At 54.5% G+C, this 67,979-nt stretch overlaps 3 protein-coding genes, 2 long non-coding RNA genes and 1 other non-coding gene across 11 annotated transcripts; 5 read left to right on the top strand and 1 right to left on the bottom strand.

Moving 5' to 3' along the window:
- The first annotated feature begins 382 nt into the window (after window positions 1–382).
- On the top strand, window positions 383–20,367 carry BLACAT1 (BLACAT1 overlapping LEMD1 locus). Its single transcript, XM_085044254.1, has 2 exons — window positions 383–2,341; window positions 20,121–20,367. Exon 2 carries the CDS (start codon window positions 20,139–20,141, stop codon window positions 20,238–20,240), a length of 102 nt encoding a protein of 33 aa, XP_084900380.1. The 5' UTR covers window positions 383–2,341; window positions 20,121–20,138; the 3' UTR covers window positions 20,241–20,367.
- On the bottom strand, window positions 2,993–6,354 carry LOC146423846 (uncharacterized). The gene is made up of 3 exons (XR_014847247.1): window positions 5,754–6,354; window positions 3,317–3,481; window positions 2,993–3,185 (listed from the first exon to the last, which is right to left on the bottom strand). It is a non-coding gene; the product is annotated as an uncharacterized LOC146423846 (long non-coding RNA).
- Window positions 20,368–25,289: 4,922 nt separating the features above from the next.
- TRNAW-CCA (transfer RNA tryptophan (anticodon CCA)) lies at window positions 25,290–25,361 on the top strand. Its single transcript has one exon. It is a non-coding gene; the product is annotated as a tRNA-Trp (tRNA).
- Window positions 25,362–33,052: 7,691 nt separating this feature from the next.
- On the top strand, window positions 33,053–46,397 carry KLHDC8A (kelch domain containing 8A). Of its 6 annotated transcripts, none has more exons than XM_085044231.1 (7): window positions 33,053–34,744; window positions 38,028–38,094; window positions 38,775–39,193; window positions 39,968–40,132; window positions 41,354–41,569; window positions 43,966–44,067; window positions 44,775–46,397. In XM_085044231.1, exons 3-7 carry the CDS (start codon window positions 38,818–38,820, stop codon window positions 44,966–44,968), a joined length of 1,053 nt encoding a protein of 350 aa, XP_084900357.1. In that variant the 5' UTR covers window positions 33,053–34,744; window positions 38,028–38,094; window positions 38,775–38,817; the 3' UTR covers window positions 44,969–46,397. The 6 variants fall into 6 exon arrangements, with proteins under 6 accessions (XP_084900357.1, XP_084900359.1, XP_084900360.1 ...); XM_085044233.1 differs by lacking the exon at window positions 33,053–34,744 and adding an exon at window positions 35,829–37,302; XM_085044234.1 differs by lacking the exon at window positions 33,053–34,744 and adding an exon at window positions 37,354–37,385.
- A 5,720-nt stretch (window positions 46,398–52,117) lies between these two features.
- On the top strand, window positions 52,118–52,759 carry LOC146423842 (uncharacterized). Its single transcript, XR_014847266.1, has 2 exons — window positions 52,118–52,355; window positions 52,498–52,759. It is a non-coding gene; the product is annotated as an uncharacterized LOC146423842 (long non-coding RNA).
- Window positions 52,760–53,439: 680 nt separating this feature from the next.
- Window positions 53,440–67,344, top strand: NUAK2 (NUAK family kinase 2). The gene is made up of 7 exons (XM_085044236.1): window positions 53,440–53,721; window positions 60,461–60,581; window positions 62,862–63,013; window positions 63,828–63,893; window positions 64,726–64,845; window positions 65,195–65,327; window positions 65,408–67,344. Exons 1-7 carry the CDS (start codon window positions 53,485–53,487, stop codon window positions 66,502–66,504), a joined length of 1,926 nt encoding a protein of 641 aa, XP_084900362.1. The 5' UTR covers window positions 53,440–53,484; the 3' UTR covers window positions 66,505–67,344.
- The last annotated feature ends 635 nt before the right edge of the window (window positions 67,345–67,979 follow it).

Here is a 67,979-nt window from a genome sequence, read left to right as displayed (position 1 = left end):
TCCCGAGTTCCAGCCAGCCAAGTTCTGGGAGGGGATGAATAAATCCTGTTGGAACCAAGGAGGAAATCCTCCTGCAGCAAACAGTCGGCCTCCTGAGCCCACTTGGATATTCATGGCGAAGCAATTACTCTTTTTTCCCTGCTCAGGGAAGGAATTTCATCAGTAATTCAACAGCACCGGGAGAGCAGAGCTGGGCACAGCTCTGGGGAGGAGAGGAAACCCACAGCGCCCCATAATTTTGAATTAAACACTAAAAACAAAACACCTCAGGCACCTGCCTGCCCATCACAGGGCGCAAAACCCACAACGATGAACCTCTTGGTGGTCTGGGGGACATTTTTGGGGTGGGGGAGATTGGATTTAATTCGATTTGGTTTAGGGGAAAAGCAGCAATCCCCAGGTTGCCAGGAGCGCATCCCAGCGTTCCCCAGCCACCTTCTCCTGCTGCTCCCTGCCGAGTGCAGCTGCAAACATCTGGCCAAGTCGAGCCCCAGCGGCGAGGGGAAGTCGCCGGGCTGACATCTCCAGCGACATCACCCCCGCCAGCGTCACTCCTCGCGGAAAGCTCCCTCACAAAGGCGAGGGGATGGAAGCAAATCTTACATGACACGTTTATTTTCGTCGTCTATTTATTAGCTCGGAGCGAGAAAGTCCCGCCGCGCTGCATGGTGGGGATTATGCAAATGAGGGACATCAAGACAATTAGGAGAAAGAAAAAAAATGCCCAAGTGAGCACAATGTCAGAGCGGAGCAGATGCTGGGAGACAGCTCAGCCCTCCCTGACCGCTGCCGGCCTGCCTGCACCTCCTGCTCCGGCAATCCCAAACCCAAATCCACCATGATCTCCCCATCCCAGCGCTCCTGGCTCGTTGGACAACCCCAGCAGCTCATTAGGCCCATCGGTTAATTAGCTGCCAGCATATCGAGGGGGTTCATCTGCTGTCCCATCCTTATTTAGGATGCTCAGGATGAACGCTGCTCCATCCTCATCCCATCCAGCTCCGCGGGCAAAATTAACAGCGAAAATTCGGGATTTTGGGGTTATTCAGGGCGCAGAGAGCCCGGAGGGTCCTTGTCCCCCTCAAGGGACCTCCCGTGTCGCCGGGGCAGAGCAGCCCCGCACCCCCTGGCCCGGCAGGGGTGAGGTAATGCCGCGCTCCTGTCGGCTGGGCAGGAGGATCTGAATCCTAAATCCCCTCTGAATCCCCCGTTGTTCCCCTGACAGCCCGGGATTTAGGAGAGCTGAGGTGGAGGGATAGCAACGAGCCGTGGAGAGGGAAAAAAAAAGTCCCAAATCCGACTTGTCTTCGCTTTGCCAAGCCCCGGAGGAGTCGGGATGTGTGTTTGGGATTTAATCCTGTCTGAACCTTAAGCGGAGCTGCTGAAGGCAGCTGAAGGGCAGCTCGAGAGCTGCAGCCGGGGACAGCTCCTGCCCTGCGTGGGGAAACCACCACTTCCCCCCCAAAATCCTGTGGAAAAGCACGGGCAGCGCCGGCAGACAGCGAGAGACGCAGGGAAAAGCCTCTTCCATCCTCACCCCGCTAATTACACTAATTGGGAGAGGAACGCTGCCCCCGATGCCGAGCTAGCCGAGCTATTTTTAATTTCCCTGCCTGCTCAAAGCGCTCACCGGAGACCTCGGGTGGGCTTTTTTGCTTTTTTTTTTTTTATTTCCCTGGAAAAGGAGATTTCTCCTCCCAGGTCAGAGGCTCTTTTGTGTCTGCTCGGCTGCGAGACGGGGCCGGAGACAATGCGGGAAGGGGGAAAGCGGAGGGAGAGCTGGGAGAGCCGGGAAAAACCGGGAAAAGCCGGGAAAAGCCGGGAAGAGATGGGAAAGATGGGAAGAGGGGCAGCAGGGCAGTGCCCCGAGTGTCGCATCCGCCGTGCGGGGAATGGGAAAAGCGGCGGGGATGCGAGAGCTGGAGAGCAGGGAGCTAATTTATGCAGCAGCTCGGCTCGGGGCTGCGGGCGGCCCTGCCCCAGCCGGCTGGGAGGGAGGGAAGCCTCTCCCCATCGCCCCTTCACCCGCCCCCTCCCGCCCCGCAGCCACACACAGCCTCGCCATCCCCTCCGCAATTAGGGAGACACCTATTCAGCGCCGCTCGGGCTTTTGTTCCTTCGCCGCTCCGCCGGCCGAGCTGCTCTCCCCCCCAGCTCTGCCTCCGTCCGGCTCCTCCTGAAGTTGCTTGGCAGGATCTTCTCCTCCCCACCCCAAAAAAGAAAAAAAAAAAAAGAATCGCTGGAGTCCCGCGGGTGAAGCTGCGGGAAGAGAGAGAGAGAGAGGAGGGGGAAAGGAAAGCAGGAGGAGAAGGAGGAAAAAAAAAAAAAAAGTAAGACGGCGGTTTGGTTTTTTTTTATTTATTTCTGTCGCTTTCTTTGTGTCTGGAGCGTTGCCTGCAGGAGTTGTGCGCGGGAGGGAAGCTGGGGAGCGCTCAGCCCGCGGGGGGATCGCCGCTGAGCAGCCGCGGGCACCCGCATCCCCCAGCTCCCGGCTGCCTTACCTGCGCGGCATCCCCGGGATGCCAGCCGGGAGCATCCCAAAGCCACCCGAGCCCTCGGTCGGTGCGGGAAATGTGGGAATAGATCGGTTTGGTTCCGCCGGCGGCGGTGGAGAGGAAGGGTGGCTGTGGCTTGCTGTGGTTGTGTTCGTGTGGATGTGGCTGGCGAGCTCGGGGAAAAATTAAATCGGCTTTGTTTTTGGGGGAGAATCATCGCGGAGTGGCCAAAATTCATCCCTGTGCGAATATTTGTGAGGGATATTCATTTTACATTCCCATCATTTACGCTGACAGAGAATTACACGCAACACATGCTAACGTAGTTATCAGCTAATTACACGTGAGCTCGTTAACTCTTGGATTTCAGGGTCGGAATGCGCCTTCCGACATCCGAATTCGGGTTTTAAGTTTTTTTTATCTCCCCCAGGTGAGGCGGGGGGGTGGCAGGACGGCGATCGGTGTGTGTGCAAACACTCGGCATTGCTTCCAGCGGGAACAAACCCTGGTGCAGAGGGTGGGTTTGGATCCCCCGAAGGGCAGAGAGCAGATTTCTCCGGGCTGGATCTCCCTGGATCTCCCTGGATTTGGGGAAGGATGCGGGAGGAAGTGGCGGCGTGGCCGGCAGGGCTGGAATGGCATCCCAGCCTTTCCTTCCTCCGGCTGCAAACTTGCGGCTCCGAGCCCGAGCTGGGAGAGGAGAGATGGAGAGGAGGGAGAGGGAGAGAGGGAGAGAGGGAGAGAGGGAGAGGGAGGCTCTCCGGGTCCTCTCCGATGAGGTAATCCCAAAGAAAGATAAGGGAAGCGGTGCATGTACCAACCTGAGCGGTGATGTCAGCCGGGGGGAAAAGCAGATTAAGGACTTGGAGAGAGGAATTGCCGCGGTTTTGGGGTCACCTGAGCCCCGCTCTGCGTTCAGGTGTGTGGTGGTACCGAAACCCAGCGGGTCCAGGAGGCCGGAGGGGTTTGGGGGATCCCTGGGGATCCTGCAGGGGTTGGGGGCGGTGTGGGGACTCTGTGTGACACTGCTTGGCCCTCTCACGTGTCTGGACTGCCAGAGCGCTCGGGAAAATGAGGATTTTTCCCTGCCAGGAGCTCCAGGGACACTGAGGAGAGGGGAGGGGGACAGAAGGCCTGGGCACCGCTCTGCTGAGCGGGCTGGGAGTGCCCAGAGGGTTCAAACCGTGTCACCTCCCGGTGTTTGGTGTCCCCAGGGAGCGCTGGCAGCCCTGCAGGAGCACCGCGGTGGGATGGCTCCAGGTTCAGGGACAGGTTTGGGACACCTCACACCGCACCTCTGGGTGTCCCCATGGGGCACTCTGAGGGTGTGGCTGTCCCTGGGGAGGGGACAGTGACCCCCAGGGGATGAGCGGGGAAGGGGACAGCTCCAGAGGGACAAAGGGACACTGGATCCAGGGGAATTCCTGCTGGCGCTGAGAGGTGCCGCGAGTGACACGAGTCAGCAGGACAGGACAGATCGCTGCTAAAAAGCGGGAAAAAGGGGGGAAAATGGAGAAAACCAGGGAACAACGGGGAATGATGGGTCTGGCAGCAGCTGGAGCACAAACATCCCACATTTCTCTCCCCCTGGGCCTGACAGCCAGGATGGCTCTGTTCCCTCTCCAGGCTTAATCCACGTCCTGCCTCTTATCCCAGTCCCACATTTCCTGCACACATCCCTTGCCCACTGCCTGGTGCGCCGAGCTTGGCTGCCAGGACCTTCCCTGTGCTCAGCACAACCCTGAAAACCCCAAACCCACTCCAAACTTGGCCCCTCAGTGACCAGACAGGATGTCCCAAACCCCGGGAGGGCAGGAAAAGTGACATTAGGTTCACCACCCTCTGCTCCTTCAGCTGTACAGAGCACCAGTGCAAGAAATGTCCTGGAACCTCCTTTTTCCATAGGAAATGTTCCTATAAAGCAAAAAAGTCCAAGTAATGACTTGGAGAGCAAGGCAAAGTCTGGGAAATTACATTGTTATAATGATAAATATTCTCCAAATCTCCATTTCCCAATCCTGGGTGCAGCTCCAGCGTGGGAAAGCCACCAGCCCATCCCGTTTCCATCCCAGTCACCCCAGTTTTGCCACAGGGAGCAGCAGCAGGAGTCCCCAGGGAGGGTGACCACAGCCCCAGATGTCCCTGCTTCCATCTGCCACCTCCACCTGCTCCAGCAGCCAGGAATGCTCCTTTGGGTGTGCAGGGGGAGTTGGAGAGGCTCTGAGCCACATCCAGACCATCGATCCCCCAAACCCTAACTGATCCAGACCATTGATCTCACCATCCCTGTCTGATCCAGATCATCGATCCCCCATCACTGATGGAGCCAAACCATCAACTCCCCATCCTTACCTGATCCAGACCATTGATCTCACCATCCCTGCCTGATCCAGATCATGGAGATTGATCCAGGTCCAGATCATCAATCCCCCATCCCTGCCTGATCCAGACTATTGATCCTCCAATCCCTGTTAGAGCCAGACTGTTGATCCCCCACCCCTGATGGAGCCAAACCATCAATCTCCCATCCCTGCCTGATCCAGATCATTGATCCTCCATCACTGATGGAGCCAAACCATTGGTCCCCAATCCCTACTTGATCCCAATCATCGACCTCCCATCCCTGCCTGATCCAGACTATTGATCCTCCAATCCCTGTTGGAGCCAGACCATCGATCCCTCATCCCTACCTGATCCAGATCATTGATTTCCCATCCCTGCCTGATCCAGACCATCGATCCCCTATCCCTGATGGAGCCAAACCATCAATTCCCCAATCCCTACCTGATCCAGACCATTGATTCCCCCATCTCTCCCTGATCCAGACCGTTGATCCTGCTCCTCCACCCCTGATGGAGCCAAACCATCCATCCCCCATCCCTGCCTGATCCAGACCACCAATCCCCCATCCCTAATGGAGCCAAACCATCATTTCCCCATCCCTCCCTGATCCAGACGATTGATCCTGCTCTCCCACCCCTGATGGAGCCAAACCATCCATCCCCCACTCCCTGCCTGATCCAGACCACTGAACCCGATCCAGATCCACACCATCGACCCCGACCCCTCCTGCCCCAGCCCATCCCTCACCAGCCCCGCGGCTGCCCTGGCAAATCGAGACAAATTCCCCTCGGGCTCCTGCGGCGTCTCCTGCCTCGCAGCCCAGACTTAATTACAGCTGGGGCTGCGGGAGCTGAACTATCAGTGACCAGGGATGTGCTGAAAGGCCCGCGAGGATCTTGTTAGCAAGGGCCTTACCTGCACTCCCTAATGGGCTCCGTGGAAAAAAATTGATGGCGAGTGAGCAGGAGCAGCTCTGGGTCATTATTCTGTCCCTTCCCTCTCTGCCTCTCCCCTCCTTCCACCTGGAAATAAATCTGAAAGGATCTGCAAAGGGCTGAACAGTGGGATTTGGGATTTGGGATTTGGGATTTGGGATGTGACCCGGGACACACGAGTCACGATTTTGGGATCCTCAGGATGGGTTTGTTGCTCTGCAGAGCCCCGAGGGCTCAAACAGAAATGAATTTATCCTGAATTTTTTTTTTCCGGCGAGCTGAGAAACAAACTCATTTAGGGTTGGAGGATATTTTGTTCGGTGCAAAGGAAAACCCTTCAGTGCATTTTCAGTCGCCTGAAATAAATAATTTGGGGAAGAGGGAAGGAGGGCTGGAAGTGGCTGCTCCAGATGGAAAAGTGGCAAGGAAAGGCTGCAGCTCCTCCAGGCTGCTTCTGTGCCTGAAGCCGAGCGGGACAAACTCCACAAACAGTGGAGACGTGCGATGCTGTTGCGGCTGAAAACAGGGATTCGTGGAACACATTTCCCTGGAATGTCTCCCTGAAGGTGTTGTGGTTTCACCCTCAGCTCCGCGGGGAAGGAGGTGAGCTCTGCTCTCCCCATCTTTGCACGATTTGGGGGTTTGCTCAGCTTCCCTGGTCCCCCCCCTGCTTTATTCCTTAAAGATTTATCGGGAATTCTGCAAAGATTTGGGTTCTGTTCAAGCAGCTCCCCGGTGGAAGATCAGGTGGTGGTGAGAAAGCTGATTAAAATCCATAAATAACCCCGGAATCACCCCGAATAAGTGACAAAAAACCTGTGCACCTCCAGCTGCACGACAAACGCTCGGGAGCCTCTTTTTTTTTTCCCATGGGAAATGTTCCCATAAAACCAAAGAAAGTCCAAGCAGAACGGCTAGGAGAACGAGGCAAAGGCTGGGAAATGACATTGTTACAATGACAAATATTCTCTAAATCCCCAATTCACGATCCCGGGCGCCTCGGAAATGTGATTAGGAGATCTAATCTGGCGCTGTGCTGGAGCCACTTGTCAAGAGAGCTCGGGAATGGATCGTTGCCCAAAGCCTGGCTCCCCAAATTCGGAGGGTTTGTGCTTAAAAATCAGCAGGATTTGGGGCTGGATGGGGCAGGGAGTGCTTTATGGCTGGGGAGGGGGATCTGCAGTTGATCCCACAAAAAGAAAAAAGGCTGATCGCTCCTCCTCGGGATGCAACTGGTGTGGATCTCGGTGGGAAACAAGGTGTTCCGGGCTCTGCTGCGGAGTGTCCGTCCATCTGTCCGTCCATCTGTCCATCCGCCCTGGTCCAGCCCTGCTCTCGGGGGTGGTTTTTATTTGTGTCCACCCCGGATGGGCTCTGCGCCCATCCTGGGGACTCGGGGAGCTGGGAAAAGCGGGGATGAGCCTCGGGAACAGCGCTGGGCTCCGCGGAGGATTCCTCCCGTGCTCTAAATTTTGGGTGGCCTCGTTTCGGGCGCTGCCGTGGGGACACCCCGGGGACCTCCCTGCTCCAGGGGGGATTCCCACAGGAACCTGTCTGGGTGCTGCCAGCAGCAGGGATTTGTACAAATTGAATTTCAGAGGCGGGAGGGAGTGAGATTCCCAAAGCGCTTTTGGGGAAGTTGGGATGGTTTCCGGGCAGGCTGGCAGAGAATCCCAAATTTCCCCCGGGGCTGGCAAAAGCAGGATAAGCCCCCAGCGCCCCTGGATCCCCAGGGAATGGGGAATGGAGCTGCTGAAGGCAGCAGAGCACTTTGAAAAGCATCGATCCGAGTGCTGAGAGTCCCCAAGGTGCGTTTGTCGCCTCTGCCCAGGATCCCCAGGGATTATCCCGGCGGGATTCAGGGCTTGTGCTGTTCCAACTTTGGCATTTTTGGGGCAGCCTGGCTGGGTTTGGAGGGCTGTGGGTGTTTTTTGGGGTAGCCTGGCTGGGTTTGGAGGGCTGTGGGTTTTTTTTTTTTGAGTTCCCCCCCGCGCCGTCCCCACCTCTGAACCTGCCCGAACCTCCCCCAAAGCAGCGCCTGGGACGAAGAGCACGGGGGAGGCTTTGAGCGTATCCAAGCTACAGCGGATTTGGGCACCCTGTCAAATGTTCTCATTGTCTGACCCTTGTCCAGACGCCAGTAAAACCCTTTGGGAAATTCCCCCTCCGCCCAGCGCACCGGCTTTAATTACAGGAGAGGAATGCGAGGCGCAGAGCGCGGCTCCTCCCGCCCCTCCGCTCGGCTGAGCACCCGGGAAGTTTGGGATCGGGGAGGATGGAGGATCTTTGGAAAGGCGGAGAGGCCACCGGGGAGGGCAGGACTGAGGTGCCTGGTGGCGGTGGGACGTTTCCCAGCGCCGGGGTGGCGAGCGGGGCTTTGTCCCCCCCGCGGCGCGCTGGCAGCAGTGCCCGAGCAGCAGGACATGAGTAATATCCATCCCACCGGGGGAGGAGATCAAAGGCGCTGGAGGAGATACAAGAGGTTTCTGCTTCACAGACCAGAGCGGCTGCAGTTCAATAGCGCCTTTGTTACCGGCCGGGGATGGAGAAATACCTGACCCCGCTCCCTCCCTCCCTCCCTCCTGGCTTCCCTCCCTCCCTCCTCCCTCCCTGCGCTCCCAGCCCCGCGCAGCACAACCATCCCAGATATGTGCCCCTTCAGCTCGGGGTGCTGGGGCAGCAGGAGGAAGGTTGGGGGGTTCGAAAGGACCTCCTCGGAGGGTTCAAGGCGGCGGGGTGACCTCTGGGGACAGAGCTGGGCACCCCCCCGGGCCCGGGCATGCCTGCGGGGAGAGGAGGAGGAGGGGATGAGGAGGGCGATGCCACCGCTGCCATCCCGGCTCTGTCCTCGCTGCCATCCCGGCACTGCCATCCCGGCCCTGTCACCGCTGCCATCCCAGCCCTGTCCCCGCTGCCATCATGGCACTGCCATCCCAGCCCTGTCCCCTCCGCCGTCCTAGCCCTGTCCCCGCTGCCATCCCAGCCCTGTCCCCGCTGCCATCCCAGCCCTGTCCCCTCTGCCATCCCAGCCCTGTCCCCGCTGCCATCCCGGCTCTGTCCCTGCTGCCATCCTGGCCCTGTCCCTGCTGCCATCTCAGGCCTGTCCCCTCTCCCATCCCAGCCCTGTTCCCACTGCCATCCCAGCCCTGTCCCCGCTGCCATCCCAGCCCTGTCCCCTCTGCCATCCCGGCACTGCCATCCCAGCCCTGTCCCCGCTGCCATCCCGGCGCTGTCCCCGCTGGCACAGGGCCCTTCCCGCGGAGACATTGCCGCGCTGCCAAAGGTGAGCTCAGCGCGCTCGGCCGGTGGCTCTGGGCACTCTTGAGGTCCCCGCCGAGTGGAGAGGGGATGGTGGCGCTGGGAGGGACAACTGTCCTCGTGCTGCCACGCTGGGGACAGCAGGCTGCTCCCCGCCAGGTGTCACCTCCTCGGGAAGGCCTTGGATGCCACAGGGCCACATCCCAAAACAGCCATTGGGGACAACTTGGGAGATTTTCCCCTCTCCGCGATGGGATTGGGGCTGATCCCAAAAAATGTTCCCAGTGCAGCACCTGCTCCCAAGGATGGAACTTCGGGATGATCCCGGGCTGCTGGGACATCCCTCACAGGAGGGACACACGGTGGCTCTTTCCCCCTCACCGTTCCCGGGAGATAAAAGAGGGAATTTTGGGAAACCGCCAGCTCAGAGCTCCAGGAGTTTAGTTTGCAGGTCAAAGCCGTGCTCTTGGCTACCGCAAACCACAGCGAAACCCTCCCTGCCTCCCACCGCGGTGCTTTCAGAACCTGGATTTCCCAAGGATTCCGGGCAGGGAATCTCCCACCCTGACCTCATCAACTCCCGGCAATTAACGGCGCTGCTGATGAGCCAGCGGTGCCCTGGCAGGGGGAGGGAGCAGAGAGAGGCAGGAGCTTTCCGGGGGACAACCCGAGCAGCTCTGGTGTCACCCGAGGAGCTTCCCCAGGTCCGGAGAGGCTTTTCCCGCAGGATCAGCGCCGTGCCCAGCTCTCGGCGGAGCTGCTGCCCCTCGGAAATGCCTCACCTTGTCCCCAGCGCCTCCCCTGCGGGTCCCGAGGGACGGAAACTCCCCCGAAAAGGCCCGGGGGGGACGCGGCGGCGGGGGAAGCGAGCGGGAGGAGGGTTGGCAGCCAGACCTCTCTTTAGCCCTTTGTCTGAGCCCACAAAGGAGGCTCTGTTGGATGCACCTCGGCCAGGTGAGCTGCGGGGGCAGCGAGCCTTCAGCTCCCTCTCCTGCCGCTCAGCCCCCCTCGGGAGAATCCCCTAAGGGTCAGATTTTCCAAACTCAGGGCGCGGCTGCACCCCGAGGTGAGTGTTTCTCCCGAAAAAAAGCGATTTATCCGGCGGGTTCCCTCAGCTCCTCCTGGCAGAGGGACGCTGGATGTGCCGGTGGGGATTTTTCCCGCTCCGTTTGCGGCCCGAGCGACCACCTGGCTCAGCATTCCGGGTCGGTGGGGTTGGTTTGGATTCAGAGGGGATGAAAGGATGCCAGGGGCTGACAGGGATGAGGTGGAGCCGCGGCCAGGACACCGGCGGAGGGGAAATCAGCCATTGCTCGGCTGCTCCCCGGGCTCGCTGCAATCCATCCCGCCGCCGTTCATCCGTCCCTGAAACCCCAGGCAGGGCACAGGGTCCTCCTCCTCCTGCCGGGGTCAGCTCCCTGCTGAGGGGAGCATTCCAGGTCGGGATCGCTCCTTCCTGACCCCTGCATAACCCCGGAGGAGCCACTGGGGTGCTGAGGGGGATTTGGGGTGGGAATTCACCCTTTTTTGGGGTGAGAATCCACCCATTCTTGGGCTGGGAATCCACCCATTTAAGGTGAGAATTCACCCATTTTTGGGGTTGGGAATTCACCCATTTTTGGGGTGGGAATTCACCCATTTTTGGGGATGGAATTCCCCCATTTTTGGGGTTGGAATTCCTCCATTTTTGGGGTTAGAATCCACCCATTTTGGGGTGAGAATTCCCCCATTTTTGCGGTGAGAATTCCCCCATTTTTGCGGTGAGAATTTCCCCATTTTTGGGCTGCGAATTCCCCCATTTTTGGGGCTGCTCGCAGGGAGGGAGGACAGCTTAACCCCAAGACTCACTTCTCCCCCCATCCTCCTTCCCCTTTCCCCTTTCCCCTTCCCCCGAGGCTGCTGGCTTTTCCTGGCTGAGCCCTCTGCTGTGGCTTATGGCTTTTTATTCCTATGTGAGTGCTTTCCCTAACTCATGTAGGGCGAAAAGCCATGGGCTACACAGAGGAGGGACTCCACCTTCCAGGCACCTCCGCCGCCCGCACCGACCCCCCGAGCCCCTCCCAGCCCCTCTGGGGCCAAACAACCAGTGAAAAAGGGGCGCTGAAGCCTCGCAGGGCCTCGGCTAGGGGGTGGGGAGACAAAAAGGGGCTGGGGGTGGTGGGGGTGACCCCATTCAGGGGGTCCTGGCTCAGGGAGAGGGTTTTCTTTGGCACCGGGCTTTTCTCACGCCGTTCGAAGCGTCCCCACCTGCGCCCCGGGGAACAAAAGGGACAGGAAAAGGGTTGAGGACATTCCCAGGGGTGTTCCTGAGGGTGTTTCGGGAAAGGTTGGGCAGATCTGGTCTCCAACCACAGAGTTGGGGACACTCAGGCTGGACCAGGCAGGTTTGTCCCCGCAGGGCTCAGGGGGGCTGGCCTGGCTGGTGTGGTGAGGGCGAGGATGAGGATGAGGATGAGGATGAGGGCGAGGATGAGGATGAGGATGAGGATGAGGATGAGGATGAGGATGAGGATGAGGAGGGGAGGTGATGGCCAGGAGCACGGGAAGGTTAATTGTAGAGCAGGACTTGGCAAATTGAGGTTTTTTTAAATGTGCAAAGGTGAAGTCTGCTGGATTTGTGGGGTGGGAGAGGAGGGTGGGAGTGCAGAGCCCACTGGATTGCACATGGGATCCCATGGACCCCGTTCCTGCAGACCCCAACCCACAGACCCCATTCCTGGAGATTTCACTGCCACAGACCCCACTCCTGCAGATCCCATCCCATCCCTGCACATCCCGTACCACAGACCCCATTTCTGCAAATCCCACCCCACAGACCCCATTTATACAAACCCCATCCCACAGACCCCATTTATACAAACCCCATCACCACAGATCCCATCCCACAGACCCCACTCCTGCACATCCCATCTCATTCCTGCAGATTCCACTGCCACAGACCCCATTCCTGCAGATCCCATCCCATCCCTGCACATCCCATCCCACAGACCCCATTGCTGAACATCCGATCCCACAGACCCTGTTCCTGCAGATCCCACTCCTATAGACCCCATTCCTGAAGATTCCACTGCCACAGACCCCATTCCTGCACATCCCATCCCATTCCTGCACATCCCATCACTACAGACCCCATTCCTGCACATCTCATCCCACAGGCCCCATTCCTGCTGATCCCATTCCTGCACACCCTCTCCCACAGACCCCATTCCTGGAGATCCCATCCTGTTCCTGCACATCCTATCCCACAGACCCCATTCCTGCACATCCCATCCCACAGACCCTATTCTTGCAGATTCCATCCCACAGACCCCATTGCTGAACATCTGATCCCACAGACCCTGTTCTTGCAGATCCCAATCCACAGACCCCATTTATACAAACCCCACCCCACAAATCCCATCCCACAGACCCCATTCCTGGAGATTCCACTGCCACAGACCCCGTTCCTGCAGATCCCATCCCATTCCTGCACATCCCATCACCACAGGCCCTATTCCTGCAGATCCAAACCCACAGACCCCATCCCACAGACCCCATCCGACCCCATCCCATCCCATCCCATCCCATCCCATCCCATCCCACCACGACCACGACCACCCAAAAAAACCTCGGGCTGATCCACTCCCCCCACTCGCTGAGCAGGAAACGAGCAACTTCTCCCTTCTTTAGGGTTTTTTTTTCCTCCTTTTCTCACTTCCTGAGCTTTGACTCATTCGGGTGTCGGGCTTTCAAGTTGATTTCACCAGCCTGGAATGCATCTTTAAAAATAATAGTCCTCGACAAAAAAAAACCCCAAAAATAAAAGGGGAAAAAAAAAAAAAGCTGAGGTTCAGCTGTAATCCCATGACTCAAGGAGGTGTGGAAGGAAGAAAATCATGAAATCCCAGGAGTTCCAACAATGAAAGCGGGCGAGCTGGCACAGAAATCATCCAAAACTAAACACCATCCGTCAAAATGGAAGGAATTCAGCCAATCTCGCCGGGCTGTTTTAATTAATTTTTTTTTTTTTAATGAGGATTTGCTCATTCAGAAAATTCACCCGTGACAATGCCTGCCCCGAGCCAGTCACGGCGGGCAGGGGACACGCTTGGTTTGGTCCCTCCGCCCCCGCCCGGGGCTGCTCCAAACCGGGAATGCCAGCCTGGAACGACGGTGCCAGGCTGGGCAGAGCGGAGAAAATGAAAATCCTCACCCATTTTTGCCCTTTCGCTCTGTTGAGACCCAAAAAGTGGTGCTGGGGAAGCGAAATCCTCTCCGGCTGGGTTGTGCTGTCACCGCAAGGGATGGTTGGGTGGGAAGGGACCTTAGAGGTGACCTCAGTGCCACCTCCTGCCAGGGTTGGGGACATTTGCCACCATCCCAGGGTGCTCCGAGCTCAAATTTGGGCACTTCCAGCAGCAAACACCAAACCCTGGTGACATTTTGGTGGCTGTTGAGGGCAAACCAGCTCCGGGCAGGAATATTGCCAACCTGTCTGCACTCCAGGGATCTCCCAGCCCTGGGAATGGCTTTCACTGCTTTTGATTTTATTGAATTGTTCCTCTAGCAAGGCAGGAGTGAGGCTGGGAAGGAACGCAGGGAGCAGCTGGGAGGGGAGGAACCGGACTGGTGGTCACTTTGTGCCAAACCTCTCGGTGTTTTTGGCCACCGCTGGTGACCGCAGGGCTTCAGCAGAGAGAATTCGAGAGTTCTGAGGTGGGATTTTCAGTCAGGAGCCCCAGAGCGATCCCTGAAAGCCCTGCCGAGCAGCGAGCCTGGCAGAGCCCCTTGGCAAAGCTCCGTGGCTCCGAGGAGGAGCTGCCAGCGCCAGGTGAGCTCCAGCCTGTCTGCCAACCAGCCTCGGTCACCTTTTAATTAGCGCAGCTCTGCCCGCGGCCAGGGCAGGGAACAGCTTTGGGAATTCAATCATCCATCCCTGGGGGTTCGAACATCCACGGCGGGAGAGGAAATGAGGGATCGGGTGGGAATTTTGAAAGCGTCTCTGAGAATTCGGATGGTTTGGAAAGGAGGGCTGGAACTGAGCTGGAGGAGGAGAAGCTCCTGGGTGGTTCTGTCTCCAAAAACACCCCAAAAAAATCCAAAAATACCCGGGAAAGACAAGTTCTGGAGCAGCCGGAGCCCTGCGGCACTCGCTGGTCCTTGCTGGGCTCCGGGAGTGATTGGCAGAGCAGGACAAGGCGCTAATTACTGATAATGAGTGTGAGGGATGGATGGGTGGAGGGATGGATGGAGGGATGGAAGGATCCCAGTCCGGGTTCTTTCTTGAGCTGGGTGTGGAGCTCCAGGATTCCAAAACTCCCGGCTCCCAGAGCTCCCGGATCCCAGAGCTACTGGATCCCAAAGCTCCTGAATCCCAAAGCTCCTGGATCCCAAAACCAGATGTGGAGCTCCCTGATCCCAAAGCTCCTGGTTCCCAGAGCTCCCGGATCCCAAAGCTCCCGGATCCCAAAACCAGATGTGGAGGTCTCGGATCCCAAAGCTCCTGGATCCCAAAGCTCCTGGATCCCAGAGCTCCTGGATCCCAAAGCTCCTGGATCCCAAAACTCCTGGATCCCAAAGCTCCCGAATCCCAGAGCTCCCTGATCCCAGAGCTCCAGGATTCCAAAACTCCCCGATCCCAAAACTCCCCGGTCCCAAAACTCCCGGATCCCAAAGCTCCCGGATCCCAAAACTCCCGGATCCCAAAGCCGCGTGAGGAATGGGTTTATCCCACCAGGAGTGGGAATTCCAGCCTCACGCCCCGACCCGAAGCCCCCGCGCTGCCCCAGCAGCCCAAATTTGGGGTCAGCAATGCGAAGGCGCAGGGCAGCAGCTCCCAAATTCTGCCAGGGATCGCGATGGGGCAGCAGCACCTTCCTGCTGCCGCTGCCAGAGGATGAGCTGGGGGAAGCGTTGTGCCAATTAGGAATGTTTTAATTACAGCCGGATGATAATGAACCCAACAGCTGCGGGTTTTAATCAAAGCTGTGGGACACCGAGGGCACTGGAGGGATTTTTGCTCCCATGGGATCTTCCATGGGGGAATGATGAGTTTGGAGGGGGTTTGGAGCTCAGCCCTGGCTTGGGGTGTTCGAAAAAGGACTATTAAAACCCATAATAAATCCCAAATTCCCAACTGGCAGAGCCAGCCAGCCCTGGGTTTGATCCGTGCCTGGATGGGAGAAATTATCCTGGGATATTTTGTCCCGGGTTTGATCCGTGCCTGGATGGGAGAAGTTCTGCTGGGATATTTTGTCCCGGGTTTGATCCGTGCCTGGATGGAGATGTTCTCCTGGGATATTTTGTCCCGGGTTTGATCCGTGCCTGGATGGGAGAAGTTCTGCTGGGATATTTTGTCCCGGGTTTGATCCGTGCCTGGATGGGAGATGTTCTCCTGGGATATTTTGTCCCGGGTTTGATCCGTGCCTGGATGGGAGAAGTTCTCCTGGGATATTTTGCCTCAGAGGGTTCAGCTCCTCGAGCGCTGATCCCACAGGAAATCCAGGCTTTTGGGAAAAGCTGGGGGAAGGTTTGCACAGACAATTCACCCCAAAAAAAGAGACAAAAAAGACACAAATCCCGGAATTATTTATCCTGGGTAGGAATTAATGCTACACCAGTTGTGCCATCGAACACCTTCCTCCTCCTCCTCCTCCTCCTCCTCCTCCTGGCGGCTGCCTGGGAATGGTTATTTAGGAACTGGTGAGGCCACCGGTGCTGAGTCAGCCCCGAGCTAATGAACACCCCGGCTGCCCATATGAAATTTATTGCACCTATTAATTACAACCATTAGCCGCAGCCAGTGAAATTTTTATAATGAGGACCCTGGCGACTCTGCCTTCCGAGCAGCAAATTAACTGTGTGGGGGGAAAAGAATCAATGGGATCAGCAGACTTTACAGAAGCGATGTTTTAATTAGGGATTCTCTGCAAACATGCCAGGCAACATCTTCTCCCCTTCATTATCTCCCCTTAAAGGGATGGTGCTGCTTTTCAGGTCGGTTTTTATCCCCTCCTCTGTCTCCTCTGTTGTTGGGGTTTTTGGGGTTTTTTTTTTTTTTAATGCTCTGCTGCTCATTAGGGAAGAGGCTTTGAAGTGGGGTTTGGCTTAGGATTGGTTGTGAGCAGCGAAATGTCCGAGATTTTTGGGAGGGAAAATAAAAAAAAAAAAAAAAGAGTGAGTCTTGGAAATAATGAGTTTGAAAGCTTGGGTGGAAAATTGTTAAATTGGGTGGATTTTGGGGCTGGGAGGAGGAGGAGGAGTGTGGGAAAGGGAGAGCAGCGAGGTCTGGGATGCAGGAGTTGAATTTGGGATGCTTAAAAACCAAAGGAAGAAAAATCCCAGGCGAAGCTCCATGCATGGAGCATCCCCATCAGCCAGAAAGTCCTGAATCCCGGAGGGAATCCCGGAGAGACCCCAAATGTCCTCTAGGGACACTTCCGAGGGTGGATTTTGGAAAACCAGCTTGGTGACCCCAAAATCTTCAATCCCTCCTAAAAATCCTGGCCGCGGATGTGGATCTGGCTGCGAATGCAGCAAACGAAAGGGAATTTCTGGGAACTTTTTCCTCTCCATTCCGTGGCGAATAATTTCATTCCATTCGGCTCCCTGCAAATAACTCAGGGCCGATGATTTCCATTGCAAATGATCTCCTTTCCCGTGGAAAAAGCAGAAGGCAGCTCTGAAATCCGAGGGTTCAGCCGCAGAACTCGCTGTTGTTTTTTTTTCCGGTTAAAAACTTCATCCAGGGGTGTCTCCCAGAAATAGAAAAGCTGAGGCAGAGGGAGAAAAATCAGCTGGAATGGAGGATCCTGGTGGCTGAGCATCCCAGCCCTGGGGTTGGTGGCCACTGGTGGCCACTGGTGTCACCTGGGGTTGTCCCTGCTGCCATCCCCTGCTCCCCAAATCTCCTCCTGCCCGCAGGAGCTTCCCCAGAAAAATGGGAATAGCTGGGTTAAGGAACAGACTCGGCCCAGCTGCTCCAGAAAGACATTTTTCCGGGCTGGGGGGAAAGTGCCGTTATTAAAGCGAGCGTGCTGACTGCAGACAGCTCGCAATTCATCACCGTGACAGTGACAAACACGGCCCGGGGTTACGCGCTCGGCCGAAGAGAATTCTCCGGCTTTACATTTTTAATGCTCCGCGCGTTTTTCTCCGCCTCGGCCCGAGTTTTATCCCCCGCGATCTGCTGCCTTGAATGGAAAGGGCAGCGCGGGGCTGGCGAGCAAATCAGCCAGGGATTCTGTCAGCGCCGCCCGAGCCGCTTCATTTATTTTTTTTTAATTATTCCTTGCTCCTCCAGGATCCTATTTTTTTTTTCTCCCCCACCTTTTCAAGAGGAACAGGAGCGCCAGGCTCAGCTGGGCTGCCTCCATTCTGCGGGGCTCATTCATCATTGTCCCCCGGCTGAATGGGAGGCAGAGGGTCAGCCTGAAAAGCCCGAGTGCGACAAGGAGCTCCGAATGGCTCAATAGGGCCCGAATGGGGTCCCGGCCAGACCCCCCAGGCTCTCGGGGTGGCTTTGTGTGGCCCAGGGGGGCGCGGAGGGACGTGGGGTGGCGCAGGGCACCGCTGGGACCACCCTGGGAGTTCTGCTGGTTGTTGTAGGCTCTGTTCATCACCCCCGCAGCGAGGGAAGGGTTAAACCTGGGGATGCCTTGAGGGGTTTACCTAAAACTGAGGTCGGGCAGAGTGAGGAGAATAAAAAACAGATTAATTTATTGAAGGCCTTCAAGGTGAATTTAGGGCGGACAGAGCCTGCTGGAGAGGTTACACCCAAAATTGTCACGAGTTTTTCGTACTTTGTAAGTTCTGTCCACTTAGACATCGAGATTTAATCCTCCAAGTACAGTGTCAGGGGATGATGCCAATTATCCCAAATTTGCTCCCCGCAATTCACTGCTGTTCATACATCTTGGGCCCCGAGGCAGCAAGGTGACCCCGGGTTGTGAGATTTAGAGGAATTGTTTTGCCCAAAAACCCGGAAAACGGGAGCACGGAGCCCGGAGCTGCACACCGAATTAGATACACGAGAAACACAGAAACCAAAATCCCAAATTACAGATACACGAGAAACACAGAAGCCAAAAATTCCAAATTACAGATACAAGAAAAACACAGAAACCAAAACCCCAAAATTACAGATACACGAGAAACACAGAAGCCAAGATCCTAAATTACATGAAAATTACATCCTAAATTACATGAAAATGTGATTTACATGAAAAGCATACATGATACATGAAAACCACAGAAGCCAAAAATTCCAAATTACAGATACAAGAAAACCACAGAAACCAAACCCCCAAATTACAGATACATGAAAATACAGAAGCCAAGATCCTAAATTACGTGAAAATGTAATTTTACATGAAAAGCATACATGATACACGAAAACACAGAAGCCAAAAACCCCAAACTACAGATACAAGAAAACCGCAGAAGCCAAAACCCCAAATCACAGACACACGAAAATACAAAAGCCAAAATCCCAAGGCACCACCGGCTCAGGCAGTGCCCAAACCTGACCCCACAAACTCCCCTCTCGCCACCTCCCCATCCCTTTCCCGGCTCCAGCTGGAGCCCCGCGCCCCCGGGAGGCTGCGGGGGTGGAGGTGAGCATCCCCCCCAGTCCCCCCCGACCCCCTCGGGCCCCTCGGCACCAGCCGCTCGCTCCCAATTCCCACCGCGGGGCTGGCGAGCACAAAAAGCGGCCGCACAAAGCCGCTCGCCCCATTCAGCGCTCATTAGAGGGGTTTTTTGTGAGCTCCGGAGGTGGCCCGAGCGAGTCGGGGAGCCCCCAGCCAGGTACCCAGATGGCCGGGGCCAGGAGGGGCTTATAGGGGATGTTTGGGGCTTTGTGCTGCAGCTGGAGGCCTCGGGAAGGGGGAAAGGGAAGGCGGGGATGGGGGATTTCCCCCCCCGGCATCGCCACCTTTGTGGCCCCTCGGTGTTGTCACCGCTGCTGGGGGGACAGAGAGAAGCCACACCTGCTGTCCCCACTGGTCATTTCCGCCCAGCTGGCCCTGCTGGGAATTAGGGTTGCCCCGAACTCAGCCGGGGTAGTGGGATGGGGAGCTCGGGGAGGTGACAGTGCCACCCAAACCCTGCCGGCTCTCCTTGGTCCTCCTGCCCAGGTCACACACCGGGATGTTCCCTGGTGGGAGCTGATCCCAAATCCAGATCCCCCTGAGCACCAGCACTGCCTCTTCTGCAGTAAAACCATCTGCAGGCTGCACAGAGGGTTATCCAGGGAAGCTCCCAGCCCTGGAAGTGTCCAAGGCCAGGTTGGACAGGCTAGGAGCACCGTGGGACAGTGGAAATGTCCCTCCCTGTGCCAGGGGTGGCACTGGGTGGGCTTTGAGGTCACTTCTAACCCAAACAAAAAAAAAAAAATCACTTTTCTGTGATTTTACGAAAAGCTAAAAATTCAAGCAGCGAGCAAATGAAGGTTTTCCCTTCAGACAGCATCTCTGCGGGGATTTGTTATTTATTTCAAACCCCCCAGCCTTGCGTTTGCATAATTACATTTTGCAGTGGTTGGGCCGCGGCGTGGGCTGGGCTTTGTGATTTTATCTGCTGGGAAATGGACACAGAGAGAGGGAATTTGGGCTCAGCTGGACCTCTCTGTGCCCAAAGCGCCCCTGAGCCGGGGAGAGCCCAGGGAGAGGGAAAAGAGGGAAAAGAGGGAAAAGAGGGAAAAGAGGGAAAAGAGGGGAAAGAGGGAAAAGAGGGGAAAGAGGGAGGGAGGGAGGGAGGGAGGGAGGAAGGAAGGGAGGAAGGGAGGAAGGAAGGAAGGAAGGAAGGAAGGAAGGAAGGAAGGAAGGAAGGAAGGAAGGAAGGAAGGAAGGAAGGAAGGAAGGAAGGAAGGAAGGAAGGAAGGAAGGAAGGAAGGAAGGAAGGAAGGAAGGAAAAAAAGGAAAAAAAGGAAAAAAAGGAAAAAAAGGAAAAAAAGGAAAAAAGGAAAAGGATGTTTCCCGGTCCAGGGTGATGTCCAATATTCGGGATTTTGGGATTTCTGCTCTCCACCCTCCCTCCTGCCTTGCATCCCTCGCTGCCACCCTGACTCCTCTCCCTGTCCCCCTCCAGGTCTCCCGGGGTCGCTCCCGAGCCTCTCCCGCTCCGGGTGATGCCTCAGTTCACCTTCGCCTGTTTCTGTGGCCTCCATGGCTTCTGCAAGATGAAGAGGAAGAAGGACGAGGCCGGCGGGGGGCAGGAGACAGCCGTGTGACCAGCAGACCCCGCCGCTGCTGTCCCCTCCCCTCGGTACGCGGACCGCCGGGGGGACTGCGGGGACATCCTTCTCGTCACCTCGCCGAGGAGCAGCTCCCCAGCGGTGCCACCTCTGGGGACATCTCGGGGGGTCCTGGGGGGCTCAGGGGTTGAGCAGAAATATCCGGGGTGGTGCTGGGCAGGGGAAGGGGAGATGAGCGATCGGGGGCTGGGGGGAGCTGCTTCATCTGCTCATTTGTCCCACAGATTCTCATTCATCCCGCAGATTCTCTCATTCCGAGAATTCCCTCATTTGTCCCACAGATTCTCTCATTTGTCCCACAGATTCTCATTTATCCCGCAGATTGGCTCATTCCACAAATTCTCTAATTTATCCCGCAGATTCTCTCATCCCACAAATTCTCTCATTTGTCCCCCTGATTCTCTCATCCCGCAAATTCTCTCATCCCACAGATTCTCTAATTTATCCTCCAGATTCTCTCATCCCGCAGATTCTCTCATGTCCCACAGATTCTCATTTATCCCGCAGATTCTCTTATTTATCCTGCATATTCTCTCATTTGTCCCACAAATTCTCTCATTTGTCCTGCAAACTCTCTCATCCCGCACATTCTCTCATCCCGCAAATCCCCTCATTTGTCCCACAGATTCTCTCATCCCGCAAATTCTCTCATTTGTCCCACAGATTCTCTCATCCCGCAAATTCTCTCATTTATCCCGCACATTCTCTCATCCCGCAAATCCCCTCATTTGTCCCGCAGATTCTCTCATCCCGCACATTCCCTCATTTCCTCTCCCCTCCCTCTCCCCAGGGAGGATCCGAAGCTCGGGAATGACCTCGCCCAGGATGTCCCCGAGGTGCTGCAGCCACCCTGCCCGGACACCTCGCCCAGCCTGCGTCCCTCTGGGACCGAGAATTCCCACCCACGCTGCCCTCGCTCCGGCAATTCCCAGCAGGCAGAGCTGGAAATATTCCAGAAATGTGGTGCTGGTGATGCTCTTGGATTTCCCCACCATCCCACCCGACCTGCGGATTTAGGGCTGAAGGCTTTTCCAGCAGCTACTTTCTCGAGCAGAGCTGTGTCCCTGCCAGCCGAGTCCTCCAGTGATGGATTTTCAGTGGGGGAAAAAAAAAAAGGATTTTTTTTCTCCTCTTTTTCCAGTGGCAGCGTTTGGGGAGCTCCTGGCACTGCCCAGTCCCTGCCTGGCTCCTTCCCTCTCCCCCACGCTGGCACAACCCCTGGCATTTTAATTATTTTTATTTTTATTTTTATAAACTTGGGATTTGCTCGTGGTTCAGGAATTCCTCCTCCCCTCCAGCCTTTGGATCTTCCACTCCTCCCCTGCGGAACCAGCTGGAGCTGAGCGATGCTGGAGCAGATAAATCCCGCCGAGAGCGATGAGCTGCACTTCTCCAGCCGGTGGTTTTCCGAGCGCTTTTCCAAGGATTTTTCCTCCTCTGGAGAGGGAGCCGAGCGGTGAACCCGAAGATGAAGCTGCAGAGCAACGTCCTGGCTGCTGGTTTTCCTTGGGGAAGGGGTGCAGGAATTTGTGAGGTTGTTGGTTCTCTCCATCGCGGATCCTTCTCCAGAATTCCAGCTGGAATTCTGCAAATCCCAGAGTTTGGGGAGAAATCCTCGAGCCGTGCTCCCCAAAGATGAGTTTGTTCCCACCAGCAATAATCTTTTTTTTAATCCCATCACGCCGAGGAAAGCAACTTTCCATCCCGGAGCACCTTCCTAAAGCTTCTGCTGGAGATGGGAAAAGGCAGAAAATTCCCAAGAAAGACATTCTACAACAGGACAGAATTCCACCCAGGAATCATCACCTCCGCCTGGAGCATTGGACTCACACTGGGATTCAATTCCTGCATCCTGGCTGGCAGCCAAGAGGAAAAAAAAAAACCCCAAAAAATTTAAATTAAATCTTTTTTTTCTAATTTTTAATCATTTTTTCCCCAGAAATCACCTGGTCAAAATCACCGTTCTCCCGCCCTGGGCAGGATTTTCTTCCAGCTGCTCCCAGTCTTCCTCCAGCCCTAAATTTGGCTGCCAAAACCACGGCGTTTTCCCAAATGTTATCCCAAGGACGAAGCCCAGGCAGCTCCAGGTGGGCGCAGGGAAGCTCACGTTGCTGTGGGGAAATGCTGACTTTGTCCTGTTCCTATTTTTGCACATCGGCAGAGCCTCCCCAATCCAGGGTTTGCATCCTTGGCGAGGACTTTTGGGATCAGCTCTGGGCCAAAAAAAAAATCCCGGGAAGTTGGTGGAACTCAGAGTAAAGTTTTCCTGAATGTAATTTTATTTTTGCACAAGGGTTTTGTGGCGACCACAAGAGGGATTCCATTAAGGAATTAAAGAATTTGGGGTTAATCTCTGCTCTGGAGTTCATCACGAGTGCGAAGATCAGGCTGGAATTCCAGCCTGGTTTAATTCCAGGATAAATCCAGATGGACAGCCTGACCCTGAGAAATGTGGGAAAATATTCCTTATAGACAAGCGGGCTCGGGCTGGACCTCCACACTCTGATTTCTTCCGTTTCTCCAGGTTTTTTCCTATGCAAAACCACACAAAAAACCAGCAAAAACAAAGCCAGGCTCGCAGCAGGTCCTGACTCGACAAAGCCCTATTTAAACCCAAGGTTTGCTTTGGGATTTCGCTCCACCCCATCGATTTTCCTGATTGTCACCTTTGTCGATCCCCGGCGAAGAGGGAAAGGCGCAGAGCCATCCTCGCAGTGCTGCCTGACACGGATCAAAGCGTTAAATCGCTTTTTATTGTGCTTTTCTCCCGGATTTCATAGGGAAGGGACCTCCCCGGAGATGTTCCTAGGGAGTGTTTCGACCCCAGGAGCCATAGGAATCCATACTGGACTTTATTTCTTTTTTTTTCTTATGAAAAAATGGAAAAATAAAAATAAACTTGTGGCATTTTGTACATAAGCACAGCCGTCTTCCACGCACAGAGCAGAGCGCTTCCTGTAGGAATTCCTATGCCAGAGGAATAAATAAATAAATAAAATAAAATAAAGAAAATAAATAAATAAAATATTTATGATAATTTTCGGAGTGTGGGTTTTATGGTCGTTTGGGGTTTTGCTCCCTCATTTTTTCGGCTGGTTTTTCGAAACACCTCAAAACGCACCTTCCAAAAAAGCCCTGAAATGCAAATTCCCGATGTTTGGAAAGGGGATGGATGTGGGAAAGAGCACAGTGGGTTTTAAGGCATAAACCAGCACAAAAACACCTGGAATGCCAGGAAAACTACCAGCCAAAGGCTTTGGAAAAAGATGGAAAAACCACATTTATTTATTTGGTATTTATTATAAATTTTAATTCTAATAACATTGTATTATTATTAATGATATTTAATGTTGTTTCTTTATGTATTTATTTTGTTTATTTATGTATTTATTTTGTTTATTTATTTATTTAGCTTGTTTATTTAATTATCTAGCAATTATTGGGCTCCATCCTAATGAACACCGCTGGGATTCAGGGGAAAAGGAGGATTTTCCTGCAGGATTTCCTTCCACCACCTGCAGTGATCCCCATTCCCGGCAGGAAATTCCCCCTTTTCCATGGGGAAACCTCCCTGCCCTCCTCGGGGAGACATCCAGGAGCATCCCAGGAATGGATAGATCCCGATTTTCCCGATTTTCCAAGGTTATCCCATAAATTATGGATGCGCAGCACGGCTGCGGTTTGCTCCGAGACTCCCCTATCGATCCGCTGGATATTCCCCAGGGAAAAGCTCCTGAGAAAATGAGTTTTTCCCAGTCCCACCCAGCGTGGGAGCTGCTGGGATAAATGGGATTTATGGGATTTAGGGTTTGTTCTGGGGGGAAAGGTGGAGTTCCCAATCCTCTTCCCACTTTTTCCCATAGGGAGAATCCTGTAGAGCCAAGAGAAGGTGTTGTGCTAAATTCTAGTGTAAATCCAGCGCTTGGAATGAGCTTTTCCCAGTCCCATCCAGCGTGGGAGCTGCTGGGATAAATGGGATTTATGGGATTTATGGGATTTGTGGGATTTGGGGTTTGTTCTGCGGGGAAAGGTGGAGTTCCCAATCCTAATCCCACTTTTTCCCATGGGAAAATCCTGCAGAACCACACAGAAAAGGTGCTGTGCCAAATTCTAGTGCAAATCCAGGAATATTTATATCCAGGAATATCCAGCAGCTGCTGGATTCCCAAAATCCCTGGGATATGAGCAAGGTGACACTCATAGGGACAGCCGGTGACACTCATAGGGACAGCCAGAGGTGTATGAAATCCCACAGAATTCCAGTTCGGTTTGGGTGGGAAGTGACCTTAAAAATCACCTTAAAAATCATCTCATTCCCACTCCTTTCACATCCACACCTTCCGCTGTCCCAGGTGGCTCCAAGCCCTGTCCAACCTGGCCTTGGACATTTCCAGGGATGGGAATTTCTCCGCCAGACCCTCACCACCCTCCCAGGGAAGAATTCCTCCCCGATTTCCCATCTAAATCTCCCTTTTTTAGTCTAAAGCAGCTCCCCTTATCCTATCCCTCCATGCCCACGTCAAAAGTCCCTCTCCAGGTCGCTCGCAGACGTTTTATTGGCAGAAACACACGGAAAAAATGAGAAAAAGGAGATTATAACGCCTCCCTGAGGCTGAGAACAACCCCGGCTCATCTCTCCCCTCACGGCCCCTTTAAATCCGCCGGGGCGGCACAGACCATCGCGGGGCAGGGGGGAATTCCTCCTCCCCGCCGCTTGAGCACATAGCCAGCAGGGCCGCGCCACCCCTCTGCGATGGTACCGCCCACACGCGCGCGGATGGAGGGGGCGTGGCCATTGTGGCGGGCGGGAAGCTCAGATCCCCTCAGGGCGGGGCGGGGTTGGGAGGCATGGCCGCTGCTCCGGGACCATCCCGGTGGAACCGGAGCTGCCAAAAACCGGGAGATTCCCGGCGTGCGGAGCTTCCCGGCGTGCGGAGAATCCCGGGCGGGCCAGGCCGTGCTGTAGGGCTTAACACAGGGCCGGCGCGCAGGCTCTTGCAGCAAGGGCGGAGGCGGCGCTGCCGGGACCTCGTGGCGCAACGGTAGCGCGTCTGACTCCAGATCAGAAGGCTGCGTGTTCGAATCACGTCGGGGTCACGGCGCCCCTCGGGGCTGCCTTTTTCACCAGGATTTTTCCCTGGATTTTTCACCTCATCCCGGGATATCCGCGGGGCTTTCGGGCTGGGGGAGAGTAGATCTGGGGGGGAACGGAGCTGCCGGGGTTTGCTGAACCCTCTGCTGTGGTTTTTGCCCCGTGAGCATCCCTCCGCAGTGGGATAACAGTGAAGCAGGGTTGGGTGTGATTTTGGGAAGAAATCCTTCCCGAATGTTGAATGTTAAACATTAAAAAGTCATGTTGGAGGTAAATATGGATTGTGGAGGGATCTCCTGGATCTGTGCCCAGGGAAGAGAGGTCCCTGAAGAAGAGGAATCACCGCCTTTTCCTGGGCTAATCCCGAGGTTTCCTTGGGAATTCCAATGGGAAATCCTGAGAAATTCCATCTGAATATTTGTGGGATCACTTGCCACCTTTTCCTGGGTTCCGAGTTCCTGGGAATTCCAAGGGAAATCTGAAATTCCTGGAATATTTGTGGGATCACTTTCCACCTTTTCCTGGGCTAATCCCGAGGTTTCCTTGGGAATTCCAATGGAAAAATGCTGAAAAAAATCCATAGGAATGTTTGTGGGATCACTTTCCACCTTTTCCTGGGTTGCTCCTGAGGTTTCCTGGGGAATTCCAACGGGAAATCCTGAGAAATTCCATGGGGATATTTCTGGGATCACCCACCGGCTTTTCCTGCACTGCTCCCGAGGTTTCCTTGGGAATTCCGGTAGGGAATTCTGAGAAATGAAGCACTGGGGTTGATTTTGGGAATGTTTTGTTTCCCCCCTGCCCTGGTGAGGATGGGAAATATCAAAATCAGGGAGCAGCAGCTGTTGGATCCAACCAGAGTCAATATTCCCCTTGGAATATTCCCAAAATATTCCCCAGGAATGCTTCCTTTGGGCTGGAATATCCATGGAAATGTGCTGCTGGGAATAACCCTTTGTTATTCTGATTTTTGGGTTTTTGGGAGGTTTGATTTGGCTTTTGCTGGGTTTGGGATGCCAAATCAGCAATCTGCCTTTGGGATTAAGGAGTTTTGCGGTCTGTCTCTATGTTTTTAATGATTATAAATAAATAAAAATTGTAATTTAATTAATATTTGCTTCTTTTGGGGTTGGCACCCCCGCAAATATCGGCTCTGGCAGGGAGTTGGGTGGGAAGGGAATAAAATCTCTGGATGAGGAGATAAAGGAACTGGAATAAAGGGAATGAAGTATTGTGGAGGTCTGAGAATATCCTGGGGGAAAAAAAATTTTAAAAAATCAGAGTTGAAAGGGATTTTTCACTTTTCGACTCGAGTGGAACATTCAGTTTTTCATCTCCACAAGCCTTTTAGGGATTTCCGAGTCCCTAAAAGCTGCTTTGCCCCACCTTTGCTTTCTGGGGTGGCTTTGAAGTTCCCTTCAAAAGCCCAATTTCCCTGGTTTATTCTGATTTTGGGATGAATCCCCGGCTTTGTGGGAGCGATTAGCTCGGCGTGGGGGATTCCTGGGGGGAAAAAAATCCCGAATGCTGAGCGGTTTGGACATGTTTGGGGGAGAACAGGGAGGTGACAGCTGTGCTGGGGATTAATCTGGGAGCAGAGCAGCTGCACAGCAAAGCTGCTGGGTGGGGAGAGGAAATGATGTAGAGGAAAAGGGGATTTGTGGGTTTGTAGGCAATGTGTTAAAAAAATATGTTTATTTTTAGATGGAAATATAAATATCTAGTGTATTTATATATATAGTACAGAATTATGTAGTGTGTATATATATGTATATTAAAATATATTGTGTATTTATATATATATAATATAAATTATATATATAAATACACAATATATTTTTATATATATAATATAGTATAGTATAGTGTGTCTATATATAATTATATTGTGTATTTATATATATTATATAAATTACATATATAAATAATATATTTTATCTATATATATGAGCTATATAGTATATATAGTATACCTATATTTATATATAAATATATAAATATATAGATATAAATATATAGATATAAATATATATGCCTCCTATAAATAGATAGGGATATTTAATAATACATATAGTTACATATATGAAATATATATAGTGTTATAAATATATAGTTATATATATATATTTATCTATATGCAAATATATATAGTTATCTATATGAAAATATATATACGAAAATATATATAACTTTATATATGTATTTCATATATATAATATATTTATATATAAGTTTATATATATTTTGTATATAGACACAGCTATATTTATATACTATATATGATATAATTTATATTATATGTTATATAGTATATAGTATATATTTAATATATTTTTATGGATATATTTTTTAATATATACATAAAAAAAAATATATATATATGTAGGTGTGAGTATTTCACAGATTCCACAGGATTTGAGGAGCACATCCCTGGTGGAGGTGACACTTCCCACGGTGGCATTTCCGGATGGGGTGACAGCACAGGAAATATTTGAGCTGATTCCTTTTCCATGCTGTTTTCCCTCATTTTTCCCCTCATTCCTCACTCTTTTCCCAGTTTCCCGGATTTTCTCAGTTCCCCTGGGATTCCTGCAGGATTAACATCCCAAATTCTCACCCTCCTCCTCCAGCCTCGCACCAAAACATCCCCGTCTGCTCCGAGCAGAGCAGAACTGGGACACCCCGGGGTGGGATTTTGGGAATCTGCCGGCGGGATTTTGGGAATCTGCCGGCGGGATTTTGGGAATCTGCCGCTGGGATTTTGGGAATCTGCCGCTGGGATTTTGGGAATCTGCCGGCGGGATTTTGGGAATCTGCCTCCCCCGCAGCCCTGATTTAGGCACTGAAATTCCAGAGCTGTCAGCCGAGAGCGGAGCTTGGCACACGCAGGGACAGCAGGGACAGGGAGGTGGGAGGGACAGAGCGGCTGGGACATGGCCTTGTTCCCAAAATCCCGTGTCCTTGTTCCCAAAAACCTGTGGAGTTCCTGTTCCCAAAAAACTGAGTCCCTCTTCCCAAAATCCTGGGTCCCTGTTCCTAAAATCCTGTGTCCCTCTCCCCAAAAACCTGTGTCCCTGTTCCCAAAAACCGAGTCCCTGTTCCCAAAAAACTGAGTCCCTGTTCCCAAAGTCCTGTGTCCCTGTTCCCAAAATCCTATGTTCCCAAATCCCAAAGAACCCTATTCACAAGAACGTGTGTCCCTGTTCCCAAAATCCTGAGTCCCTGTTCCCAAAATCCCGTGTCCCTGTTTGTTCCCAAAAACCTGAGTCCCTCTTCCCAAAATCCTGTGTCCTTGTTCCCAAAATCCTGTGTCCCTGTTCCCAAAAACCTGTGTACCTGTTCCCAAAATCCCGTGTCCTTGTTCCCAAAATCCTGAGTCCCTGTTCCCAAAAAACCTGTGTACCTGTTCCCAAATACCTGAAACCCTCTTCCCAAAATCCTGAGTTCCTGTGCCCAAAAAACTGAGTCCCTGTTCCCAAAATCCTGTGTCCTTGTTCCCAAAATCCTGAGTCCCTGTTCCCAAAAAACCTGTGTCCCTGATCCCAAAATCCTGTGTCCCTGTTTGTTCCCAAAATCCTATGTTCCCAAATCCCAAAGAACCCAATTCACAAGAACCTGTGTCCCTGTTCCCAAAATCCTGAGTCCCTGTTCCCAAAATCCCGTGTCCCTGTTTGTTCCCAAAAACCTGAGTCCCTCTTCCCAAAATCCTGTGTCCTTGTTCCCAAAATCCTGTGTCCCTGTTCCCAAAAACCTGTGTTCCTGTTCCCAAAATCCCGTGTCCTTGTTCCCAAAATCCTGAGTCCCTCTTCCCAAAATCCTGTGTCCCTGTACCCAAAAACCTGAGTCCCTGTTCCCAAAAATCCCGTGTCCCTGTTTGTTCCCAAAATACTGAGTCCCTGTTCCCAAAATCCTGTGTCTCTGTTCCCAAAATCCTGTGGCCTTGTTCCCAAATCCTGTGTCCTTGTTCCCAAAATCCCGTGTCCCTGTTTGTTCCCAAAAACCTGAGTCCCTCTTCCCAAAATCCTGTGTCCCTGTTCCCAAAATCCTGTGTCCCCGTTCCCAAAAACCCTTCTGGGATCCATGGAAAACAAGGTTTGGTGGGACTGGGAGAATCCTGAGGGAGCTGGGAAAGGAGCTCAGCCTGGAGCAAAGGGGATCAGGGGGACCTTGTGGCTCTGCAAACTCCCTGACGGGAGGGATTTGGGATCTGATCCCAGGGCACAGGGACAGCAGGAGAGGGAACAGCCTCAGGCTGGGCCAGGGCAGGCTCAGGTTGGACAGCAGCAGGAATTTCCTCATGGAAAGGGTGGGCAGGGATTGGAGCTGCCCAGGGAGGTTTGGAGTGCTCAGCCCTGCAGGTGTCACCTGGATGTGGCACTCAGGGTGGGGACAAGGTGGGGATCAGGGACAGCTCGGACTCGATGATCCCAGAGGGATTTTCCAGCCTAAATCCTGGGTTTTTGGGATCTCACCTGCACCCTGGGCATCACTAAACTCTCCCCAAACATCCATGATGTTTGAAAACTTCCTCAAATTTTGGCTCCATCACTTCCATCCCAATATTTCCACCCATTTCCATGATTTTTTCCCCCCTGATATCTCATCTAAACCCCGAATTGTTTCAGATCAACACCTTCAATACATAAACTCAACCTCGGGGATGTTGAAAATAAACAGGAAAATCCCGAGGGATGCAGGAATTTCTTTATGGAAACCCTCAGAACAAATGAGAGTCCCCAGAATTGTTTTTTTCAAGCTGGGTTTGGTTTTGTTTTTCCCTTTTAAAGCTTCAACATTTAACCCCCAAAGGGAAGAAAAAACCCATTTCTGTGCAATTTGAACGGCAAATTTTGAGTTTGTCAGGAGTTTGTTCTCCCAACTCTATAAAAATGTTCTTTTTTCATGGAAAATCAGAATTCTACACTGATTTTTTTTTCCCTCTTCTCTCTGCCTGGGCTGTCAATGATTAACCATAGCTGGGCTTGGAGCAAAGTCCCTCTTCCCTCACTCAGCTTTTCCTGGAGCCAAACAGGGTCTGGGATAAATCCAGGGCAATTTGTGGGGTTTCTGGGATTATTTATGGCCTGGAAGGGGGATGTAGGTGGTGATCCCAAAAAAACCTGCTTCATTCAGCATCCTGGGAATGTGGGATCAGCTCCTCCCATCCCTGGGAACAGCATTTTTTCCCAGTTGGACACAAACTCCAACTTCTCTTGGGTTTATAACAGAAAAATCCTCATTTTTCCTCATTTTTAAAAAATCCTTTTTATTATAAAAACCCCTAAAATCCCCAAATCTGAGCTGCTTCTTGCTCAGTCACCACCCCACGGCCTGAAGCTGATTTGGGATGGTTTTGGGGTATTTTTCCCTTTTTTTTCCCTGTTTTTTCCCTGGAACTCTGTCTCACCGCATTTATCAAGTCGACAAGCACAGCTGGTGGATTTCTCCCCTCGGGGGGGGAAAAATCTGATGGAAAAATCCCAAATCCTGAGCTCCTGCCTGCACGGATTAAGGGAACTCCGTGCCCTGCAGGGAGGAGAATTCCTTAATTAACTCCTTAATTAAGAGTCAGCTTGAGAAATCTCCTGGTGAAACAAAAGATTTCCTGCATTTCTCCCCTTTTCTGGCACAATAAAATCCCTGGGAAGATCTTATTTCCCCTTTTATTTCCCTTTAAATCGCAGAGAAATGTTTTTTCTCTTTTAAATCTTGAAGCATTTCGTGCTTTGAAAGGGAAAAAACCCAAACCCAGCTTGAAAACAAATCAACACACTCATTATTTTTTAAAAAAATCCCATTTTCCTTTGTTTCCAAAGCTGATTTTTCCCTTTTTTTCCCTATTTTCCTTCCTCCTGCAGCTCATCCCAGCCGGGAATATTTGGGAAGGATGGATTTGAGGTGCTGCAGGTGAGAAAAAAGGGAATTAAACCCTCCCTGCTGGGCTCCTGCAGGAATTCCTGCTGTTCCCATGGAAACAGATGTGGAATTGCAGGGAACTTCTCCAGATTTTCAGGACTATTATTAATTTTTTCCCCCTTTTTTTTAACAGCAAAACCTCCATTATCATTCCCAAGCAGGCTGGGGGGAATTTTTTTTTTTTAAATCTGATTTTTTTTGAGGCACCAAGGTGGAGTGGGAATCCAGCATTCCCAGAAAAACTGGGATTTTCCAGCCGTTGGGAAGCTCGGAACATCTGGGCTTTGTGGCAGGAGTTGAAATTCCCCATTTTTCCCTGATTTTACCCCATTTTTTCTGGTTTTCCTCAGGTGATTTTCATGGAAGGTGAGGTTCCCTCCCTCCCTCCCTCCCTCCCTCCATCCATCCATCCATCCATCCATGGAATTTTGTTGGCCAGGAAAAAAGGGGTTTTTTTGATTTTTGTTGGTTTTAATCTTAATTTGATGCTCGTTAAGATGAAGGAATATTTGGTTTAATGAGATTTTAGTCTCAGATGTGAGTGAGGTGAGGAAAATCCCATTCCTGCTCCTTATTTTATCCCAATCCATCCCGTTTTTCCAGACTTTGGGAATTCCACACTCAGCCAAGGGAACCCAAGAGTAACCAAAATGGGCAGAGAAAAACCAGGAAAGGGGAAAAGGGAGGGAGACGAAGAATGAGAATAAGAATAGAAATAAGAATAAGAATAGGAATAGAAGAAGAAGAAGAAGAAGAAGAAGAAGAAGAAGAGGAATAGGAGTAAGAATAAGAATAAGAATAAGAATAAGAATAAGAATAAGAATAAGAATAAGAATAAGAATAGAATAAGAATAAGAATAGAATAAGAAAAAGAATAAGAATAAGGGTAAGAATAGGATTAAGAATAAAAATAGGAATAAGAATAGGAATAGGAATAAGAATAAGAATAAGAATAAGAATAGAAGAATAAGAATAAGAATAGAATAAGAATAAGAATAGAAGAATAAGAATAAGAATAAGAATAAGGGTAAGAATAGGAATAAGAATAAAAATAGGAATAAGAATAAGAATAAGAATAAGAATAAGAATAAGAATAGAATAAGAAAAAGAATAAGAATAAGGGTAAGAATAGGAATAAGAATAAGAATAAGAATAAGAATAAGAATAAGAATAAGAATAGAATAAGAAAAAGAAAAAGAATAAGAAAAAGAAAAAGAAAAAGAATAAGAATAAGAATAAGAATAAGAATAAGAATAAGAATAGAATAAGAAAAAGAAAAAGAATAAGAAAAAGAAAAAGAAAAAGAATAAGAATAAGAAAAAGAATAAGAATAAGAATAAGAATAAGAAAAAGAAAAAGAATAAGAATAAGAAAAAGAATAAGAATAAGAATAAGAATAAGAATAAGAATAAGAATAAGAATAAGAATAGAATAAGAATAAGAAAAAGAATAAGAATAAGAATAAGAATAAGAATAAGAATAAGAATAAGAATAGAATAAGAAAAAGAATAAGAATAAGGGTAAGAATAGGAATAAGAATAAAAATAGGAATAAGAATAGGAATAAGAATAAGAATAGGAATAAGAATAGGAAAAGGAATAAGAGTAAGAATAGGAATAAGAATAAGAACAGGAATAAGAATAACGATAAGAATAAGGATAAGAATAGGAATAAGTATAATAAGAATAATAAGAATAATAAGAGTAAATAACAATGATGATAAGAATAAGGATAAGGATAAAAATAAGGATAAGAAAAAGAATTTTTAAAAGAAGTAAAAATAAAAATAAACATTAAAAAATGTGTCCAATCATCCCAGACAGCCCCGCCCCGCTCAAATCCAGTCGGGAAGAGCTCTCCTCGCATTCGTCCCGAGGTGATTCCTGTGTAACGAAGCTCATCCCGTTGGATTGGCCCCGAGCTGGAGATTTGATTTAAATGCAAATTGATCCTCCCGCTGGAGAGCTAAAGGGAGGTGAAAACAGCAGCCAGGGGATGGGAATTTGCTTTATTTGGAGCGATTTGACTCCAATCCTCGTTGATTCCCTCGTTTTCCGTGATTTATGGCTGGGGATGCTTTCCAAGATCCAACCAAATCCAGCTGGATCTCTGCGGGGCTCAACTTTGGGATCCTGAATTTGGGATCCTGAATTTGGGATCCTCCTCCTGGCCCTGCAGATTTCCCTGGAGAAATGAGGTGGGAAAGGGATTTTTTCCATCTCGGGAAGCTGCAGAATCCAGGGAATGTCGCTTCTCCATGGGGAAAAACTGCAGGAACAGAATTTCCTGGGAATGCTGAGGATTCCCAGAGCTCCAGAACTGCTCCAGAGGTTCCTAAACATCTGGGAACATCTGGGCCGCAGTGCCCATGGATCTCTGAGGAGGAGATGGATTGGGAGGATTTTTCCCTTTTGGGGTTTTCTCTCGGGGAAGGATCTTTCCACAAACTTTTTTTCCGGAACACTTGGAGGAGGAGAAGAAGCTTTTAGCACCTTGGTGGAGAACCAGGTCAGGGCAGCAGAATGCTGGGCTGAGCGCCAGGCTGGGAAACATCTCCAGAGGGTTCAACTTCCCACTCCTCCGAGCTCCCTGCGGCGTGCCGGGAGCTGCGGGGAGCAGAATTTTGGGATTCCGCTGCCGGATCCTCCCTGTTTTCCCCATTTTTGGGGTGCCACATCCATCGGATGCGCTCAGATCCACCTGGGAGCAGCGCCCGTCCCTCCCCAGGAGCCACCGCAGGGAGGCAGAGCTTTTCCACCTCCTCCTTCCTGATTTTTCCCGTCTTCCTCCGGATTTTTCCCGCCTGCCTGTCTCCTGATTTTTCCTGTCTTTTTCCCGATTTTTCCGGTGTGTCTATCTCCTCGTTTTTCCTGTCTCTTTTCTGATTTTTCCTGCCTGTCTATCTCCTGATTTTTCCTCTCTCTTTCCCTATTTTTCCCGTCTGTCCCTCGATTTTTCCCGTCTGTCTGTCTCCCGATTTTTTCCCCTCTGTCTCCCCATTTTTTCCCATCTTCCTCCCGATTTTTCCCATTTGTTTCCCGTCTGTCTGTCTCCCCATTTTCCCCTTCTGTCTCCCGATTTTTCCCGTCTGTCTGTCTCCCGATTTTCCCCGTCTCCTTCCCCATTTTTCCCGTCTGTCGCCCTTCCCCTGGAGGTTTTTTTTTCCCTGCTGGCTCGGAGCGAACCCAGCCCATCCCGGGGAGCCATAAAAGGCTCAGGGATGGATTTGTAACGCCGGCAATTCGCACGCACAGCCCCGAGGAGGAGCTCGGACGGGGAAATCCTCCCCGCCTGGAGTGTCCTACATCTTCCAGAGGGGGAACGGCGGCGCCGCTGGATTCGCGAGGAATTTATTTTTTTTTTTTTTCCCTCTTCCCACGCGGCATTCCCAGCCGGGGAGTGGGAGGAAGGGGATGCTCGGAGGATTTGGGAAGTTGAGGAGCTTTTGCAGTGATCCACCTGCTGTGGAGCTGTGAGTATTGCCGGGAAATGCGGGAAGGAGGGAAGGGAAGGAAGGAAAGGGAGGAAGGAAAGGAAGGAAAGGAAGGAAAGGAAGGAAAGGAAGGAAAGGAAGGAAAGGAAGGAAAGGAAGGAAAGAAGGAAGGAAGGAAGGAAGGAAGGAAGGAAGGAAGGAAGGAAGGAAGGAAGGAAGGAAGGAAGGAAGGAAGGAAAGAAAGAAAGAAAGAAAGAAAGAAAGAAAGAAAGAAAGAAAGAAAGAAAGAAAGAAGGAATTTAATGAAATTAAATTAAATTAAATCATCTTGAGTAAACTGTGACACGAGCAAACCTCACCTTGCTCTGCTGATTCCTCAGCCCACCCAGCATTAAAAAAACCGAACCAATCTGGGCTCTTTTGTCTCTTTGAAGAAACGGAACAGCTTTTATCGCTGTCCCGTTGCTGTGACAGCCCTGACATCCTCCTGCTGGGGAATATTTCCTTCCCCAACCTCCCTCCCTCCCTCCCAGCAGCAGCTGCAGGAAATCGCAGTTGGCAGGAGGAGGCTGGAAAGGATCCCGAGGGACTGCGATGGGGGAAGGGGTGAAGCCAGGGTGGCCAGAAGGATCCCAAACCCCCAAAACTGCTCCTCCTGCACCCCAAGGATGCTCAGGATCTTACAAAAAGAGCTGCCTGTGAGTCCTGCTGCTTTTTCTCCGCTTGGCAGGAGGAATTCTCTTCTAATTCCAACGCTTTCCCTCTTTTTTAATTTTTTTTTTTTGTTGTTTGTTTTGCCAGCTGGGAAAGGCGGGGAGCTGCTGGGGGTTTGTTGTTATTTTCCGGGTGGTTGTTACTATGGCGAGGAGAGGTCAGGAATCCCAGGATGACAATTCCATGCCTCTTCCCTTTCATTCTCAGCTGCCGGGGTTGGAGCAAAGGCCCCAAAATCAGGCTGGTCCCAACCCCTTTTCCCTCGGGACACAGGGGAGAGGAAAATCCTTTTTCCCCTAAGTTTCCCTGATGGATTTCAGAGACACAGGAAGGAGGAAAATCCTTTTTTTTTTTTTTTTTCCTGATGAATTTCAGGGGCACAGGAAAGGGGAAAATCCTTTTTATTCCCTAATGGATTTCAGGGACACAGGAAATGGGAAAATCCTTTTTATTCCCTAACGCATTTCAGGGACAGAGGGAAGAGGAAGATCCTTATTTTCCCTAATGGATTTCAGGGACACAGGAAAGAGGAAGATCCTTTTCCCCCAAGTTTCCCTGATGGATTTCTCCGGAGTTTTGGACAGAGGAATTTGCAGGTTCTGCTCCTGGCAGACACTGGAGGGATGCTGGTTGTGCCTCATCCCAACCCTTTGGAATGAAGGGAGGGAGGAACAGGGCAGATCCCCTTTGTTCACTCAGGAAACAAGTCTGGGTTTCCTTCTGGGATTTTTCCAAATTTTTCCCTTTTGGGATTTCCCCAGATTTTTCCAGGAGCACATCCAGCCTGGAAAACCCAATGGCTGTCACTGCTGGATGATTAACTTGTGCTTGGATGGGGGAGAGCCGGGTGGGGCTGTGAATCCCAGAGTTTATCCACAGGGAACAGGGACAAGGATTCGGGAATGATCCTCTGCCAGGGATGTCCTTCCAGAGGAGAGGGACGAGGATTTGGGAATGATCATCTGCTCCAGCCAGGGAGGCTTTTCCAGGGTTCAGAGACATGGATTTGGGAATGATCCTCTGCTGCCAAGGAGGTTTTTCCAGGGGTCAGGAATATGGATCTGGGAATGATCCTCTGCTCCAGCCAGGAAGGTTATTCTATGGGAGAAGGACATGGATTTGGGAATGATCCTCTTCCAGGGATGTCCTTCCAGAGGAGAGGGACATGGATTTGGGAATGATCCTCTGCTCCAGCCAGGGAGGCTTTTCCAGGGTTCAGAGACATGGATTCGGGAATGATCTTCTGCTCCAGCCAGAGAGGTTTTCCCAGGGGAGAAGGACATAGATTTGGGAATGATCCTCTTCCAGGGATGTCCTTCCAGAGGAGAGGGACATGGATTCGGGAATGATCCTCTGCTCCAGCCAGGGAAGCTCTTCCTAGCTCAGCAGAACCTCAACATCCCCAGGAAAAATCCCTCCGGATGCCGAGCACGGGGAGGAGAGGCAATGCCGCTGTCCCAGCCCGGCTGAGCCAGGAATTGGCCTTTTTTGGGAATTTTTTGGCACGGGCTGGCTCTGCCCTTCAGAGCCGTCTCCCAAACAGTCAGAGCAGCGCCGCTGGGAGGACAAAGGGAATTCTGCCCTTGGATGCGGGAGGGCTTTGGACCCCGCCGGCAGCAGCCTGGTGGAGATGCCCGCAGCGAATCCGCCCGCGCCGCTTTTGTTCCGCTGCCTTCGCCCTCTCGCCCTCATTAAGCTCATTTCCATGGCGCCTAATGACGTTCGGGGAGCGGAGATGGAATAGAGAGCTCGGGATCCCGCCGGGATCGCTCCGGGATCGGTCTGGGATCGTTCTGGGATCGCCCCGGGGTCGCTCCGGGGTCGCTCCGGGCTGCCGCGGTGGGGCTGCAGCGGTGGGAGCTGCTGGAGAGGGATTTTTAGGGGTGAGGATGAGGAGGATGAGGAGGATGAGGAGGAATCCGGTGGGGCTGCAGCGGTGGGAGCTGCTGGAGAGGGATTTTTAGGGGTGAGGATGAGGAGGAATCCGGTGGGGCTGGAGCGGTGGGATTGCTGGAGAGGGTCTTTTAGGGGTGAGGATGAGGATGATCGGGAAGAGGAATTCAGTGGGGCTGGAGCGGTGGAGGTTGATGGCAAAGGTTTTTCTCGGGCTGAGGATGAGGAGGATCAGGAATATCAGGAGGAGGAACCCAGTGGGGCTGGAGAGGATTTTTTAGGGGTGAGGATGAGGATGATCGGGAAGAGGAACTCACTGGGGCTGGAGCGGTGGGGGTTGACGGAGAGGGATTTTTAAGGGTGAGGATGAGGATGATGAGGAGGAATCCGGTGGGGCTGGAGCGGTGGGAGCTGGAGGCTGAGAGAGAGGGTTTTTCCCCATGTGAGGATGTGAGGAAGATGAGGAGGAAGAATCCGGTGGGTCAGAGAAGGAAGGGGGCAAGGAAAACTTCCCCACCAGAAAAAAAAAAATAAAAAAACCAGGCGTGGAGCCGAGCAGACGCTGGGTTTGAATGTCACTTGGGGGCGGGGAAGCTCGGCAGGCAGCAGAACAAACTGACTCCAACCTTCTCGCCTGGTTGGTTTTTATTTTTTTTTTTCCTTCCCTCGCTGTTTTTTTTTCTTTCCCACCTCTTTTGTTTTGTTTTATTTTTAGGCTCTCTCGCTGCGTGAGCTGCCGAGGCAGCCCTGGAGCCGCAGGATTGATGGAGAGGCGCTGAAAGGTACCGGGGGGGCTGCTCGGGGCGGGGGTGACACAGGGGACAGGTGGCACTGGGAGGGGCGCTCCGGTCCCGCTCTGCCCCTGGCGGGATGGGGTTTGTTATTTTCCGTCGGTTCTTGAAGGACGTTTTGGGGTTGGAGTGAATCCTGGGAAGGGAAGGAGATGGGGAAGGGTTGGGAGAATCCTGAGGGAGCTGGGGAAGGAGCTCAGCCTGGAGCAAAGGGGATCAGGGGGACCTTGTGGCTCTGCAAACTCCCTGCCAGGAGGGATTTGGGATCTGATCCCAGGGCACAGGGACAGCAGGAGAGGGAACAGCCTCAGGCTGGGCCAGGGGAGGCTCAGGTTGGACAGCAGCAGGAATTTCCCCATGGAAAGGGTGGGCAGGGATTGGAGCTGCCCAGGGAGGTTTGGAGTGCTCAGCCCTGCAGGTGTCACCTGGATGTGGCACTCAGGGTGGGGACAAGGTGGGGATCGGGCACAGCTCGGACTCGATGATCCCAGAGGGATTTTCCTACCTAAATTTTGGGATTTCAGCTGCATCCTGTCCCACCTGGGACTCCAACCACCCCCGGAGCTACCCAAGCCCAGCCCGGATGTCACACTCCTCACCCAGCGCAGGAACCAAACCCACCACGGATCATCCTCCAGCCCTCTCCCACCCTCACTAATCCCATTTTCCAGCACAACCCCGCGTCCCCACACCCCTCCCCTCCCTCCGACCACCATGGAGCTTCCCCACACCAAAGACTTCCACTGGAAATCGCTGGCTCCCCTGCCCAGCCGCCGGGTGTACGCCGCGCTGGCCGAGGCGGCCGGCCAGCTCTTCGCCGTGGGTGGCTGCGACGACAACGGCGTCCCCGTGGACTCCTTCGAGGTTTACTCGCCCGAGGCTGACCAGTGGACCTCGCTGCCCCCCATGCCCACGGCCAGGGCTGGCGTGGCTGTCACGGCGCTGGGCAAGAGGATCATGGTGATCGGCGGCGTTGGCGCTGACCAGCTGCCGCTGAAGGTGGTGGAGATGTACAACACGGAGGAAGGGCGCTGGAGGAAGAGGAGTTCGCTCAGGGAGGCTGCCATGGGCATCTCGGTGACGGCCAAAGGTCAGGGGGACATGCTGGGGGTTGGTGGGGTTGGGGAATTTCGGGATTGATGGTTAAAGGTGGGGCTTGGGGAGCTTGGTGGTTTTCCTGACTCAAAAATTTTGTTGCTTTGTTCGTCTCCAAATTAATTTTTGGGATGGCAGGAGTTGGGTTTGGTGTGTTTGTCCCCTCCTGGGATGTCCCACAGCACAGCCAGAGCCACCCCGGGTTTGTCACCTGCCCTGGAGCCACCAGGGTTGTGGCTCTGCTGGTCTCTGGTGGGGTTTGGACAGCTCTGACCTCCAGGGGCTGCAACCAACTCCCTCGCTTTTGCAGCAAATTCCTGTCCTTGAGGTCCAAATTCTGGTCCTTGAGGTCCAAATTCTGGTCCTTGAGGGGATTTTTTTGCAGGGGGAGGGATTGGTTTTTACAGGGAAATGGAATGGATTTTTGGTGCTTTCCTATATTAATTTTGTGGGATTTTTTGCAGGGAAATGGAATGGATTTCGGGTGCTCATAATAATTTTGTGGGATTTTTTTTGCAGCAGGGGATAAATTTTTGCCAGGAAAGGGGATGGATTTTTGGTGCTTTCCTATATTAATTTTGTGGGATTTTTTTGCAGGGGGAAATGGATTTTTGCAGGGAAATGGAATGGATTTCTCCTATTTTCCTACAACAGTTTCGTAGGATTTTTTTTTCTGCAGGAGGGGATGGAGTTTTGCAGGGAAGGGGATAGATTCTTGCTGCTTTCCTGTAATAATTTTTTGGGGTTTTTTGATTTTTTCCCTGTCCAGACCACAGGGTGTATGCAGCGGGAGGGATGGGCTCAGACCTGCGGCCCCACAACTTCCTGCAGCACTACGATGTGCTCAAGGACATCTGGGTGTCCCTGGCGGCCATGCCCACCCCGCGCTACGCTGCCACCTCCGTCCTGAGGGGCTCCAAGATCTACGTGCTGGGTAAGGAGCAGCCCTGCCCGGCCCGAGTCCTGCTTGTCCTCCTTTCTCCTTCCTTCTCCTTCTTTCTTCTCCTTTCTCCTTCTTTCTCCTCCTTTTCCTCCTTTCTTCTCATTTCTTCTCCTTCTCCTCCTTTCTCCTTCCTTCTCCTCCTTTCTCCTCCTTTTCCTCCATTCTTCTCATTTCTTCTCCTCATCTCTTCTTTCTCCTTTCTCCTTTTTTCTCCTTCTTTCTTCTGCTTTTCCTCCTTTCTTCTCATTTTTTCTCCTCCTTTTCCTCCTTTCTTCTCCTCCTTTTCCTCCTTTCTTCTCCTTTCTTCTCCTCATTTCTTCTCCTCATTCCTTCTCCTTTTTCCTTGTTTCTCCTTTCCCCTAATTTCCTCTTCTTTCCCCTTCCTTCCCCTTCTTTCTCCTTCCTTCTCCTTTCTCCTCCTTTTCTTCCTTTCTTCTCCTTTCTTCTCCTTTCTTCTCCTTTCTTCTCCTTTCTTCTCCTTTCTTCTCCTTTCTTCTCCTTTCTTCTCCTTTCTTCTCCTTTCTTCTCCTTTCTTCTCCTTTCTTCTCCTCATTTCTTCTTTCTCCTTTCTCCTTTCCCCTTCCTTCCTCTTCCTTTTTCTTCCTTTTTGCTCCTTCTCCATACTTCTCCTTCCTTGTCCTTCCTTCTCCTTTAATTTTCTTCCTTTTTCTTCCTTCTCCTTTCTCCTTCTCCTTCTCCTTCTCCTTCTCCTTCTCCTTCTCCTTTCTCCTTCTCCTTCTCCTTCTCCTTCTCTTTTCTTCTCCTCCTTTTCCTCCTTTCTTCTCCTCATTTCTTCTCCTTTCTCCTTCTTTGTCCTTCTTTCTCCTTTCCCCTTCCTCCCCCTTCCTTTTCCCTCTTTTTTCTTCCTTTCTATTAATTTTTCTTCCTTTTTCCTCCTCCTCCTTCCTTCTCCTCCCTTCCTCCTCCTCCTTCCTTCTCCTTCTTTCTCCTCCTTCCTCTTCCTTCCTTCCACTTCCTTCTCCTCCTTCTCCTCCTTCTCCTTTCTTCTTCACCTCCTTCTCCTTTCTTCTCCTCTTTCTCCTCCTTCCATTCCTCCTACAGGAAGTGGGTAAAAGCTGCAAAATTCACCTCTTTCCTGCCACAAAACACCAAAAAATACCCCAAAAATGTGCAAAATCCCCTTTTTCCCTCAGGGAAACTTGGGATCCGACCCTCCCTGCTCCCTGACCGACATTCCCACCCTTTTCCCAGGGGGAAGGCAATCCAAGTACGCCGTCAACGCCTTCGAGGTGTTCGACACCGACACGCGCTCCTGGACCAAATTCCCCAACATTCCCAACAAAAGGGCTTTTTCCAGCTTCGTGCCCACCGAGGACAAGCTCTTCAGCCTGGGCGGGCTGCGGCAGGGCCGGCTCTACCGGCAGCCCAAGTTCATGAGGACCGTGGATGTGTTCGACCTGGAGCAAGGTGGGGCTGGGTGTGGGGTGTGGGTTTGGGGTCGGGGTCACATGGGGTTGGGTTTGGGTTTGGGTTTGGGTTTGGGTTTGGGGTGGGGCTGGGTGTGGGGTTTGGGGTTTGGGGTTTGGGGTTTGGAGTTTGGGGTTTGGAGTTTGGGGGCACACAGGGTTGGGTTTGGAGTTTGGGGTTTGGGGGCACACGGGGCTGGGTTTGGGGTTTGGGGTGTATGGGTACATAGGGTTGGGTTTGGGGTTTGGGGACACACAGGGTTGGGTTTGGGGAAACACAGGCTGGGTTTGGGGTTCGGGGCACATAGGGCTGGGTGTGGGGTTTGGGGAAACACAGGGCTGGGTTTGGGGTTTGGGGTCACACGGGGTTGGGTTTGGGGTTTATGGGCATGTAGGGTTGGGTTTGGGGCACATGGGGTTGGGTTTAGGGTTTATGGCCACAGAGGGTTGGGTTTGGGGTTTATGGGTACGTAGGGTTGGGTTTGGGGTTTATGGGTACGTAGGGTTGGGTTTGGGACACACAGGCTGGGTTTGGGGTTTGGGGCACATAGGGTTGGGTTTGGGGTTTGGGACACACTGGGCTGGGTTTGGGGTTTGGTGTGTATGGGTACATAGGGTTGGGTTTGGGGTCTGGGGTTTGGGGACACACAGGGTTTAGTTTGGAGCACATAAGGCTGGGTTTGGGGTTTGGAGCACACACGGTTGGGTTTGGGGTTTGGGGCACATAGGGTTGGGTTTGGGGTCTGGGGTTTGGGGACACACAGGGTTGGGTTTGGGGCACATAGGGCTGGGTGTGGGGTTTGGGGGCACAGGGGGCTGGGTTTGGGGTTTGGGGCACACAGGGCAGGGTTTGGGGTCACACAGGCTGGGTTTGGGGCACACAGAGCTGGGTTTGGGGTTCGGGGCACACAGGGCTGGGTTTGGGGGCACATGGGGTTGGGTTTGGGGCATACAGGGCAGGGTTTGGGGTTAATGGGCACGTAGGGTTGGGTTTAGGGTTTGGAGCACACAGGCTGGGTTTGGGGTTTGGGGACACACGGGGCTGGGTTTGGGATTTGGGGTTCGGGGTTTGGGGCACACCGGCTGGGTTTGGGGGTTGGAGCACACAGGGATGGGTTTGGGGTTTATGGGCATGTAGGGTTGGGTTTGGGGCACATAGGGTTGGGTGTGGGTTTTGGGTCACACAGGGCTGGGTTTGGGGTTCAGGGCACACAGGGCTGAGTTTGGGGCTTATGGGCATGTAGGGTTGGGTTTGGGACACACAGGCTGGGTTTGGGGTTTGGGGCACACAGGGATGGGTTTGGGGTTCAGGACACACTGGGCTGGGTTTGGGGGCACATAGGGTTGTGTTTGGGGTTTGGAGACACATGAGGCTGGGTTTAGGGTTTATGGGCATGTAGGGTTAGGTTTGGGGTTTGGGGCACACAGGGATGGGTTTGGGGCACACTGGGCTGGGTTTGGGGGCACATAGGGTTGTGTTTGGGGTTTGGAGACACATGAGGCTGGGTTTAGGGTTTATGGGCATGTAGGGTTAGGTTTGGGGTTTGGGGGCACACAGGCTGGGCTTGGGGGTACATAGGGTGAGGTTTGGGGTTTGGGGACACAGAACAGGGGTGGGTTTGGGGTTTGGGGCACACAGACTGGGTTTGGGGTTTTGGGGCACATAGGGCTAGGTTTGGGGTTTTGGGGTTTGGGGCACACAGGGTTGGGCTTGGGGTTTATGGGCATGTAGGGTTGGGTTTGGGACACATAGGATGTGTTTGGGGTTTGGAGCATGTAGGGCTGGGTTTGGGGACACATAGGGTTAGGTTTTGGGGCCACAGGTCTGGGTTTAGGGTTTATGGGCACACAGGGTTGGGTTTGGGATTAGGGACTCTATTTGTCACATAGAGTTTGGTTTGGAAGCCACAGGGCTGGATTTGGGGTTTGGGAGCACATAGGGTGGGGTTTGAGGCACACAGGGCAGGATTTGGGGTTTATGGGCACAGAGGGATGGGGTTTGGGGTTTTTGGGCACACAGGGTTGGGTTTTGGGGCCACAGGTCTGGGTTTGGGGCTCTGCTGCCCTTGCAGAGCACAGAGCTCCCATCCTCTCCCTTGAGCTCAGCTTAGAGGACAATTTCCAATCAGGATTAGGAAATGGAAAGGAAATACCACAATCCCGAGGCAGCTGCACCCCACAGCTCCCTCCTGACGGGCTGGGAATGACCCTGACCTGTTCCGTGGGATAATGGGAACGAACCTGACCCCTTCCATGGGATCATGGGGATGAACCTGACCCATTCTGTGGGATCACGGGAACGAACCTGACCCGTTCCATGGGATCATGGGAATAAACCTGACCCATCCCACGGGGTTTTGTCACCAAACCCAGTGTCTCCTGTCCTTCCCGTGGCAGGAGGGTGGATGAAGATGGAGCGCTCGTGCTTCCTGAAGAAACGGCGAGCAGATTTCGTGGCTGGCTACCTGCAGGGCAGAGTCGTGGTGGCTGGGGGTCTGGGTGAGCTCTGGGGCTGTGGGGAAACGTGTGGGGTTGTTGTCATCCCGGAAAAGGGAGAAATCCCCGTTCTGGCTGGTGGGAGGGAGCAGGGAAAGAGAAGTCCCATAGAAGGAGGGGGTACAGAGCTGGGAAAGCAGATCCCATAAAGGGATTGGGCACAGAGGAGGGAAAGCTGAAATCCCAGAAATCCCATAAATAGATGGGGCACAGAGCAGGGAAAGCAGAAATTGCATACAAAAATGGGGTACAAAGCAGGGAAAGCAGAAATCCCAGAAATCCCATAAAGGGATGGGGTACAGAGCAGGGAAAGGAGAAATCCCATAAAGGGATGGGGTACAGAGCAGGGAAAGCAGAAATCCCAGAAATCCCATAAAAGGATGGGGTACAGAGTAGGGAAAGGAGAAATCCCATAGAGGGATGGGGCACAGAGCAGAGAAAGCATAAATCCCAGAAATCCCACAAAGGAATAGGGTACACATCAGGGAAAGCAGAAATCCCATAAAGGGATGGAGTAGAGATCAGGGAAAGCAGAAATCCCAGAAATCGCATAAATGGATGGGGCACAGAGCAGGGAAAGCCAAAATCCCATAAAGGAACGGTGTACACATCAGGGAAAGCAGACCCCACAAAGGGATGGGGTAGCAATCAAGCCAAGGATCCTCGCCGGCTCTTCCCATCTCATCCCGCTCCGCCTTTCCTGCTTCCAGGGAACCAACCGACCGTGCTGGAGTCGGCCGAGGCGTTCCACCCCGACAAGAACAAGTGGGAAGCTCTCCCCGCCATGCCCACGCCGCGCTGCGCCTGCTCCAGCATCGTGCTGCGGGGCTGCCTGCTGGCCGTGGGGGGAGTCAGCCAGGGGCTCAGCACGGCCGTGGAGGCGCTGTGCCTCTCCGAGTCATGATGGCCGCAGGATTTCCCGCCTGGAAATGTCGCTGTGGCTCGTTGTGGCAGGTGGTGGCGCTGGGGACAGTGCGGTCTGGCTGTGGTGGGAGCTGCAGGGGTCACATCCCAGGGGTTGTGGGGTGACCCTCGGTGGCATTGCTGGTGGACACCCATGGAGGATCCCACATTGTCCAGGGGCCACTCTGGTCACTGTCACAGCTCCGTGGGGACATCCAGATCTGTGGGGACACCGAGCTCAATGGGGACACCAAGATCTATGGGGACATCCAGCTCCGTGGGACACCGAGCTCCTTGGGGACACTGAGCTACGTGGGGACATCCAGCTCAATAGGGACATCCATCTCCGTGGGGACACCCAGCTCCACAGGACGCCCAGCTCCGTGGGGACACTGAGCTACGTGGGAACACCCAACTCAATAGGGACATCCATCTCCATGGGGACACTCAGCTCTGTGGGACACTCAGCTCCGTGGGGACACCCAACTCCATGGGACACCAAGCGACACAGGGACACCCAGATCTGTGGGGACACTCAGCTCCACGGGGACACCAAGCTACGTGGGGACACCCAGCTCAACGGGGACATCCAGCTCAACGGGGACATCCAGCTCAACGGGGACATCCAGCTCCATGGGACACCCAGCTCCGTGGGAACACTCAGCTCCGTGGGGACACCCAGCTCCATGGGACACCCAGCTCTGTGGGGACACTCAGCTCCACGGGTACATCCATCTCCATGGAGACACCCAGCTCTGTGGGGACACCCAGCTCCGTGGGAACACTCAGCTCCGTGGGGACACCGAGGGACACCCAGCTGGAGGAACTGCTCTTCACATCTCCCACCTGCAGGAAGGACTCTGGAGATCCCGATGTGGGAATTGTGTCCCTGCAGCCCTCCCGACCCCAGGGGACAGCTGGGGTGGCCTCAGGACTGTCCAGACGGGTCACTGGTGGTGTTGTCCTCTCTGATCCCAGAATATATGGGAGATTCCCAAAAAACCCTTCTCCCAAGAGAATTCCAAACCCACAGCCCGATCCGGGGATTGTTCTTCACCTTCTCAGCGAGGCTTTTCCTGCAATCCGGCAGAACCTGGAGCCGGGAGGATAATTCCCAAGGGACAGCTCTGGCTCCTCCCTGGTGGCACTGAACTGTCACAGACACTGTCCTTGCCGGCTGTCAGGTGGACTTGGCCTCACCTTGCATTTTTCCAACGTTTTTAGCTGTTTCAGTGATTCGGGATCTGGGAGAAAGGAGCAAACCGCGGCTCTGCCACCGGCTGGTGGCTTTGGTGATGCCAAGGTGACCCTGGTCTCTGCCTCCTCTTGGGCTCCGTTGTCCCCAGGCGGTTTTTGGGAGAGCTGTCCGGACTGTCGGGATGCAATTCCAGCTGGGAGCAGCTGCCCCATGAAAATCTGCCTTCGGGAAAGCCCTGGGAGGAGGCCGGGCTGTGTCAGGGGTGGGAAAATGTGGGAGAGAGGGGTCAGGGCAGGCTGGGATCATGGAATCATGGAATGGTTTAGGTTGGAAGAGACCTTAAAGATCAACCATGGGGTTTTGGGGACAGTTTCCCCCATCCCAGGTGGTTCCAAGCCCCGTCCAGCCTGGCCCTGGACACTCCCAGGGATGTGGCACCATCGCTGTTCCCTTCCAGGGTGTCACATCCCTCCTTTGACGCGGGGAGTGGGTCACGGTGTCCCCTCGCTGTCCCCGCGCTGTCCCCGCGCTGTCCCCGCTCCCGCCGCCGCGGAGCTCCGAGGACACCGTGCGGCCGCCGCGGACACGGCGGGGACGGAGGGATCCTTGTCCCTGTCATTCCCGGCGGGATCCTTGTCCCTGTCATTCCCGGCGGGATCCTTGTCCCTGTCATTCCCGGCGGGATCCCCCCGATCCCGAGCGTCGCGCGGGTGGAGTGACAGGGAAACAGCAGGAGGGGAAATGGAGGAGAAGAGGAACCTCCTCCTCCTCCTCCTCCTCCTCCTCCTCCTCCTCTTCCTCCTCTTCCTCCTCCTCCAGCCAAACCTGCGCACAGCAAATCTCCCTTCCCGCCGCCGCACCGAGCCTGGCTGTCCGGGAGGAATTTCCCTTTGTCCCCAAGGAGCCTTTTCCAGCTCTCTTTGTCCCGATTGCAGGGCCGAGGCTCGGGGCCGCCGGGCTTTGTTCGGCTGGAGGAGGAGGAGGAGGAGGAGGAGGAGGAGGAGGAGGAGGAGGAGGAGGAGGAGGAGGAGGATCCTTTGTGCGGCTGATCCTCCCCTTTCCGCCTCGGGAAAAGCTGGAGAGAGGGACAGATAAATTCCGTTTGGGAATTGTCACCCACCTAGGACAGAGGTGACCCCAAGGAGCAGCGCTGACCCCAAAAAATATTGTCCCCAACAGCCAGGATCAGCTCAGGGTGCGTCCTGCAAGGTGCAGGAATCATTTCTGCTCCACCACCGCATCCTTCGGAGGTTGTTCCTTAAGGAAATTCCCTGTTTGCATCCTGGGGATGAACTTGGAGGGCGCAAAGGAGAGGTGACAGGGACTGCGGTGACAGAATCAGAACTGGGAGTGTCCCGAGCGTTTGGAGAGGGGAAAAGGGGAAAAGAGGAAAAGGAGAAAAGGAAAAAAGGGGAAAAGGGGAAAAGGAAAAAAAAGAGAAAGGGGAAAAGGAAAAAGGGGAAAAGGGGAAAAGGGGGGAAAAGGGGAAAAGGAAAAAGGAAAAAAGAGCAGCCCTGAGTGCCCCTGGAGGGACAAGCAGATCCGGGTCGCTGCCTGGGGATGAATCCCAAACTCCGATCACCAAACAGGATCCCATCGACATCCCTGGAGCTGCTGAATCCCTGGCTTGGTGGGATTTTCCCTCACGATGCAGAGCCCAGGGGGTGAGGGTGACATTCACCTCCCTCCCTGGTGGTTCTCACGGCTGTGCCCGAATCCTGCCCTTCCCTGGGATTCTGGGAAATGAGCCTGCAGGACACAACCTGCTGGAGTTTGTCACCAAAGGGCTCCAGGTGACGGAGAAGTCACCCTGATCCAGGTATGCCGGGTGCTCCTGGCTGTGCCTGCAGAAGGTTTTGGGTGGTTTTGAGTGGTTTGGGTCGGACTGGGCGCTCCCGGGCTCTTGCCAGAGCTGCGAACAGCAGATGGCATCCCTGGGCTGAGCTGCGGCTGCAGCAGCACCCCTGCAGCTCTCCCGCTGTCCCGGGCTGCCCCGGCCGGTGGGACGGACCGGAGGAGCTCTAAAATCCCATTTTAATGTCCAACAAAGAATTCGGTGTACAGGGGATGCTATTGGTCTCTCCTAGCCTTTTATTGCCGTGATCAGACATCCCCATGGAGCCCAAATTTCCCAGGAGGTGGGGCAGAGCTGGATTTGGGTCCAGAGAGAGCTTGGTGCTGCTGCCCAGCGTCAGCCTGGAAATTTCTCCGAGGATGAATCCCTCCTCAGCGAATCCCTCGGGATCAGAGAGCCGCAGAGCTTCTTCTTCTGGATAAATGTTGGGATCTTCCGTGGGTTTGTCACAAACCACTTCCTCCTGTGGCTGGGAGGTGACAGAAAGCCCTGTGCCCCAGGCGGTCCCCTCACCCGCTGCCTTCATCCCAGCCCAGCCGAGCCCTCGGAGTTCTCCAGCGACACAAAAAATCCAGGCTGTGTCCTCGGCTGACCTGCCCACGCTCGGGGTTTGCTGAGAGGCTTTTCAGCCCCGGTGGCTGCTCCGCCACGGTGGCTGAGGGCTGAGCTGGCTCTGCTGCCAAAAATCGTCATTGATTGTCCCCGAGCAGCCTTGGTGTGCCCAAACGGGAATTTCCTCGAGGAATAACCTCCGAAGGATGCTGTGGTGGAGCAGAAATTATTCCTTGCATGGAATCATTGGATTTAAGAAATGCACCTTGCTATGGGCTCAGGATACACCCTGGGCTGGTCCTGGCTGTTGGGGACAATATTTTTTGGGGTCACCTCTGCCCTTGGTGGGTGACAATTCCCAAAAGGAGCCTGGTGTGGTGTTGGTGAGTGCTGTTCCAGCTCCAGGCAGGAATTCCGCTCTGGAGAGCTGGGAATGGAGCTCCTGGAAGCACCAGCCACCTCTGTCACTGCCATCCCCGTCCCTGCCATGTCCCCAACCCCGTGGGGTGACCAGCAGTGGGGTCAGCCCTGGCTGTTCCCATTCCCTCAGCATCCGCCGGCGCTGGGGAGGATGTGGAGTCACTGCTGTGAGATGCAGACGCTTCCTGCTCTCGGAATAAAAGAAATGAAAGCTCCAGCTATTTTTTTTTTTAGGGGAATTTTGGTTATTTTTCCTCTAAATGCCTCGGGGTTTCTGTGCTGTGACCTCCCAGTGCCCGGGAGGGTGTCAGGGACAGCCTGAGGGTGGATTTGTAGGAAAAGGAGAGTAATAATAGAAAAACAATAAATAGAATTATATTAATTATATCGATAACATTTGATCTCCTTGGCGTGGGAGAATGACAAAAATCTTGTTATCTCCTGAGATTAAAAATCCAGAGGAGATAAATTCAGATTTTGGAGGGGCTGCTCCCTGGGCTCATCCCAGTTTGGACTCCAGGATGCACTGCCATAGATCCAGGCTGGACTGGGAATTCCTGTGCCTGGGATGAGCAGCCCAGCCACTGCTCATTAGAGCTTTTCTTGGCTCTTTCCCTCTCCCTGATGTGCTTCACTGCTCATCTTTCCATGGCAATGTTCTCTGTCCGACCAGAATCCATCCCTGCCTGAGGCACATTCCTGGTTTTTCTCATCCAGAGGGCCTGGAAACCTCCTGGGCTGATGGGGTTTTGCAGAAGGATCGTCACAAGGATTGTGGGGCACGAAATCTGCCCGTTGGGTAGGCCTGGAATGAGCCTGGATGGATGGAGGCATGGATGGACAGACAGATGGATGGGCAGACAGATGGATGGATGGATGGAGGGATGATGGAGGGATGGACAGATAGATGGATGGATGGATGGATGGATGGAGGTGAATGGATGGATGAATGGATGGATGGATGGAGGGATGATGGAGGGATGATGGAGGGATGGAGGATGGATGGACAGACGGATGGATGATGGATGGATGGATGGGCGGACAGATGGATGAGGGATGGACAGACAGATGGACAGACGGACGGATGGATGGATGATGGATGGATGGATGGATGGATGGATGGATGATGGAGGGATGGACAGGGATGGATGATGGATGGATGGAGGATGGATGGATGGATGGATGATGGAGGGATGGGGTGGATGGGGTGGATGGGATAGACAGATGGATGGACAGACAGATGAATGAATGAATGGATGGGATGGATGGGTTGGATGGATGGACGGACAGACGGATGGAAAGATGGAATCCCCAGCTGCACTCCCGGGGTTCCCAGGTGACCTCCGCTGCCCTCATCAGCTGCGAAAGGCCATCAGTGACTTTCCCAAAGGCTCCCAGCGGCGCTGATGAGTTTCCCTTCTCCCGCTGACGGATGGGGCGGATCAGAGCAATCCCGAATTTCTCCGTTTCCAGAGGGAAATGGGTTTCACAACTGCCCGAATGCTGGGGCTGCGAGGCTCCTAGCGAGGGGCGCTCATTAAACTTTTTGTTCTCTCTGGCATTTTAACGACTCCAGGAGCTTTTCCTTTCCCCTGGGAGGTCTCCCTGCTGCAAGCCAATCTCCCTGAAGTTTATTCCTTTCCCATTCCACACTGGCCGAGCCACAGGTTTTGTCCAGGATGTTTTCAGAGCCGGGATAACGCCGCAGGATTTTTAAAAAATGTGATAAATTTTTATCATAAATTAATTAATACAAATTTCGGAGCCTGCAAGCAAACACAGCTCCGGCTGTGACCGAGCACCGAGCCGAGTTCGGAGCAGGATTCCCTGCCGTGGAGCCAAATCCTGCTTGGATTTCAGGGCGGTTTGAGTGGCCGAGCCCAGGCTGGGGTTTCCGAGGCAGGGGAATTTCCGTGGATTTCCCCACCCTAGGTGCTCCACAATGAGGATCCTTATCAGCGGATTCCAGCGGGTTTCGCTCTGCTCCCTCGGCGTTTCCGTGAAAATGGGAATGGCTTCCTGAGCCGGCCTGGGACAGACAGGACAGAGAACAGAGCGGCCGAGGAGGATTTATCGGGTGGCAAGAGAAGCTCCGCGAGGCTCTGCGTCCTTCCAGAGCGGGGAAAACCTCGGGAAAAGCATCCCTGGAGATCAGCAGGGATATCAAACACGGGCTGAGAGTCTAGCGAGAGGTTTTGGGGTGAGCAGGAAGCGGTCCCAGAGCTGCGATAGCGACAGCGACAGCGACAGCGACACTTTTCCTCTGGGAGCAATCCCTTTGTTTAGCGCCACCAGGGAGGTTTGTCCCTTCCCTGCCCGGCCCTGCTGCCATCCCCGGGCTGTGCCCGGACAGGATCCGGGCTGTTTGCTTTGACTTTGAAATGACAGCAGTTCAGCTCCGCTCAGCTCATCTCCGCCTTGTTTATCTTCCCCGTGGAAACGGCTCGGTAAATAATTCATTATCGCGATTCCTTATCGCGATTCCTTATCGCAACGCGTTATCGTCGCAACTGCTGCGGCCCGGGATCGTCTTCGGATGGCTCGGGTTAATTTTAAATCCAGGAAAGAGAGGTTTGTGGCTGGTTTGTGCAGCTGGAGGGGAGGTTGGAGGTGGAAAGGACCAGCCTGGAGCTGCTCATCCCTGCGAGATTCCAAGTGACCAAAAAATCAGTGACAGTGGTGGGAGGAGAGACCTGAGTGTTTGAATTGCGTCAAAATGACATTTAATGAGTGTGGGACAGCGCTGGGGTGGGTGACAGCCATGGAGGGGTCGAATTTTATAGAAATGTCATTTAATGCGTGTGGGACAGGTGACAGCCATGGGGAGGGTCCCAATTGTATAAAAATGACATTTAATGATTGTGGGATTAATGTCACCATGTCCCCATGGTGACAGCCATGGGGAATTTCCCTTTTGTATAAAAATGACATTTAATGCGGGTGGCACAGGTGACAGCCATGGGGAGGGTCCCAATTTATGAAAGTGACATTTAATGAGTGTGGGATTAATGTCACCATGCCCTCATGGTGACAGCCATGGGGAACGTCCCAATTGTTTATAAAAATGACATTTAATGCGTGTGGCACAGGTGACACCCGTGAGGAACACTTTGGTGCAAGGCTGTGTCCCCGACCCTTTCCTGAGGGACAAATGTCCCCAAGAGGTCACTTCACAACCTCAAGTGACAGACACAGCCAGGGGACAGTGCCACCCACCCGGCTCTCTCCTGCCAGCCTCGACACTCTGCCACCTCCACCCCGTGTCACCTCCGCGTCGCTTTCACCACACAGAGAGGAACCAGCGCTGGATTCAACCACCCCTGGCAGGCGTCTCGGACCCCCTGAATGGCTGGGAAAATCCAGGTCTGGATGAGTAATTCCTCAGCTATCTCCCTCGGCGATCGATCCGCCGTGTCCTCGCACACGCCGCCGCCCGGCAGAGCGCTTTTGTTTTGGCTGCTTTGGGGGGAAATTAATTGCATTCTTTTAATATCTCCAAACAAAGATTCGCCACCGGGGCAGGGAGACCACACGGGGAGAAGGTGCTGCCGGAGGAGCCGCGAATGGCCGTGAGGAGCCGCAGCGTGGGAGAGAAGCAGAAATCAGCCGGTTTTTCCCCTCCTGCTTTGAGCCTGGAGAATGTTCCTCCCTCCCAGGTTTGTCCAGGAGGGTGAAGGGTGGCCCTGTGGCGAGTGTGGACAGGCTGCACTCGCCCAGGCCTCTCCTCGCTCTGATTTTGCCCTAAATGCTGATTTTTTTTCGCTGTGTTTGGGTGTTTTGGGGGTTTTTTTTGTGGCAAATCGCGTCTGGCTGTGCGTGTCACTCTGTCCCCGGTGTGGGATTTGCTCCACAGTATGGAATTATGGGATGGTTTGGGTTGGAAGGGACATTAAAGATCATCCAATGCCATCGCCTGCCATGGGCAAGGACACTTTCCACCGTCCCAGGGTCCTCCAGCCTGGCCTTGGACACTTCCAGAGACCCAGGATTCCCACAGCTTCTCTGGGAATTCCATCCCAGCCCCTGCCCACCCTCACAAGGAGGAATTCCATCCCAATATCCCATCTCACCCTGCCCTCCGGCACTGGGAAACCATTCCCCCTTGCCCTGGACCCCCAGCCTCTCCCCCAAAGCCCCTCCGACCCTCCCAGCCCTCCACACCCGCTCCTCTTCCCACCATTTGGATGATCCCTGGAAAACCCTCACCTCCCTCCAGCCTGGAGCCACCCCGTGTCCCCCTTTGTCCCCTGCCTCTCTCCCTTTCCCTAGATTCCCACTTCCCCCAACCCCGTGGGTCCCCCCAGCCCCTCCCGGTGGGTTCCCCTCTCCGGTGGGTGTCCCCGCAGCCCGGGCTCCCCCCGGCGCCGTTCCGGGCGGAGCTGCTGCCTGCAGCCGCCAATGGGCTCGGAGGGGCGCGGCCGCCGAGCTGCCGCATTTATCGGCCGGGACGGGCCGGGGCGCGCCGGGCGGCGGAGCCGGAGCCGGGAGCGGGATGGAGCGGGCGGCGGGGCCCGGAACCGGCACCGGAACGGGCACCGGGACCGGCTCAGCGCTGGCCGCCTCGCTGGCCGAGGGGCTGATCAAGTCGCCGCGGCCGCTGATGAAGAAGCAGGCGGTGAAGCGGCACCACCACAAGCACAACCTCAAGCACCGCTACGAGTTCCTGGAAACGCTGGGGAAGGGCACCTACGGCAAGGTGAAGAAAGCCCGCGAGCGCTCCGGGAAGCTGGTAAGGATCTCCCCGGGGCTATCCTCACCGCGCTGGGCTCCGGAGCATCCCCCGCACGGTGCATCCCCCCGGCCCGGTGTGTCCCTCGCCGCCCCCGGTGTATCCCCGCCGTGTTTCGGGTGGCCCTGAGCAGCCTGGCCCCGCTGCTCCCCCATCCACTCCGCGCCCGGTGCATCCCCACCGAGCACCGGAGCGAGACCCCCGAGCATCCCCCGCCCCGAGCATCGCCTCCCCGGTGCATCCCCCGGCCGCTGCTCCCCGGTAACCGGCTCGGCTCCCCGGTAACCGGCCCGGCTCAGCGCTCCCCCGCCCCGCAGCGAGCGGGAAGCTGCGGTTCTGCCCTCCCCGAGCGGCTCGGTGGAGCTCGGAGGTGTCTCTCCCCCTCCTCCGGGGGGCTGCAGCTCCTCTCGCCCACTTGACCGCGGTCAGGCTTCCTGCGGGAAGGAGCGGCAGCAGCGCGGCCGCCAAAGCAAACACGGCACTCCAGTCTGAAGGGTTTTTCCCTTCCTCTCGCCCCGGCTCCGGGCTGGGTGTGCTTTTCACACGGTGTGGGGCGCAGCAGCAGCGCCAGCACGGCAGGTCCAAAATCCTGACTCACAACGGCGAGCTGGAGAAAGTGGCTCCGTGCGAGGCAACGCTCGGGACAGGGCGCGGGGAAAAGGGGGATTGAACCCCCAGGAACGCGGTTTTCCCAGGGAAAAGGGGGATTGAGATCCTCAGGAATGCAGATTTCCCAGGGAAAAGGGGGATTGAACCCCCAGGAATGCAGATTTGTCCAGAGAAAATGGGGATTGAACCCCCAGGAACGCGGCTTTCCCAGGGAAAAGGGGGATTGAGATCCCCAGGAATGCAGATTTGCCCACGGAAAAGGGGGATTGAACCCCCAGTTGCAGCTTTCCTAGGGAAAAGGGGGAATGAACCCCCAGGAACAAGGGGAATTGAGATCCCCAGGAACGCAGCTTTCCCAGGGAAAAGGGGGTTTGGATCCCCAGGAATGCAGATTTGCCAAGGAAAAGGGGGATTGAACCCCCAGGAATGCAGATTTGTCCGGGGAAAAGGGGGTTTGAACCCCCAGGTGCAGCTTTCCTCAGGGAAAAGGGGGATTGAGATCCCCAGCAATGCAGTTTTCCCAGAGAAAATGGGGTTTGAACCCCCAGGAACAAGGGGATTTGAGATCCCCTTGTTACTCAGCTTTCCCAGGGAAAAGGGGGTTTGGATCCCCAGGAATGCAGATTTGCCAAGGAAAAGGGGGACTAAGCCCCCCAGGAATGCAGATTTGCCAAGGAAAAGGGGGACTAAGCCCCCCAGGAATGCAGGAACTCGGGGTGCTCCCTGCCCGGCTGCTCTCTCCTGCAGCAATCTGCCAGAGTTCCAACCCGGCGGTGATTTCCCAGCCCCGAGGGTCACAAAAAGGACCCTCACAGCGCAGCACTGTCCCCGCCGGGGGCTGAGCAGGGTGTCAGATGCCACCAGCGCCATCCCACGGGGACACGCCGGGGGGGAAAGAGCCGCAAACCCGCCAGCTTTCCTTGTGTAACGCCGCGGCTCGGCTGAAATGGGATCCGAAATCAGATCCGCAATCAGATCGGAGGCAGAGCTGCCGTTTCCATCGCCCATCCGAGCCGGGAGAAGCCGCTGCTTCGCTGCATAATCAGAGCCTTGAAATGCAGCTTCCACCCACGGAGAGGGGAGGATTCCTCCCCTCGGCATGGGCGAGAGAAATTTGGCTTTCCCTGCCCTCCTCACCCAGGAGAGCTGCGGCTGGGAAATCTCTGCTCGGCATCTCGGAGCTGCCCCAAAAAAAAAAACCTGGGAGCCGCTCAGGAGCATGGCTGAGTTCTCATGCAAAGAGAAATCCAAAAAGATTTCCCTGCAGGAAAAAATCCGAAGCTCTTCTCGCCAGCCCCGACCTGTGCAGGAACAGATTTCACCCACAAATCTCTCCTCTTCCCCACAAATTCTCCCTCGCAGCACTCAGCATTTCCCAGCCTGCTTAATCCGGAGGTTTAATCCCCAACTCGGGTGTTGTTTGCTCCTTTCCTCGAGTGGCTTTTCACCTCCCAAAGCCCCAGATTTGGGAAGCCTCGGGGATCCCACGGCACCGGCCGGGGCTGAAAAGCTGGAGATGCTCCATCCGCCGGGATTTTGCCTCTGGCGGGTGGGGAATGGCCTGTGACATCCTGGATGTGGAACCATCTCGTCTGACTGCCAGGATTTCTGGTTTTGAACCGGGCCGTGCTGATTTGGTTGGAAGGTGGCAGGAAATTCCAGCCTCCTGCAGCTGGAGGATGTTCTGGGGGCTTCCATGAATTATTTGACTGAGAAAAAAAAAAATCTCTTTTTCCTGGTAAAAAATCCTCTATCTGACCTGAGGGTCCTGCTGAGTTCCTTTCCCAATCCTCACAAAAATTCCCACATCAGGTGGGAAGGAAGTTCTTGGCTCTTTTTCCTTCCCTTCTTTCTTTCCTTCCTTCTTTTTTTTTATTTTCCTTTCCCTTTTTTCTTCCTTCCCCTTCCCCCCTCCTTCCCTTTTTTTCCTTCCTTCCCTGTTTCTTTCCTTCTTTTTTCCCCTTCCTTTTTATTTCCTTCCCTTCTTCTTTTTCCTTCTTTTCCTTCCCTTCTTTTTATTTCTTCTCTTTCCTTTTTCCTTCCCATTTTTTCTCCTTCCCTTCTTTTTTTTCCTTCCTTTCTCCCCTTTTTTGCCCTTTCCCTTCCCTTCCATTCTTTTCCCTGCTTCCCTTTTTTTTCCCTTCCTTTTTTTTCCCTTCCCTTTTTTCCCCTTTTCTTCTTTTTTCTCCCTTTTCTTTTTTTTCCCCTTTTCTTTTCTTTTTCTCCCCTTTTCTTTTCTTTTTCTCCCCTTTTCTTTTCTTTTTTCCCTTTCCTTTTCTTTCTTTTTTCCCTTTCCTTTTCTTTCTTTTTTCCCTTTCCTTTTCTTTCTTTTTTCCCTTTCCTTTTCTTTCTTTTTTCCCTTTCCTTTTCTTTCTTTTTTCCCTTTATTTTTTTCCCCTTTATTTTTTTCCCCTTTTCCCTGCCCGTTTTCTGTCCCAAACCCAGCACGCTGCACCTATCTGCCCAGCAACCTCTGGGTTCTCTCTTTTCCCCCATCCTGGATTTTTTTTCCCAGCCCTGGACCTCAGCCAAGCCCAACCCAACTCGGGGACCTCCCGTGGGACTCTCCTCGGTGTCACCAACGTCACCTGGGGGCCGCGGTGGTGGCAGCGGGAGAAAGCAGCACCTGGAATATTCCAGAGGCTCTTTTGATCTGCGGGAAGGGGAGAACCCTGGGTGATGAAATAGGGATTTAAATCCCCATTTCGCGGAGCAGGGAATGCTGCCCCGGCAGCCTGGAACGGCTTCTGAGGAGCTGCTTCATGCATCTTGCAGCAGCCGCTGAAAATACCTGCTCTGCCCCCAAAAAAACCCTTTTAATTAAAAGGCTTTTTTGACTTGGAAAGCACTCCCCGAGGGAAGCTCCGCAGGGATTTCCTGCTGCTGTTTCCCTGAGGGGGATTCTCCTGTCCCCGAGGCTGCTGTCCCCATCTCCAGGGTGGCCTTTCCCATCTCCGGGGGACATCTGCAGCTGCCATCCCTCCCGGGCAGGGAAAGTTTGGGAACAAAGCTGCTGCTCGGCAGCCCTGGGGGAGGATGGGATTGCTCCTTCTGCCTGGAGGTCCCTAATTTTGGGATCGGGGTGAGGAGCTGGCACTGCTGGATACAGCCAGGGGCATCTCCTGCAGCCACTTTGGCTTTTTATGGGGTATTTTTGGGGATTTTTTGGTTTTTTTAATGGGATTTTGGCTCTTACCTCAAGCCCTGGCTTAGAATTTTGGGGTTGTGAGCATCTGGGGCAGCAAGGAAATGCTCTGTGAGCCCCAAAAAAATGCTGAGGCTGCCAGGGAGGGTGTCAGGGAGGAGGACTGGAGAGATCCAGCAGGAATTTGGGAATCTGGCTGGCTGCAGAAAGCCTCTGGTGAGGTCAGCTAACTGGGGCAGCAGCGAAAAAAATAAAAATCGTTAAAATTTAACCTGATAAACAAAGGTCAGGGGAATGAAAACCTGGCTTGGCTTCCCAGAAATGCTGAACACTTTCAATATTGCTTTCTGGAAGATCTTGGGTTGTTGAACTTCCCCCGGGCAGAGTTCATCCTGCCTGGTTGATCCCAAATGTGCTGCAGGCTCCAGGAGCTGCTGCTGCCCTGCCTGGGGTGGTTTGGGGACACAGGAATGGGATTTGGGGACAAAAAAGGGACTTTTTGTACCCACCTGAGTCCCCTTTTGGGGTTTTCTCCCTGCTGAGATCTCACTGCTTCAGTGCTACAGAAATGGGATTTTTAGAAATTTAGATTTTTAGAAATTTAGATTTGGATTTAGAAATTTAGGATTTTTTAGAATTTTTTTTTAGAAATTTAGATTTTTAGAAATAGGCCCAAAAGGGACTCCATATGCCCATCTGAGTCCCATTTTGGGGTTTTCTCCCTGCTCAGATCTCGCTGGTTCAGTGCCACAGGAATGGGATTTGGGGCCAAAAAGGGACTTCTGGATCCTCCTTTCAGGACTCTCTCCCTGCTCAGATCTCGCTGGTTCCATGCCTACTCTTGCCTGAGGTTGTTCAGTGTCACAGGAATGGGATTTGGGGACAAAAAAGGACTTTTTGTACCCACCTGAGCTCCCTTTTGGGACTTTCTCCCTGCTCAGATCTTGCTGGTTCACTGTCTGGTGCTGCCTGAGGTGGTTTGGGGCCAAAAATGGTCCCCAAAAAGGGACTTCATGTGCCCACATGAGCTCTCCTTTGGGGTTTTCTCCCTGCTGAGATCTTGCTGGTTCCATGCCTACTAGTTCAGGGCCACAGGAATGGGATTTGGGGACAAAAGGGGACTCCAAAAAGGGACTCCATGTGCCCAACTGAATCCCCTTTTGGGGCTTTCTCCCTGCTCAGATCTCGCTGGTTCCATGCCTGCTGCTGCCTGAGGCTGTTCAGTGCCACAGAAATGGGATTTGGGGCCAAAAAAGGGACTCCAAAAAGGGACTTCAGGTGCCCACCTGAGCCCCCTTTTTGGGGTTTTCTCCCTGTTCAGATCTCACCGGTTCCGTGCTACAGAAATGGGATTTGGGGCTCAAAGGGACCCCAAAAAGAGACCCCATGTGCCCACCTGAGCTCTCTTTCAAGGCTCTCTCCCTGCTCAGATCTCACTTGCTCCATGCCTGCTCCTGCCTGAGGTAGTTCAGTGCCACAGGAATGGGATTTGGGGCCCAAAAGGGACCCCATATGCCCACCTGAGCTCCCTTTCAAGGCTTTCTCCCTGCTCGGATCTCACTGGTTCCATGCCTACTCTTGCCTGAGGTTGCTCAGTGCCACAGAAATGGGATTTGGGGCCAAAAAGGGACTCCAAAAAGGGACTTCAGGTGCCCACCTGAGCCCCCTTTTTGGGGTTTTCTCCCTGTTCAGATCTCACTAGTTCAGTGCTACAGAAATGGGATTTGGGGCCAAAAAGGGACTCCAAAAAGGAACTCCATATCCCACCTGATCCCCCCTTCGGGACTTTCTCTCTGCTCAGATCACACTGCTTCCATGCCTTTTCCTGCCTGAGGTGGTTCAGGGCCATAAGAATGGGATTTGGGGCCAAAAAGGACTCCAAAAAGGGACTCCATATCCCACCTGGTCCCCCTTTCAGGACTTTCTCCCTGCTCAGATCTTGCTGGTTCCATGCCTACTCTTGTCTGGGGTGTTTTGGGGCCACAGGAATGGGATTTGGGGCCCAAAAGGGACTCCAAAAAGGGACTCCATATCCCCACCTGATCCCCCTTTCGGGACTCTCTCCCTGCTCAGCTCTCACTGCTCCACACCTAGTGCCTCCCGCGGGTGCCACAAGCCTGGCTTAGCAAAACTTTCCCTGGCTGGCTTTTTGGGGAGAAGCTCCCAAATCCCCCAAATCCCAGGAATACGAGGCCGAGCATCTCTCGGAGCAGCAGGAAGCTCCCCGTGGCGGCAGCTGGGGCCGGCGGGGGTCGCTGGCCCCTCTCCCGGTTGCCGGGAGACCGGCGCGGGGGTCCCTTGACGGGATTAAAGCTGTTCCGCATTCCTGTCTGCGAGGGGAAAAAGGGGAAAAAAAAAAGAAAAAAAAAGGATTCTTGCTGGATTCAGTTGTAAATTCAGCCCTGGGAGCGCATTGTGAGCCCGCAGCCCCTTTGAAAGGGGATTAGGAGGCGTTCATTCTCCGGCCTTACTCTGCTTTCTCCTCCCTTTTCAATCTCCTCGTTGAGGGGAAACTTGAAAACCCAAAGGAAAAGCCTGGAAAACGCCTGGAAAACGCCGGGAAAATGCCTGAGAGGGATGTGCTCTTTAATCTGAATTTTCTCCTGCCGGCTCTTAGAAATAAAGCGGTTTAGAGGCGAGCAAATCGCGAGGTGTGGGTTTTATTCCCTTTTTCCCCGACCCCGGGAATTGTGGTGGTTATCTGCAGGTCACATTCCCGCGGCTGGGACAGAATTCCTGCGAATTCCAGGGATGAGGAGCAGGGAGTCCCTCGGGGGCGGGGGAGCTTTTCCCGAGTGTGCAGCAGCAGGAATTGGGATGAATAAACCCCAAAGCGATAAAATTTCCTTTTTTTCAGCGTTGTTTCCATGGAGCTGCGGGTGGATACAGGGTGGGGAAGCTGTGGGGATCTTGCTTGACCCCAAAACAGGGGAGAAGGGATTTCTTTGGGATCTCACAGCCCCCCGACTCTGTTCCCATATCCAGGTGGCCATCAAATCCATCCGGAAAGACAAAATCAAGGACGAGCAGGACCTCGTCCACATCCGGAGGGAGATCGAGATCATGTCCTCCCTCAACCACCCCCACATCATCGCTGTCCACGAAGGTGAGACACGGCTGCCTTTAGGGTTCTTCGGCTGGATTTAGGCTCCTCTGGGTGGGATTTAGGGTTCCCTAGCTGGGTTTAGGGTTTTCTGGCTGCGTTTAGGGTTCTCTGGCTGGATTTACGGTCCCCTGGCTGGATTTAGGGTTCCCTGGATGCATTTAGGGTTTTCTGGGTGGATTGAGGGTTCTCCGGGTGGGTTTTAGGGTTCCCTGGCTGGGTTTAGGATTCTCTGGGTGGGATTTAGGGTTCCCTGGCTGGATTTAGGGTTCTCTGGCTGGGTTTTAGGGTTCCCTGGCTGAGTTTAGGGTTCTCTGGGTGGGATTTAGGGTTTCCTGGCTGCGTTTAGGGTTCTCTGGACTGATTTAGGGTTCCCTGGATGCATTTAGGCTTCCCTGGCTGGGTTTAGGGTTCCCTGGATGCATTTAGGGTTTTCTGGGTGGATTGAGGGTTCTCTGGCTGGGATTTAGGGTTCCCTGGCTGGGTTTAGGGTTCTCCGACTGGGTTTAGGGTTCTCTGGCTGGATTTAGGCTCCTCTGGGTGGGATTTGGAGCTCTCTGGCTGGGTTTATCCCTGCCCTCTCCTCCCTTCCAGCACCTGGCTGCGGTTCCTGGTGACTCAGCAGGGAAAGCAGATGCTCCCGGGCTGTGTTTTCCAGCCGGGAAGGGAAATACCTGCTCCAGAAATAGCCTTTCCTGCGTTGTCTCCTCCCTGCCCAGACGGGCAATTCAGCTCCAAATGGGATTTTTTGGGAGCTGGAAGCCTCGGCGGGGCTGTGGGGAGAGGCTGGGAAGCAGGGATGTGGTGGATGCTCATCCCGGAGGATTGGGAATCTCCGTGGATCTGCTCCGAGCCCCAGGCAGGATTTAATCTCTGTCCTGTTCATTCCCTTGCCTGAGGCTCTGGAAAACCAAACCACAGGGCGCTGGGAGAGTTCCTGCTGCTGCCGGGCTTGGCTTTATGGCCAGGGCTGGCCTTGGCTGCCAGGAGGTTGGGAGAACACGGGAAATTTGTCCAGTTCAAATCAGAACCACACTTAGCCCAAAATTCCAGCCGAGCCCGAGTCCTCGGGCTGGAATCTGCCTTTCCCCTGCCGCCTGTGAGAGATGCAGAGCGCTTTTGTGCTCCAAACAAAGCGAGGCTTTGGCAGCTCCTCGGCGGTGTTTGCGAGGGCTGAGTCACACCGGCGGCTGGAATTCCAAAACACCGAGGTGGCTTTGCTGCCAACAGGAAGAAAGCAAACCTCCGGCCCTTGGCTCCGGGCAGAGCCTTTTTTGGGAGCGATGGGGACAGGCAGGAAGGGCAGCGGCTGGGCCAGCGCTGTCACCTTCCCCTTTGGCTGGGGGTGCAGTGAAGAGCCGCGGCTGGGTCACCTCTGTGGGGACAGGGACTCGGTGGGGACAGGGACTCGGTGGGGACAGGGACTCTGCGGGGATAGAGCTTCAGTGGGGACAGAGCTGTGGGGACAGGGACTCGGTGGGGACAGGGACTCGGTGGGGACAGAGCTTCAGTGGGGACAGAGCTTCGGTGGGGACAGGGACTCTGTGGGGACAGGGACTCTGTGGGGACAGGGACTCTGTGGGGACAGGGACTCTGTGGGGACTGAGCTGTGGGAGCAGAGCTTCTGTGGGGACAGGGACTCTGTGGCGGCACAGCCTCTGAGAGGACAAATCTTCTGGGGGGACAGAGCTGCCAGGCCACCAGCCCTGGTGGCACTGAGGGATGGGGGTAACAGCGCTAGTGACACCAGGGAATGTGGGTAGCAACCCTGGTGACCCTGGGGGGATGGCGGTGACAGCCCTGGTGACACTGGGGGGACGTGGGTGACAGCCCTGGTGACACCAGGGAATGTCATAACAGCCTTGGTGGCACTGAGGGTTGGGGGTGACAGCCCTGGTGGCACTGGGGGGATGTGGGTGACAGCCCTGGTGACACCAGGGAATGTGGGTGACAGCCCTGGTAGCACTGGGGGATGGGGTTGACAGCCCTGGTGACACTGGGGGGACGCAGGTGACAGCCCTGGTGGTACTGGGGAATGTGGGTGACAGCCCTGGTGGCACTGAGGGATAGGGGTAACAGCCCTGGTGGCACTGAGGGGTAGGGGTAACAGCCCTGGTGGCACTGAGGGATGCAGGTGACAGCCCTGGTGACCCCCTGACCTGCAGGGCAGCAGTTGGGTTGGGCCATGCTGAACTCAGGTCTCCACCTGCCCGTTTTGGGAACATCCTCGTGAGAATTCCCGCAATCCCGATCATCCCTCCCGACTCTCCCCTTGCCCCGCAGTGTTCGAGAACAGCAGCAAGATCGTCATCGTGATGGAGTACGCCAGCAAGGGCGACCTGTACGACTACATCAGCGAGCGGCAGCGGCTCTCCGAGCAGGAGGCTCGCCACTTCTTCCGCCAGGTCGTGTCCGCCGTCTACTACTGCCACAAGGTGGGCTGGCGGCGGGATTCCCGAGGGATTCCCGGCGGGAGAGGGGCTGGATGGGCTGGCTGGGCTCCTGAGAGCTCTGCAGGGCCGGCAGAGGGGTTGGGAGAGATGCAGCTCGGGCTGGGAGGTGACAGGAGCTCGAGGTTGTTCACCTTTCCCAGGAGAAGGGCTGGTGCCGCTTTGGGCTGCAGGGTGTGGCAGTGCCCCGGCAGCTTTTTGGGAGGTCCCGGCCTCGCTGCTGCCGTGCGGGGGTGACTAACCCGGCCGGGAGGTGTCACCTCCCCTCCCGCCGTGCCAGACGGAGACGCCCAGGGCTGCCCGCGGGGCTGGAGCCAAACCCTGGGCTACCTGTGCTGCTCCCGAAGGGAATATGGAGCTGCAGGACCCTCCTGGGCTGCGGGGTGACACCCTGGCAGGACCCTGAGGGTCCCCCCGGAGGACGCTGTCTCAGCCCGTGGTGGGGACAGAGGGTGGCAGAGCAGCTCCTGACCCCAAACCAGGTCGGGGTCTCGCTTAGCTGGGCTCAGCAGGTCCTGGCGGGACTGCCACCACCAGTCTGGGGACAGTGGAGGAGCCCAGGGTGGCACCTGGCGCAGGCACCTCCCTGCTCCTGCTGCCAGCAGCGCCCGGAGCTGGTGTCACCTGGAGCAGGTGGCACCCGGAGCTGGTGGCACTCGGGCAGGGACAAAGTTTCCGCCCATCCCCAGGGCCACACCCGGTGCTGCTCGCCCTGCCCCTGACCGGCAGTGACCTCTCGGTGCTGCCGAACCTTCCCTGCCCCAAACCCTCGGGAATTAACCCCAAACTCTCCCCGCAGAACGGGATCGTGCACAGGGACCTGAAGCTGGAGAACATCCTGCTGGACGCCAACGGGAACATCAAGGTGAGGCGCTGGCCGTGCTCGGGGGTCACCCGAGGGGACAGCGGGTGACCACACCACCTCAGTCTCCTCGGGGTTTGCTCTTCCCGGAGCTCTGGCATGGCCTGGAATGCTGTTTGCCCGGGAAAACAGGAGCAGGAGGGCTGGCAGGGCCTGGCAGGCTAGCAGGAGATCTGTGAAACCATAACTGATATCTCCCTGATGATAAAAGGGCAAAGTCTGAGCACCCAGCTCAAGGCTGGATGGGCGACAAGGACTCTCTCCCTGGTTTCCTTAGTGCCATTCCCGGCACAGAGAATTCCCTGGCAGCTCCAAGGGCCCCAAGCCATGCTTTTTACCAGGAAAAAAGCGTGACCTCGGCCAGGCATCCCTGCGGCCGCTGATAACAGGCTGCGGGATTTATCTCCAGCGGGGATAATTCCGCAATCCGGAGCTCGCGGGCAGCCCTGGCAGCTCCTGCTCGCTGTGAGCTGTAATGAGGATAATGAATGCCTGCGCCGGGCGGAGCTGATAGGGACCGCTGCAGCCTGGGGTGGCTGAGAACGAGCTGGGAACGAGCTGGAGGAGAGCCTGGAAGTCCTTCCAGCCTCACCTTGCCGCTCTGATCCCCGCAGGGCAGCTGCGGCCGCGGCTGGGATGAGGTTTTTGGGAGAGAGCAACCTCAGAGAGGGAAAGTCTGGTGGTGACCCTGAGGGGATTCAGGGCAGCCAGGACCCTGGTTTTGGGGTGGGTTCATCCTCGGAGAGCTCCAGGGAAACTTCCAGCCTCGGGAAACTAGGGAAAGGGAGATCTGGGTGACAACAGTGACAGCTGACAGCTGTGTTTGTCCCCCCAGATCGCGGATTTCGGGCTGTCCAACGTTTTCCAGCAGGACAAACTGCTGCAGACCTACTGCGGCAGCCCTCTGTATGCATCCCCCGAGATCATCAACGGCAGGCCCTACAAGGGCCCTGAGGTGGGTTGTGGGATCGCTCTGGGGGTTTTCCCAGCGGGATTTGGGATAACAGGAGCTTTGGGCACTGTGGGGTTTGGGATAGCAGGAGCCCCAAAACCTGGGCACTGCAGGGTTTGGGATGACAGGAGCTCTGGCACTGTGGGGTTTGGGATATCAGGAGCTTTGGGCACTGTGGGGTTTGGGATGACAGGAGCTCTGGCACTGTGGGGTTGGTGTGTGGCACTCCCCACATTCTGTCCCTTCCCTGCGGCTGCTGCCATCCCAGGAGCCCTGGTGACACTCTGGCGGGGTGGGGACCGGCACAGCCCGGCCCTGCTGTCCCCTCCAGGCTCCTCTGTCCCTTTCCCAGGTGGACAGCTGGTCGCTGGGTGTCCTGCTCTACATCCTGGTGCACGGCACGATGCCCTTCGACGGCCACGACTACAAGACTCTGGTCAAGCAGATCACGAGTGGGGACTACCGGGAGCCCACGAAGCTCTCAGGTGAGGCCACCGCGTCCCCCCGCGTGTCCCCCTCCCTTCCCCGCGTGTCCCCTGCAGAGCCTGACCCGTCCCTCCCCCAGATGCCTGCGGGCTGATCCGCTGGATGCTGATGGTGAACCCGGAGCGCCGGGCCACCATCGAGGACATCGCCACGCACTGGTGGGTCAACTGGGGCTACAGGATGCCGCTGGGCGAGCAGGAGCTGCTGCGGGAGAGCGAGTCGCCCCTGGCCACGGTGGCCGAGTGGCTGCGGCGCTCCTCGCGGCCGCTGCTGGAGAACAGCTCCAAGGTGCGCTGCTTCCTCAAGCAGCACATCCCCGGCGCGGCGCTGGAGCGGCAGCGCTCGCTCAAGAAGTCCAAGAAGGAGAACGACGTGTCGCAGGCGCTGCAGGAGGTGCCCGCGGGCCAGGAGAACCCCGCCAAGGCCATCCTCAAGCGGCCCAAGGGCATCCTGAAGAAGAGGAACTCGTGCGAGCAGAAGGTGGCCAGCGCGGCTGGCCCGGCCGGCGAGGAGGGCGAGGGGATCCCCGCGGGGCTCAGCCGGATCCTGTCCTCGGGAATGCTGTCCCCCTGCACCGCGGCGACACCCGCGGCCGTGCCCAAGAAGGGAATTCTGAAGAAACCCTCGGCCAGGGAGTCAGGGTATTACTCCTCCCTGGAGTGCTGCGAGTCCGGGGACGTGCTGGACGCGGCGAGTTTGGACCTGGACGGGAATGTGTTCTCCGATCCGCCCTCGCCGGGCCCGCAGGGACTCCCCGCCCGCAGGAAAGGCATCCTCAAGCACAACGGCAAGTTCTCCTCGGGCGGCGCCGAGCCGCTGGCTCCCCCCGGGCAGGGCTTGGGGGGTTTCGGCGAGATCCCCCTGCCGCCGGGACCCCGCGGCCGCCCGGCCAGCGCCGTCAGCGAGGACAGCATCCTGTCCACCGAGTCCTTCGACCAGCTGGACCTGCCCGCCCGCGGCCCGCCCGGCTCCGCGGCCATGCGGGGCTGCGTGTCCGCCGAGAGCCTCCTGCGCCTGGGCGAGGACGAGGAGCGGGAGGAAGGGCGCAGGCTGCGCCGCTGGACTGTCACCCACTGCCGCAGCCCCCTGGCCGAGAGCAGCGCGTCCCTGGCGGGCTGTGACAACGGCACCGAGCTCTACCGGCGCGCCGTGGCCGTCGGGGTGAAGCTGAGCTGAGGTCACCTCCCCGCGGTGCGTTTTGGGGAGGGGGCTGAGCGCTCCTCCCTTCCCCGGGGCTGCCGGTGCTGCTGATCCACATCCCTGTATTTATTTGGCAGCCTCGGGGAGGGGCAGCGGCCGGGGGATGCCCCAGGCCTGGACATTTAATGGACCAAAGCCCTCCGAGTGCCCCCCAGGAGGGGCTGGGGGCTCCCCGAGGCTCCTCGCTGCCGTCCAACCCTCTCAAACAGGCTCATCTCACCATGGGGGGCGAAAGCAAGGGGTTGGGGGGGATTTTTCGTTTCCTTTGCACTGTTTTTTGGCTGCACAAGGTACCGGAGGGGGGCGGGTGATATACCTCAAACAAGCTGGAGATGTAGCAGGGGGCGGGGAGGGCTCCAAGGTGCTGCCCGTGGGCTGGGATTTGGGATTTGGGAGGTGCTGGGGGGGCCAAAAACGCCCAGGCCACGGCTCTGCCCTCTCCTGTGCTAAGCGACCCGACTGGATGCGGCCAGAAGCCTGCGCTGAGAAATGCTGTGATGCCAACATCTCTCACTGAATCGTGGAAAAAAAGAAAGAAAAAAAAAAAAGGTGCCTTTGTCGAGGCGCCGTGCGTTTATTTATTGCCTTTGTCCGAGCTGGTGCGGAGGGCAGCAGCACGGGGTGTGTCCGGCTCCTCAGCAGCCTCCCAGGGGTGGTTTTGGGAGGTGGCTGTGGCCCTGTGTCACCCGGCTCCTTGCACTATTGTCCCCCGTGCTCGCTGGCCCTTTCCCCTCTCCAGGGGGGTTTGTGTTTTCCCTCCTTCCCACAGCGCGGGCTGGAGAAAACCATTGAATTAAAAGCAAGTGGTGAAGCTGAGTTGTCCCCGTGCTTGCTGGGGGTCAGGGAGGGGCTGGGGTCCTGTCCGTGTCCCTGTCCCTGTCCCTGTGCTGTTCCCGCTGGCATGGCGCTGTGCCGGGTGAGGATGTGCACTCAGCCCCTCCTCAAACTGGGTTTAACTGGTGCCAAACTGGGCCAGGGCACATCCCTAGTGTGAGGGATCAGCCCCCCTGCGAGTGGGAAATCCGGATTTCAGTGTTTAGCAGCTGCTGGACAAACAGCCCAAAATTGAGGGGATGTTGGGATGAGGAGCTCCTTCTCCCCGTCTCTGCTCCCACATCCCTGCGGGTCCGGATTTGTGAAATGTCCCCAGGTTTGGTGGCAGGAGCTGCTTCTCCACCCTTCCCCTCCCTCCCTCCTCCTGCCGAGGCGCTGAAACGCTCCGGACCGATTTCCCGTTTCCAGCTGGATTAACCGGAGCCGCGGGCGCAGCAGGGACAGGGTGGCATGGCAGGGCTATGCCCGGAATGCCACCCCGTGTGGCACCAGGGGGGTCACCGCGCTCGGCCCCCCGCCGCGCATTCCCCGCGTGCTTCCCGAGCCGCTGAGAAACCCTGGAGAGCCTAAAGCCGCTCCGGCTTAGCCCGGGCAAAGTCCCGGTGCCCTGGGTGCTG

Source organism: Lichenostomus cassidix, unplaced genomic scaffold (assembly GCF_008360975.1).
Source record: "Lichenostomus cassidix isolate B80296 unplaced genomic scaffold, HeHo_3.0 unassigened_scaffold_chr26, whole genome shotgun sequence".
Classification (NCBI taxonomy): Eukaryota; Metazoa; Chordata; class Aves; order Passeriformes; family Meliphagidae; genus Lichenostomus; species Lichenostomus cassidix.
This window is presented reverse-complemented; position numbering and strand designations above follow the sequence as displayed.

Excerpts from the sequence above, each read along its gene's own strand:
- BLACAT1 (XM_085044254.1), top strand. The coding sequence starts at position 20,139 with ATGCCTCAGTTCACCTTCGCCTGTTTCTGTGGCCTCCATGGCTTCTGC.
- KLHDC8A (XM_085044230.1), top strand. The coding sequence starts at position 38,461 with ATGGAAAGGGTGGGCAGGGATTGGAGCTGCCCAGGGAGGTTTGGAGTG. Across the intron at positions 39,194-39,967 it reads CATCTCGGTGACGGCCAAAG|ACCACAGGGTGTATGCAGCG; the intron begins GTCAGGGGGACA and ends TTCCCTGTCCAG. Across the intron at positions 44,068-44,774 it reads CGTGGTGGCTGGGGGTCTGG|GGAACCAACCGACCGTGCTG; the intron begins GTGAGCTCTGGG and ends TCCTGCTTCCAG.
- NUAK2 (XM_085044236.1), top strand. The coding sequence starts at position 53,485 with ATGGAGCGGGCGGCGGGGCCCGGAACCGGCACCGGAACGGGCACCGGG. Across the intron at positions 53,722-60,460 it reads GCGAGCGCTCCGGGAAGCTG|GTGGCCATCAAATCCATCCG; the intron begins GTAAGGATCTCC and ends TCCCATATCCAG. Across the intron at positions 64,846-65,194 it reads GGCCCTACAAGGGCCCTGAG|GTGGACAGCTGGTCGCTGGG; the intron begins GTGGGTTGTGGG and ends TCCCTTTCCCAG.